Source organism: Mustela erminea, chromosome 21 (assembly GCF_009829155.1).
Source record: "Mustela erminea isolate mMusErm1 chromosome 21, mMusErm1.Pri, whole genome shotgun sequence".
NCBI classification, from domain to species: Eukaryota; Metazoa; Chordata; class Mammalia; order Carnivora; family Mustelidae; genus Mustela; species Mustela erminea.
The window spans coordinates 10,763,973-10,836,061 of NC_045634.1; the positions used below are offsets into that span (position 1 = coordinate 10,763,973).

Consider the following 72,089-nt stretch of genomic DNA (forward strand, 5'->3'; position numbering starts at 1 on the left):
CTCAAATCTTTTAGCATTTCCTATCTAACACATCCATATCTGTATAAATAAACATCTAGAAAAATATAGGTTAGATGCACATAAATACATAAATTTGGCTTTGCAAAGCATTACGTGTTCTTTAAAAAGTTCTTTCCAGCTATATGTAGAAGAATGAAACTCGACCATTCTCTTACACCATACACAAAGATAAACTTGAAATGGATAAAAGACCTCAATGTGAGACAGGAATCCATCAGAATCCTAGAGGAGAACATAGGCAGTAACCTCTTCGATATCAGCCAAGGCAACTTCTTTCAAGATATGTCTCCAAAGGCAAAGGAAACAAAAGCGAAAATGAACTTTTGGGACTTCATCAAGATCGAAAGCTTCTGCTCAGCAAAGGAAACAGTCAACAAAACAAAGAAGCAACCCACGGAATGGGAGAAGATATTTGCAAATGACACTATAGACAAAAGATTGATATCGAGGATCTATAATGAACTCCTCAAACTCAACACACACAAAACAAGCATATCAAAAAAATGGGCAGAAGATATGAACAGACACTTCTCTAATGAAGACATACAAATGGCTATCAGACACATGAAAAAATGTTCATCATCACTAGCCATCAGGGAGATTCAAATGAAAACCACATTGAGATACGACCTTACACCAGTTGGAATGGCCAAGATTAGCAAGACAGGAAACAACGTGTGTTGGAGAGGATGTGGAGCAAGGGGAACCCTCTTACACTGTTGTGTGGGAATGCAAGTTGGTGCAGCCACTTTGGAGAACAGTGTGGAGATTCCTCAAGAAATTAAAAATAGAGCTTCCCTATGACCCTGCAATTGCACTACTGGGTATTTACCCCAAAGATACAGATGTAGTGAAAAGAAGGGCCATCTGGACCCCAATGTTTATAGCAGCAATGGCCACGGTCGCCAAACTGTGGAAAGAACCAAGATGCCCTTCAACGGACAAATGGATAAGGAAGATGTGGTCCATATACACTGTGGAGTATTATGCCTCCATCAGAAAGGAGGAATACACAACTTTTGTATCAACATGGATGGGACTGGAAGAGATTATGCTGAGTGAAATAAGTCAAGCAGAGAGAGTCAATTATCAGATGGTTTCACTTATTTGCAGAGCATAACAAACAACACGGAGGACATGCAGAGATGGAGTGGAGAAGGGAGTTGAGGGAAATTGGAGGGGATGATGAACCATGAGAGACTATGGACTCTGAAAAACAACCTGAGGATTTTGAAGGGGCGGCGGGTGGGAGGTTGGGGGAGCCAGGTGGTGGGTATTATGGAGGGCACGTATTGCATGGAGCACTGGGCATGGTGCAAAAAACAATGAATTCTGTTACGCTGAAAAGAAATTAAAAAAAAAAAGTTCTGTCCATTGTTTTCAATCAAAAGAAAAGTAAATGCATATTAGACACACGCATAAAGGCATAAGTAATAATTACTTAATTATAATTAAGAGCAAAACTTTTGCACAAAGAAGTACATTTCTACCTGGCTGAATCAAAGAGTAAAAGAAAAAAAAATGTGGGTGATGGGGTGGAAGTGTGCTGAGAGGACTCCTACAGGTCTTTGAGATTGAGTCATGCACAAACCTTCACAGATTTCTTCCAAACTGTTCAGTGACATCATATTGGTAGTTTTAATCAGTGTAGGTGGGAGTAGTGATAATTACTACAGTGGGAATCAGCAAACATAATCAGTTTTTGTTTCCCCAAGCTTGGATCAGTAAATATGAATCCACACATCACTATTTAAGATCCTAAAGAACCCAAGGAGGACTTTTTCAAAACTTGATCAGTTGTCAAGACTCCTTAATTTATATTTCGTACAGGTAGACTTACTTTAGTACTTTTCTTGCCTTCCAGTTCCCTGGGTTGATACTTTGAGATGTATTTGCAGTTAAAATGCTGCCTAAAAACAAATCCTGTTGTGCTATATTAAGTATCAGAATGCTTCAAGAAAGCAATAGTGACATCACACGGGGTTAAGAGAAAATAAGTGATAAATATTTGAAGAAAGGTGGGAACTGGTTTGAAGTAACATCAGCAAGATGGCTAAGTAGGAAGCCCTGGACCCTTGTTCCTCCCACAAACACAATAATTCAGCAGCAACTCATGATAGTTCCCTTAATAAGAAATCAGAAAATGTAAATTGTGGCAATGACACTAAAGTGTGGGGGGGGGGGGTAGGGGGAATGATAAAGTGTAGAATTTTTTTATGTGACTGAACTGAAGCTGTCACTATCTTAACATAAACCCTAGTGTAAACACACACACACACACACACACACACACACACACACACCCTCTATAGAAGCTACACAAAAGAAAAGAGAAGAAAATCTAAGCATATCAATTCAAAAAATTGACAAAGCACAGAAGGTACCAAGAGAAGGAGAGGCAGAAAAAAGAGCAAGACTAACAGAAAACAATAAACAAAATGGCAATTGTATATCCTTCCCTATTGGTAATTACTTTAAATATAAATGGATTAAAAGCCCCATCAAAAGATAAAGAATGGCTGAATGGATGGAAAACAAACAAACAAAAAAAAAAAACAAAAAACAAGACCCAGTGGATTGAAACAAAGTAGAAGTTTGTTTCACTCTCTCATAAAAGAAGTTGGAATGTAGGCAGTCCAAGACTTCCATGGCTGCTCAATTATCATCAAGGGCCAAATTATTTTTATTTTTTGTTTTACAGCATTTTTATGTGCCTTAGGGTCTGACGTGGTGCTTGAGCCTCAGTCATTATTTTAGCATTCCAGCAAGCAGAAAAAAATATACTGAGGAAGCAGTGAAGAGAAAAGAACGTACCCCTCCCTTTAAAGACACTTAAGAAACTCCTTTAGAAGTCCCACATGATAAGTCTGCTTATGTTTCTTGTCTAGAACTTAGTCACATTGTCATACTGGACACAAGGAAAACTGGAACATGTATGTACTCTTTATTCTGGATAGCCATATAACCAACTACAAATCAGGGGGTCTATAACTAAGAGAAGAATTAGGACTACATATTAAGGTAGGAGAGTAGTAATCTTTTCCATAGCTATGCATGCAAGTCCAATCTATAGCCTTTTAAAACTACAGGTAAATGGTGTTTCAATTACCTGTTGCTGTGTAACCCCCCCCCAAAAAAAACTTAGTGGTTTTTAAATAACAAGATTTTCTCATTTCTTACAATTCCATGTTTACAATTGGTTTTGCTCAGTTAGTTGATTTTTCTGACCTACATGTTATCTGCTGAGAGCACCCATGAGGCTAATTTCAGATGAGAGCTTGACTGGCACTGGAATGTCCAAGACAGCTTTCCCTTTGGAGGGAACATGGAGATGTCTAGAAGGCTGCAATCTCACCCTTTGCTCCATCAGGATGGCCAGGTCTCTCTATATGGTGACTCCCGACTTTATGAGGGCAGGTTTAAGCCACCAGGCCTCCAAAACCTGAGGACTAGAACTCTCACAATGGTACTTCTACTGCATTCTACTGGTCAAAGCAAGCCACAAAGTTATCCCAGATACAATAGCAGGAGTTGAACAGACTCTACCTTCGAATGGTAGGTGTGGCACATGCACAGAGTGAGAGGAAGAATTGCTGGCGCCCATCTTTGGAAGCGACATTCCACAACAGGAGGCTAGGGGTTGGCTGAAGTTATCTGTATTTCAGACAGAAGGGAGAGGGGAGGAAATTCATAGGTGATTGTGTTTCATATACAAGAGTAAAAATGACTAGCTTACACTGAAATTTCAGAGTCCACGTTGACCAGATGTTGTGAAGGCAGCATGTAGAGATTTCCATAATTTCTGCAAGTGGCCCTGAAAACAGCAGAATTACTATCACATAGAATTGTTGGCAGTGTAAGTTAGTATACACTTTCTAGGTTTAAGCCTTAAAAATATGTGTCTTATTGATTCAGTAATTCTGATTTTTTAAAAAGATTTTATTTATTTGACAGACAGAGATCACAAATAGGCAGAGAGGCAGGCAGAGAGAGAGGGGGAAGCAGGCTTCCTGCTGAGCAGAGAGCCCGATGTGGGGTTCGATCCCAGGACCCTGAGATCATGACCTGAGCTGAAGGCAGAGCCTTAACCCACTGAGCCACCCAGGCGCCCCAGTAATTCTGATTTTGAAGTATCTATCTTAAGTGCATATTTTAACAAGCGTGAACACATTCACATGCAAAAATGTTCAATGCAGTATTTTTGTATACTAATGAAAAAGTGGGAATAATTGAAAATTTATCAGAAAGATTTATTTAGAAGGATAATAGAATATACTGCAGCTTTAAAAAAGTAATAATGTTTGAAAGGTCTTCACCTATTTGAAGTGGCAAAAGTAGTCCAAAGAGGAGAATATAAATTATTTATTGTACAAATTGCGTATGATTTCCTTTTTGTAAAATATACATAAAAACGTCGGAAAAGACATATAACAATATGTTAATAATGCTCATATTATGGTTACTAATATTATGGTCTCTTTTTCTCAGTTGTAGTCTCTAAACTTTTTAATAAACGAGCATTATTAATGTACTAAAATCATATTAAATGCAGTATTAAATATCGAAGCAATTGCATACTACCCACTTGGCTTGGCTTATGTTTTCCAAACATAACTATGTGAGTGAGTTTATATGAGTCCTCACTGTTCTTCCCAAGGAGCAGAAAATTATATTCAAACATTCCCTTTCTGGATACAGTTTTAATTTGTGAGCCCAACCATCCATGTGGACTGTTGCCTCCCTTATTAGTGTGGGCTATTGTTCAGCTTTTCAGCTATACTTTGGATAATTACAGCAGAGCTAGCATTGAGTTTATCACCTCTGATAGCAAATGAAAACAAAGTCTTGGGAACCTGGATATTTTCTAAACCTGCATAGAAAGCCAGAGAATCAAAAGGCATGAGACCCAGAGTAAAAGATTTACTAAGATAAAACTACATTTCAAAAGGCCAAAACCTCATATTATTTTACTGGATTTTAACTAACTCACTAAGTCAGTAGGGCCTTGAGAATGATCATGTACTCAGTTTGGGCAGGACACTGAATGAAATGGTGACCCCAGTCAGTAGTAGACATGGTCCCGGTCTTGAACGAGAGAGAGAACACACACCCTGATGAAAGCCATCAGCAGCCCTTACAGAGCAGTCAACCCACAAAGAGACTAGCACAGAGGTCCTAGGCATGCAGAGTCTGCAGAGACCCAAATTTTTTTCCTAAAAAATTGGACCTCTGCCTTCGTTTTTATTCTTACATTAATAGAAAACCATATGATACTGAAAGCCTGGATGAAATTTTTGCAAACATAAGTCTGCTTACCTCTGATCCATTTCTGCTCCACTGACAACCATTCTCGATAAATCCTGCTCAAAGACCATCAGTGCTCAAGCATCACCTCCAGAATATGTATGTAGATATGTATGTATGTATGTATCTATCTATCATCTATCTATTTTCTGGATATATAAATCTTTCAGTGAGTGATCTAGCCAGATCTACTCAAGCTAGTACTTAAAACTGTTCAGGACAACCAATTGACATCCATCTCTCAAACACAACCTGGACATTTGGACCTTTGTGCCTTTCTTCAACAGCCACATTCATTTAACAGTAGAACATGTTTCCCCCAAATCCGAATGCTTCCTAATCTTCAAGACTCAATCCAAATTCTCTATCCTTCTGAAATTCTTTCTAACTTCAGCAGATATAACTATCATCATTGTCACCCTTTTGTCCTCTTAATGTCAGGGCTAGCTATATAGTTGATGCCATTTATGTATTATTTTGGATCGATACCTTCAATATTCTATGCTGGGTTGTTAATTTTTTTTTTCAGCTTTTATTGTAAACATTTTATATGAAAATTTATATAGGTAACTTACAAATATAATTTCATCAAGATGCAAAATAATAAAACCTAGCATTGTTGAGTACTCATTATATGTCAGTATTTAACAGTGAGCTTGGGGCGCCTGGATGACTCAGTCGGTTAGGTGCCTGGGTCTTGGTTTTGGCTTTGGTGGTGATTTCAGGTTGTGGAATCAGCTCCATGTGGGGCTTTGCTTTCAGCAGAGTCTGCTTGAGACTCTCTCTCCACTGCCCCTACCCCTCATGCTCACATGTGCCTGTGCACTTTCTTTCTCTAAAATACATGGATGGATCTTTAAAAAAATAAAAATAAAAAATAAGAATAAAAAATAAAAAAAGAGTGGTGCCTGCGTGGCTCAGTTGGTTGAGCGTCTGCCTTCGGCTCAGCTGGTGATCCTGGAGTCCCGGGATACAGCCCCTCCTTGGTCTCCGTGCTCAGTGGGGAATCTGCTTCTCCTTCTGCCCCTTTCCCTTTCTCTCTCTCTCAAATACATAACTAAAATCTCAAAAAAAAAAATAATAAAAAGGAGTTTTACATGTACTTATTTAATTCTCTTAACAATTCTATGAGGTAGCTAATACTATTATTTGCATTTTGCTTAAGGAAACCAGGGTACAGAGAGGTTAAGGAACTTGCTCAAACAGTCTCTAGAGCTGGAACTCTTAACCTCTATATCATATTATTTCCCATTAGCATAGAATAATATAAAATAAAAATTGACAGTCTATGCAAATGGTACAGTTATATGATACACCCCTGCCTCCATTAGCCTTGGTTCGGTTATCTTTCCAGAACTTTATCTACTCATTTGCATGTTCATTCACATGCATAAGTACCAGGTATGAGTCTCATTCCATGGAGTATACACAATTATTTTTCTATAACTGAATTTAATTGGTCTTAATTTTTATGATGGCAGAAGCATTCTTTTCTAATTCCATGTCTCCTTGACATCATTTCTTGGGTTATATCTGTGTTCCACGGAGGATCCCAGGTACTATATCATGGGGATCCATAAGGACCTCCATCCTAAGATATCCATGATCCTTATTTATAAAGATTACCGTTACTGACTGGTAGCCTCCTCCACATCTAGGTCTCTCTTAGCTACTCCTGTGTCCCTCAAAAGCAGATTTAAAGTCGTTTCTCTGTTCCTGAACATCCCTTGGGCTGAAGTAGGAACCTCGGTGGGTCTACTTAAAACCCTTCACCACCCAAACACCTTCTTGAAGCAGGGGGAGCTCAGTGGCCTTGCCTCAGGAACTACTTGGGAAAGTCTGTAGAGGAACAGACCAAGGCCCATCTGCCCTTGGATTCCTCAATGGTTCTGTCTCAATGGAAACATAACCTGTTTACCTCCTTTGTTTGATACTTTGATTCTCCTATTTCAGGGGAAGAATTGCTCTAATTGTGTTCTCCTAAATCTTCTAAACTCGAAAGCCAAGACTTCACTCTTTTAGCTTGTTCCCTATCACAGCATTCCTCCCTTGTGGCAGGAAAGATGAGATACCCTGACAGCCTACACAAGGAGAAGGTTCACGGGGTACAGAAACAATGGTGAAAATGCTTCACTATCTCAAAATAGCATCCCACTGTTCAGATGTAGGCAAATATTCAAATATACATTCTATAGCTGCCATGTATTATTGGTGGAGTTGACTCTACAGAAAACCCTTAGAGTGAGTTTTAATTTGGCTTAGCCTATCAGGATCCTCCCTTTTGTATGCTGAGTGATTGCCAATGATAGGCCTAGATAGCCTAAGGTGGTCCAAGTACAGGAAGATCAAGAATTGTATTGCATGTTGAATGGAGAAACAATTTCTCTCTCTTCCAGGTATAAATGAAGAAGCTGGTTATCTCAGTTTCTGCTTGCAGCCATTTTGTGAACAGTAGGGACGCTAGCCCAAACAGAAAGCTGATGCTTGGAGGTGGGTAAAACCCAGAGTACTGAGGGAGGCAGTATTAGTCTTGACTGAAACTGCCTGAAGTCTGAACTAGCTGTGGACTTTTCCTTGATTATGCCAATAAGTTATTTTTATTATCTAATTCAATTTAAGTAGGTTTTCTAGTAATTGAATTTGAAAATATCTTAATAGACACAGATGTCTACAAATGGAATTGCTGGGTATGGGGCATGTTATTAAAATTTTGGAAGATGGTGTCAAACTACCCTCAGAAACACTTTGCCAATGTACATTACTTCCAACTGAGTATTTTAGATTACCTGTTTCTTTGCACATTTGCCAACAATAAAATGGCATCAATTTGTTGATCTTTGCCAGTCTGCTGGGTAAAATATAATAATGCAATTTCTCTTTATACTCCTTTATTTTCTATAACATATTTTATGTTCCTTAGGAGAAACCTAACTTAAACTTGCAAATTAATATTATAGCAATATCTTTTGGTTTAAGACAATCTATTTCAGGTACGAGATATCTGGGAAATTCAAATTTTAACTCTTTGTCAGGGTTATTTTTCCTTTTTCCCCCTTCTCTGACACAAGATAGTGTCTGATAAATAAAAGCTACAGAGACAGGATTACCTGACCTCACAGGAGTGGAGAGAAAGATCTTTGAACACTTGCATTATCTTCTAAATTCCAATTGGTCTCTGCTTAGGACTGAACGTTCTGACTAGGACTGAGGATGAAATTGGCAATCCATGAAGGCATAGAATCTGTTTTCTTGATTTTTGTCATGGCTTGTATTTCTGCCCAGATGATTCAGCTCCCCCTCACCTCTATCTGGAACTTGTCCATATTCCCAAGGTCTTCTGACATCCCCAAGAGATCCTTACTCTGGGTTGTTGCCCTGCAACCCAGAACTGTGGTGATACTCCCTTCTGGCCACAGTTCCAAGCCATACCATCAAGACCCCCAACCTCAGGGGCACATGGGTGGCTCAGTCAGTTAAGCATCTACCTTGGGCTCAGGTCATGATCCCAGAGTCCCGGAATGGAGCCCTGCATCAGGATCCCTGCTTAGCAGGGAGTCACCTTCTCCCTCTGCCCTTCACCCAGTTTATGCTTGCTCTCTCTTTTACTCTCTCTCTCTCAAATAAATAAATAAATAGATAGACAAAGCTTTTTCAAAAATAAAAGACCCCCATGCTGCCTCATCAACAACCTTTCACAACTATGCCAGCAAATCCGTAAGGCTTCCTTATCTCATGGGATCGGAGGGTAACTCAGGGTTATAACTCTGGTGCTCTCTCTCTGTCTCTCTCTCTTTCTGTAACTATTTGAACTCTGATGTAACCAAGCAATATTGCCATGGCATTACCTTGTAAGAAAATATTCTCATTACACTTGACCCACCCTTATCACCACCATACATAGACTGGAAAATTAAGCATGGAGCACCAAAGCTCTTCTGCTTTTGTTTTACTTTTCAGCTAAACTAACATGATAACTTCTGGAATTTGAGTAGGTTAAGGAGACCATAACATACTTCTCTGGGATGCCTCCTCCTCTCTGATCTACTCCTTCCTTACCACATGGGAATGGCAAAAATGGGCATTCCACTCCATTTCTCTTCTAATCTATTTTCTTTACATGGTAATTCATGTCCCTTTTACATTGACATTTGCCTTACCACTTCTTTTCCAGGGATCATGAGGAGCCAGGAGAGAAATCAAGAGATCTAAAAACGTTATTTCTCTTATAGTGCGACAAAAATTTTGCATGGGTTTATTGTTGACATCCTTCTGGGAATTATCTGTTCACAGTTCTTTCCTATGCTTGTGGGGTTATTTTTTCTTCTTAATTGTAATTGTTTTACATAGGTTTATTCTCACTTTACAAACACTTATTGGGCCCATTATTTCACAAATATGTGCTTGGTTAGAAAAACAGTTCATGTTCTCATGGAACTTATATTCTCCTAGGGGAAGAGAAATTAACTGAAAAATCAATGGACTAATCATACTAATTAATGTATTATTCCAAAATAAGTTACATGTTCTGAATAATGAGAATAATAATTAAGAAGGAGTAATGAAGAAATGTAATTAAGACAGAGATATAAAGGGTGCTTCTTGGAAGAAATTGTATTTCAACTAAATTGTTGCAAATACTTTTCTCAGTCTCTTTCTTGTCAAATTTGTAAGGTATTCCATCTCAAAATTATATATAGTCAGATAACCTCCCTATATTCACACTAGCAAATCCAAAAATATATATATAGTCATGTCAATAGACACTAAAATAGCATTTGATAAAATCAACTCCTATTCATGTAAGACTTGCACATTTCTCATTTGGTTTATTTTAAGTATTTTCAGCTCTCTTTTTTTTTTTCTTTTTGTGTATTTTTAGTGTTTTTATTTTCCTGTACCTAGGGGATCTTTTTTTCCTATTGCCTTTTCTAATTGTATAAGAAGGTTATTGCTTTACATTTATCTTATATCTACCACTGCTTCATAACTATTTTATATAGTCTGATTTTTTTTTTTTTGGTTAATTCTTTTGGATTTTTTTGGCAAATAACCAATCTGTTATATCTTTATCTTGTCTTATTGCATTGCCTCAGGCTTCGAATACATTGTTGAATTAATAGTGATAGTGGTAGAAATACTAGCCTTATCACTGCATGTAATTGGGAAGAATTATAATGTTTCACCATTATATATGACAATTGTGGTAGAATTCTTATATATAATCTTTATCAAGCTGTGGAAGAATTCTCTTTATACCTATTAAGACTTCTATTATTATTGAGAATGGGAGTTGAATTTGATCAAGTGCTTTTTAAGCAGCTGTTGAGAAAACCATTTATTTTTCCTTTTGTATCTGCTAAAGTAGTGAATCACATTATTAAATAAGTGTGTGTTTAAATTGCATTTCTGAGAAAAGTTCTCCTTTGTCATAAAATGTGATTCCTTTGATATACTGCCAGCTTATTGAAAGTCATTGAGAAACCTATGATTGAGTTTGAGCTTTTTATAGGTATCTGACTCTGATCAAGTCACTTATTTTTCATTAACTTTAATTCCCTCAAGTGTAATATGAGTACATTCCACTGTATTCACAAAGTAGTTATAAGGATTAGATGAAATTATAAAATCTTTATATAAAAATATATAAAATATATTTAATTTTAATTAAACTAATTTATATAAATAGTTATATAAAATTAAATAAATATATATACATATATATGTATAATTTATTACTCATGGTATTCAAGAATACTGAGAGATCATTCTCATATCTTCCAGATGGAAAGCATGAGCTACCTAGGATACCATTACTGAGGATGAACTAAGTGCGTTGAATTACCAGTCTGGCTCCTCTCCTTTTTCCCGGTGGAATTGGCTCCAGCCATTGAACAGGTAAGAAGCCTGAGGCACACAAAGTGGTAAGTTAATTTTCCCCAAGACTTCTCCAGTGTTGGAAATGTTATCATGGCTCTCTCTGAGGATTCAGTGATACTAACTGATACTTCTTAGCTAGTAGCTGGGACCACTTCTTTAAGAATCAAGATTGTATTTTGAAGGATAGAAAGAAAATGGCCCATGGGACGATATTTTGAAGACTGTCCACTAGATGGCATTATGAGCCTATCATAATTGTTTTAACTGGTCATTTATTCACCAGTTAAATACTAATTAGTTAAAGATAATTAGAAAATGGAAGTCAGTGATAGCAGCCCTATCTTTGAGAAAGCTATTTGTTCCTTTTGTTTGGATATAAATTAAAGGTAGGAGCCACATAAAGCTGTCTAGGGACAATGTTTAGCTCTCACTTGAAAGCCATCATCTGTGCAAGGAAAATAACTAAGCTATAGCAAATGGACAGTATATACTATCAGAACAATAAAAAAATCAGTGATAAATTTTATCCAAAACAACAACAACAACTAAACCTTTTTGTTCTCAATTGAATTGGCTGAACTCTTAGTGAGATAAGTGGATTCCAAAAGAGCTTAGATAAGTATATCAATGACAGGATTAAACACGGCTTTGAAAGGAGGCTGGGTAGTTTGGCTATGTCCAAATAATTTCAGGTTTAACTTCGAGAAGGATACTTACTCTGTCATTCATTTGGGCTTGCTTTTGGCAACAGAACACTTAGATGGATAGAATTTAGAGAGCAATAATAACAAATATTATGATTTTTAATTCTTATGTTCATTCTTACTAATTCTTGTGACAGAAAATAACTGAACATGAAGCTAGCACTTTCAGCCTGGACCTCTGAGAGCAGCATTTACCTCGTCGAAACCAAGGCTGGCTGTTTTGTTTTATTCTCCTGTTTTCTCTATACTTTCATTTATCATCTCCACCTCCCCCAGGATAACTTTATTCACTCTTTAGTGTATTAAAGGACAAAACAGGTTTATCTCTCTATGCTCTTGAGAAAGGAAGAACATTCCCAAGTTGACGGCTCCCACTGTTCAGAGCAGAAGAGAGTGGTATATGGGAGCCATTTGGAATCGTGGGTGGGGATACTGTCTCCAGTAGACACACCTGTACCACCTGCTGTAAGCACAGCTGTGAATCTTGTCTCCAGTCATACTTTAACTCTTCCTCTTATCACATGCTTGAGACCATTGCCGAATAAGTATGAAAAGGATTGCCTTACAACTATGAAACAGCAGCCCTTTCATCAGCAGTTATGTAATGAGTTTTATGTAGGGACATGCCTGATAAGGAAGGAGCCAGTTTCCAATGGCCAAGGAATTGGCCTCCTTCCTCCCAAGGAGTCTTGGGAAAGAAGAAATTCCTCAAAGACATATTGTATAGTAATCCCATTGTCTAGAGACAAGATCCAATGGAACAGTTCATCAATGTCAGGGATCCTATGAGAATACAGTTCCTTATTCAGTTTTCCTGTTTTAAGATTTTAGCTTCAAACTTTATCTCACAGTTTGGGGGAATTCTGTCTTCTCAGTTAATCAGTAAGTGGTCAACATTTTAACACATGCCATCCTTCTGAAATCAAAGTTCAAGTAGAACATTCTCAGTCAGGTTGCCCAGTTTTCAAGTGCTGAATCACGCTAACTAAGGGGCTGGGTGCAGGGACATAGAAGAGAAGGAGTCAGCCCTCACACAAGCCCTGTGGGTAACAGTAGCTCCATTTTAGGACGGTGGAGCTCTCTAGGTCCCTGTGTCAGAATTCTTAGCCAATGAGAGAGAGAGAAATGTGAGCTGCCCCTTTTAATTTAGTGGGAGAAAAATGTTTGGAATGTCATTTGCGTAAGTGTGACCTCAGCTTAGTACAACATGCCCAGGCAGGTGAGACAGGATCCACCATGGTGTGTGTAGAAGAATCAAGGGCGTATTTTGCCCATTTCAGTTACAGAAATTCTTATCATGGGATAATAGTCTCATCTACACAAGGGGAGACTCTTAAGGTAATGAGATTCATAAAGAAATAAACATGACAGAATATGTGCAATTACATGCATGTTGAGTCTTCTCAGAAGTGACAAATCTTGTCTTTTGAGAATAGATTTGAATTTTGGAAATAGCCAAAATGTAGGTAGCTTGGAGGTGGTGCAGAGGAGAATCGCTTAAAAAAGCTGAATTAGGGGCACCTGGGTGGCTCAGTGGGTTAAAGCCTCTGCCTTCAGCTCAGGTTGTGATCCCAGGTTCCTGGGATCGAAGCCCCACATTGGGCTCTCTGCTCAGCGGGGAGCCTGCTTCCCTTCCTCTCTCTCTCTGCCTGCCTCTCTGCCTACTTGTGATCTGTCAAATAAATAAATAAATAAATATTTAAAAAAAAAAAAAAGGCTGAATTATGGGCGCCTGGGTGGCTTGGTGGGTTAAAGCCTCTGTCTTTGGCTCAGGTCATGATCTCAGGTCCTGGGATCGAGCCCCACATCGGGCTCTCTGCTTAGCGGCGAGCCTGCTTCCCTTCCTCTCTTCTCTGCCTACTTATGATCTCTGTCTGTCAAAAAAAAAAAAAAAAAAAAGAAAGAAAGAAAAAAGAAAGGTTGAAGTAGCAGTGCTCAATTTTTAAAAATATTTATTTATTTCAAATAGGAGCTTTCATTTTTCACAGACTCTCTGACTATGGTAAGGGTAGCCTGAAATTGAAAGTTGGTATTTGTAATAATGTGTGCTTCTCTCCTATTTGGACATTCCATGAAAACAAATGCAGCCACTTGGATAGTTAACTTGATAGATTTTGAAGACTCAGTATCTCCTAAGTGAAGGTAGTGATTGAGGATGCCTTGACCTAAAGAACTGAGCTCTTGAGTTGGCATTCCTTTATCAGGAATTCCAAAGATCATCTGAACTTATCCTAATTATTCTGAAATTTCATACTTTTTTTTTTTTTAAATAAAGTCTAACACTATAGGAATGTGTTTGGGGATTATTTTTTATTAAAGTGAATTTTGCCTTGTTATTTGCATTTAGGATAATTGAATTTGACTTATAGGAAACATGAGAAAAGAAGATTGTCAAGCAATGTATGCTAGATTAAGATCTTCTAGAGAGAATTGACTTAATCCGGTCTCTGTCTTCTCTAAGGATGAAATCACATGATTTGGACTAAAAGTGAAAAATGAATGAATTGGATTAGCTAAAAAGGAAAAACGTTTCTAGACAAAACCTTGAGCCTTCTGTTCTGATGATCTAGGAATTGGAAATGTGATAAATAGCAGTTTATCCAAAGAGCTCTAAATTCTGTGCCGCCCGTTTTCAGGAGGAGTGATGACTTTTCCACTGGCAAGTCACCATAATCATCTTTAAATAAATTTCAAGCAAAGCTCATTGTTTACAGGTGCTGGGGACGTAGCAGTGTTGATAGAATATTAGCAAAGGATATTGACAGAAAAATAAAGGGAAGACGTCCTCACCACAAAATACAGCAAGTCATGGTGTAGCTTTGAGCTCTATACCACCTATTTGAGCCTCTATGCAATATGCTGTATATATATTTCTGACCTATATGTGTGACATGCGTGTGTACATATGCACACATGTATATCACACATGTGCATATATGCACACACATATATATATCACCTATATGAAAGAATATCTAGAAAATTTCCTTTTTAAGAAAGTGTTTCTATGGATTTGAACAAGATTTGCTTTCTCCACAATTCTGTCTTTTTTTTTTTTTTTTTTTAAAGATTTTATTTATTTATTTAACAGAGAGAGCAAGAGAGCACAAGCAGAGGGAGCAGTAGAGGCAGAGGAGAAGTAGTCTCCCCATGTGGAGCTTGATCCCAGGACCCTGAGATCATGATCTGAGCTGAAGGCAGAAGCTTACCTAGTTGAGCCACCCAGGTGCCCCAATTCTTTGTTGTCTTATTCAAAATACACTTCTGTGTAAGAAAGTGACTAAAATGTGATTGTCTTCCTCATCAAAGAAAACTATTAGACCTTTTATATTAAGAGCTTCCCTCCCTCTACCAAGTCAAACAGTGTTATTTTCCCATTTCATCCTAAAACAGAGACTTCAGGAGAAGGAGTGAAAGGGCAACTGGAAAAGGTATACTAGAAAAAAGTCCTGAAATATGGGTTCTAGATCTGCTTTTGACTGTGGGCAGCTTTGTGTTTTTAGGAAAATCCCAAGACCTCTGCAGGCTTTGGTTTCTTGGTGTGTAGAATGTGGAACTGAACCACAGAGTTTCTAAGGCATTAGGTTTCTACCCAGACGACACACATTAGAATCACCTAAAGACCCTGAAGGAGATGAGTTTTATCCCCAGATTCTGCCACAGGACATAGTACATGTTGCCAGATTCAGCAAATGAAATCACAGGACATTCAATTAAAATTGGATACCAGATAAATGGTGAATAAATTTTTAGTATTTCTATTTATATATCAACCCTACACATAAGAGAAAGTTAAAGGTTTTTTTTTTTGTTTTTTTTGTTTTTTTTTTGTGGAATGAATGTACACCATCAAGGCTTTATTACTGGGAATAAAGAATGTAAAATTACTGGAATAAAGAATGTAAGATGGTAGGGTTATGTGCTTCAATAGTTTTTCAGTCATACCACATACAGAATCGCTACTTTTTTTTTATTTTTATTTTTTTTAATTTTTAAACACTTTATTTCTTTTTTAAAGTTTTATTAACCTTGATTGGAATACCTTTTCATCCTCTGGAAAAAACCATTATATCAATTAAAATAGTACAAATGATAAAGAAATTTATGGACTTACTTAACAAGAGATCCACAACTAAAATGAAGTCATCAAGGACCCCGTGTTCTCATCACCTTTCTGCTGGGACATCAGCCTGGGTGTGTTGGCCTTCCCTTTCAGGTTTGTTTCTGTGATTATAAAATGGCTGGTGCATCTCCATTTATCATGTCTTCACACAATTACCTTCAGAGGAAAAAAGAAAAAGTAGTTTTGTTTTGTTCATGTCATTTTAACTGGAGGAAAAATCTTTCGTAGGGATTTCTACCCCCAGAACACTTCTTCAAAATCACCGGCTGGAATTAGGTCACGTGCCAGTGCACTAGCCCAAAGGGAGGATGGAAGGGAAATTTCAGGTCTTTTCCCTCTTCCTGTTGGGAGGCAGTTCCTACAAGGAATGAAGGAAGTGGTTAGAAATAAGTGTTGAGGCAACCAAGTGTCATCCCTAGTGTCATCACATCTAGTCTGTTCTTTTCCCTTGAATGTCCTCAGCATATGGTTGGATTCTGGGATGGTGGGCTAATGTGGAAGAATGGAGAATACTTCACAATATTGGGAACCAGAGTTTTTAAATGCCCTTATACATTCAGGCCTGACCCAAAACAGAGACATCCACATTGGTCCCAACATAACCCTTTAAACATGTTATCATTTAGCCAGAATGATTAGAACTTTAAAAATACAATTACATCCCTTTCTGCCTAGAAAGAAAGAAAGAGCAAAAGAGTCTGAAGAATCCCTTTTCCTTGTTTCATTATACACCTCAGTTTTTCATGTTGAGTACATGGCATAAAATTCTAATGAGTATATACACAAAAATCTTAGAAGAACTGGCAGAATCCTAATTTCGTAGGGTTTTCCCTCTATGTTGGAATTCATCCAAATGTACTTTCATTTTTAAGTACACTATTAGAAGGAGGGTAATACAGATAATAATTTTGTTTTGATGCCCATGACTGCTCAAGATCCTTAAAGTGCTCTCTGCACTGGTTTTGACCCCCGATCGCTGATCACTTGGAGGAGAGCAGTGTATTTCAGTGCAGAGAACTTAACTAGCCCCAAGACCTACAAAAGAGCATTGGCCCTGATTTTCACACAATGTGATATGCTTTTGTTCACCCTGTAAATGGGGTGTGTAACTGGGATAAATTCTTTCCAAGTGCTCCTAAAGCACACATATTAAAGTATATTTTCTTCCCAAAGCTTATATAGAATTCCAAGTGGCATACAAAATATGTTTAAAATGCTGCATATGGTGGGTGGCTCAGTGGGTTAAGGCCTCTGCCTTTGGCTCAGGTCATGATCTTAGGCTCCTGGGATCGAGCCCCGCATCAGGCTCTCTGCTCAACGGGGAGCCTGCTTCCTCCTCTCTGCCTGCCTCTCTGCCTACTTGTGATCTCTGTCTGTCAAATAAATAAAAAAAGAAAAAAAAAGTTTATATAAAAAAATGCTGCATATGGGTAGAGAGAGTAGAAAGAAAATTATCAATTAAGGAATAGCTTTTCTATTCCAGACAGAATGCTAAATGTCTGATATCTTTGAATTGATTTAACCCTGAAAACAACTTTTTGAGATATCTTACAGGCTATTGATTCATCCAAGGTCATATAATCTAATGAACATCAGAGACAGAATGAGAATTATTGCCAAAGACGACTCCTGCAAAGGAAGATACGTGAGTTTTGATGAACACATACTTGGTAAGATAGTATTTTCTTAGTCTGTATCTTTGTCCATTAAAATAGAATTCCTACTTAGGGTTGGATTTCAGAGCAGTCTTTAAACCCAAAAGAGCCCATGTGATCATTAGCAGGATATCCAATCAGACATATTTTCTTGAGAAAGATCTGCACATTTTCTCCTGCCCACTACCAAGGATAGGCACATTCTCTGGAATTCACACCATTACACATTCCAAACATAGCAAATAAATTATTAATTATTCACAGGAAGAATAGTTCCAAGTTCTCTTCCTTCTTTGGGTGATATGACAGAACAGTGAAAAACAAAAAAATCCTGGGTACTTAGTAGTTGAGCAGTACCTGATCTGATAGCCGATATCGCCCTCGTCACGGGCGATCTAACCATATTGTTTTATCATTTCCTGAGAGAAAAGATGGGGGGAGGGACTATGGAGTTTTTTTGTTTGTTTGTTTGTTTGTTTGTTTTTCTTTAACTGAGGGAACAAGTAAGTAGCTCTTAAACTTTCCTGAACCAACCAAATAAATTTGAATTGTAATTAAGAAAAATTGAATAGCAACTCTAAGTAAAAGTGAGTGAGCAAAACTGAACAGTCTTCCAATCTTGAAGTGTGTGCTCATTCCTTAAAAAGGTTCTGATGTATGTATAGGAGATTGTAGTGACAATTTGAAAAAAGGGTTGGACTTTGGAGGAATGCTGCTTGAGAATATTCGAATGAAAAGTAAGCAATCAAGTCTAGTTATTGCTGGAAAAAAGAAGAAAGAAAGAATTTAAAGGTGAAAAATTGGTCCAGTGGAAAAAAACACCACACAACGATTCTCCTACTAGGTGTGGGCTTTCATCTTTCTATTTTGCAGTAACTTGGACATACAAAGTATTTAATTTGTTTTATGGCAGAAAATTCATTTATTCAACGACCATTTGTTCAATGATTTACTCAATAGTCCTTTCCTGAGTATCATTTTTGTGTTAGACAGGGACATAGGGACAGAAATGGAGCTATAGGGGCGCCTGGGTGGCTCAGTGGGGTAAAGCCTCTGCCTTTGGCTCAGGTCATGATCCCAGTGTTCTGGGGTCTGCTCAGCAGAGAGCCTGCTTCTCCCTCTCTCTCTGCCTGCCTCTCTGCCTGCTTGTGATCTCTATCAAATAAATAAATAAAATCTTTAAAAAGAAAAAAAAAGAAATGGAGCTATAAATTGGGATGTAAGATTGAAAGTGTCACTGCAAAAAAGAGCCAGATACCAAAATTCTAGAAAAAAAGGTGGGAACAAACTCAAAGACATTTTCTTTAGAGTGGCTCGTGAATACCCAGCCATCCTAATACTGTCCCACCCACTTATTATATAAACTGAAGTGAGGCCCAAGACCCTTGAAAATCTGCTCACTTATGAAAAATGTGTCTACATTTTTTGCATTTTTAACAGTGTGCCAAGAACCTGTAAGAAATGTGTTTTTGAGTGGAACTAATGATAACAGGGAGTATTAAAAAGTGTGATGTTGGTCCTTTAAAATGGTTTAAGTCAAAGATCTTAGGCTAGGGTATGGATTTCAGCTTTGCTTCTCTAGAGAGATGGCTTCGGATTACAGTGTTTAAAAGTTTTAGTTCACTCTCAGAACTCTAATTTAATGTTAACTTTCGCTTAGAGAAATGTCTTTTGGAATCAAACCTGAACCATAAGAAAACTTCCACTGACAATTCCCTAGCTAGGGAAACCATTCCTTGCCACTCCCAGTGTTCCTGTCTTGACCCATCTCATGTCTCTTGCTGAATTGTTTCTGAAGTTGGGGGAGGTCAGAGCATGACCAATTAGTACTCTGAAACCCTAGCATCACCTAGGATGCCAAGGGTTGACCTCGCTATACTTGATGTCAGTGTTAGGCTATCTTGAACATGAGAAATCCTCCTCTGATCCTAGGGCAGAGACCATTGAAATTGTGCAAAAACCGGGCTCGTACAAACCCTGGCCCATTAATGGGTTACACTGGCTTATGCAACTAAAAGGAGAGGTCCCCTAATGGCTCGTGAAACCAGGAAGAAGGCTGACTCTAAAAAATACTAACCATGTGCATTCAAACTGAATACTACATTGCTCCAGTATTCAGAAAACTGTTGAGAAGATCTTCAGTTTTAATCTCTGTGCTGCTAAAGACACACAGAATCTTAAATTGTACCAGACATATCTCTGAATTTTTTATAAATGAATTTTAGCCAAACAGCTGGTAAACAGGTTTCCTTGACATCCTTTACAGAATCCCTGAAGTCTGTTCAACAAAAACATACTTAGGGACCTTTTGTGAAGGGAGGTTAAAGGTAACTTACCCCAATGCATGTCAACTCTTAAGTCACAGCCCATGAATATATTCAAATATTTCACTGTCTTTCCAAAGATTCCCTTTGATCCTTCATTTCTACTCTGGTCCAACCTCTTATCGCTAATTTCTTCAGTGGGTCTACGGATCATTTGAAAACAATAATGCTAGACTTGCCATTATAATAAAGGCTTTTGAACATCATAAAGAGACTAATTTGATCTCTATCTAATTTAAAAGAAGACACCTCATATGTTTTAGGGATTCTAGAAAAGAGGCATCATTACCATTTTCACTCATTCTCCCTGAACGGTCCTCTTTGAGTTTTAAGTCTTGCAACTGTTTTTTGTTTTGTTTTGTTTTGTTTTGTTTTCATCCAAGGTATATCCTATTTACTAACTATCCTTAGATTAAGATTTTGATTTGTGTTTCTACCTTTTCCCTTCTAATGTATTTCCTTAATTGTCCCTTATTCATTTCCCAGAGCATCTAATACCCATACACACAGAGAGCTCACCATGTTCCCTAAGAGATTCATATGTGTGCATATGGTACATACCTTGAAAACAGTTTTTAGTTTCATATAGCTGTGTAGTCAGCGGCTGGTTTCTACTGCTTCTGGAAGCCTTGCCAGACCATCTGCAGTCCCTTTAATTATATTTTCTGACCAGAGGGCAACTGGTAGGAATTACATATGTTATGATCGTATTCAACAAAGTTTCAGGATTCCACTGCCCTAGCTCAGAAGCAATACCGGCTGGTTGGTCTTCAGTGGGAGACAGGAGTTAACAAGGCCCCCACTTCAACTGCAGTGATGCTTCTCTGAGTCAGTAAATACTGTTGACATTAAGAGTAGCATAACTCAGAGCCCATGTAAATATCAATCATGAGCTGGTCAGTATAATAGGACTGACTATGTGAACAATAGCAGAAAGCTTTTCTAGATGCTAGACATACCTTCTTGGGATCAGGAGGAATTATCGGGACTGACTTTGGCATCACAACAAACTATAGGATCAGGCTAACTAATTTCAATTTTGAGGATTCCCCACCAGAAGAAAATACTCACTAGACTGAGGGAAACAACCCAATTTAGCTGACTCTAGCAGGTGATCTGGATGTGAGGGTGTGCAGGACACCCGAAAAGCTATGTAGACCAGTGTTGATTCAGCTGATCTGAAAATGGTCATCTCCTTCCTCCTCAGTTGTCCACCCCAAAGTGACATGAGTTACATACGACCACAGATTAACAGTTACGCTCTTATAAGTCTTTATTCCTGCCTTTCCAACCATTAGTTATCACCTATAACAACATCACTCTCCTCCCTATGTAGCCCCCCATATAAAGGGCTGTTTGGGGAAAAGGTTGCACATACCCTACACACATGTTATCACTGTTTTTGTTCTTGCAGAAGAGCCCAAAGATTTTGCATTTGTTGAAAGAAACTTCATGCCTTTATACTGTGAGTAGAGCAGCAGGTGGAGTGGAATGTGGGCTTGTGCATTAGAGGAAGGAAAGGGAAATTGACATGGAATGGGTCCCTCATTATATGAGACTGGTGAGGGAAATGATGTTATTTTGACAATTTGAGTTCAAATTCCACAGATCAGTGGTTGCATGAGGAGTTGTATTTATATGAGGACACACAGTATTGGGCCAGCCTTCCTTTGTTTGTTTTAAACTCAACTTTACCGAGACATCATTTAGTACAATATTGTATTCATTTAAAATCCACAACCCAGTGTGTACACCTGTGAAACCACTGCCCAGGCAAGATAGAGGATATTGCTATCACCTTCCAAAATTCCTTCTTCTCCCTATTCTGCCCATCCTTCTCTCTCCGCACTTGGACCCATTCAACACTGAGCTGTCTTTTTGTCACAGGTTTTTTGTTTTGTTTTGTTTCGCATTTTTTAGACTTTTATATAAATAGAACTCTTGTCTGGTGTCTTACACTCAACATAATGATTTTGACATTCATTCATTTTGCTATGCATGTTCGTAGTTTGTTTCCTTTTACTTTTGACTAATATCCCATCGTATAAATGCATTACTTTTTGTTTATCAATCACCTATTGGTGAACATCTGGGTTATTTCAGTTTTTGGTTATTGTGCATAAAACTGCTATAAATATTTGCATACAAGTCTTTGTGTGGACATATGTTTTCACTTCTTTTGTGTAAATACTTGGGAGTGGAATGTCTGGGTCATATATTTAACTTTTTAAGAAATTGCCAAACAGTTTTTTCAAAGTTATTGAATCATATTACATTCCCGCCAGGGATGTATGAGAGTTCTAGTTGCTCAACATCCTCACCAACATTTGGTATTGTCAATCTTTTTAACGGTAGTCGTTCTAATGGATGTATGGTAGCATCTCATGTTAGTTTTAATTTCCGCTTCACTGATGACCAGTGTGGTTTAAATCTTTTTGTGCCATTTGTATACTGTCATTAGTGAAGTGTCTACTTAAATCTTTTGCCCATTTTTCATTGGGTTGTTTTTCTTCTAATTATGGAGTTGTAAGGGTTCTTTACATAGTCTGAATACAGGTTCTTCATTGAACATATGCCTTGTGAACATTTTCCCCATTCTTTTGGTTGCTTTTTTCATTTTCCTAACAATCTCTTTCAGAGAGCAAAAATTTTCATTTCAATCTATCAAGTTCCATCTTCTTCTTCAAAATTGTTTTGTGTATTCTAGAGACATCAAATTTCCAAATAAAATTGGAACCAGCTTGTCATTTTCAATGAAAATACCTGATGGAATTTAGACTGAGATTGTTTTGAATCTATAAATCAATTTGAGTAGAATTGATATTTTAATAATGGAATCTCAAAATAAACCTATGAATTCCAATGAACTATGAATTGGAATCTTCCAATTCATATTCAACTTATGAACATGGTTTATTTCTCCACTTATGTTTTTCTTCCTTAATTTCTTCCAGTAATGTTTAGGAAACTTTATCTCTTTTGTTAAGTATATTCTTAAGTATTTTTGTTGATGTTGTTGTTTTTAGATACTCTTACAAGTAGAGGGTTTTGCTTTTTTTTAAGATTTTATTTATTTATTTATTTGACAGAGAGAGAGAGAGACCACAAATAGGCAGAGAGGCAGGCAGAGAGGGGAGGGAAGCAGACCCCCCACTGAGCAGAGAGCCCAATGCGGGGGTTTGATCCCAGGACCCTCAGATCACAACCTGAACTGAAGGCAGAGGCTCAACCCACTGAGCCACCCAGGCACCCCCCAAGTAGTGTTTTTAAAATTTAATTTCCCAATTATTTGCTGCTAGCATATAAAATCCAATTAAGTTTTAGGTATTAATTTTGTCTACTTCAACCTTGCTAAATGTACATATTAACTCTAATTGTTGTATAGATTCTTTGGGATTTTCATGCCATCTGCAAATGGAATCCAGTGTTCTTCCTTTCTGCCTTCATTTGTGTTTGCTCTAATCTTGGTTTCATCTGTTTTTTCCTCCTTATTATCATTTTATTATTTTGTAGTCAAATTTGCTAGTGCTGCTTGTAGGATACAATCCAACAGTACATTAAAAACCTGCCCTTGTGCAATTTAGCAGAGATCTCAAATTGCTGATGGTTGAAGGGAAGGAAAATAGCTGATGGAATAGAAAAAAAGAAACAAAAAGATACAGTGCATGCATACAGTTGGCTAGAGGCAAGGCTGCAATTTTAGCCCTTGTTCTGCTGTTGCTGTGACTGATGGAGTCAGTCACACTGGGGTCCTTTTGAGCTGGTTGGAAGGAGGGGGAAAATGTGTTAGAGCTGTGAATGGAACAGTATTAGCTGGAAAACACTGTCAACTTTTGAACACTGGTGAGTTTCAAGTGAGTAGGCCAATGTCAGCCACAGGCAAACATGCCAGTCAAATCCCAGTTCTCCTTCCTCTGCATGTCCACTGCAAACTGGAGAAACTGTCTCCGTATCCACGTCTCCATTTCTGGACTCTTCTTTTTTCTCTAATGGTGTTACCCTCCCTTTCCAGAGACCCTTTCCTACTTTCCCTAACAAAAGCTTTCCAGAAAAATCTGAACCCCTTTCAGGGATTAAATTCTGCCCTATCCCCACACCTTGCTCGCTATTATATTTTAACAACATATGTCTGAAGATGCCTTAAGTTCTAAATAAATCATAGTACAAGTACAATAGCAATACATAGAAATGGCAGGAGACAGCATTTATTGAACATCTACTGTACGATGCTCAGGAGTTGTTGTTTAATTATAATAAGATCTAAAACAGGATACATAGCCTCCTTTTAGATAAAAGGACTGGAATTTAAAAGGTTAAACATTTTGTTCAGGGCCATATAAAAATTGGAGAACAAATGTGAACTTTGGTCTGAGTTTAAAGTATGGGCTTTATCCACTGCAGATTTTGACTTCAATATTACTAAACACTTTCACTGTGTAATATATTTGCTAATTTATCAATGGCTCTAAAAATAGTAGATTGTGTGTTTCTTTTTTTTTTAATTTTTTATTTTTTATAAGCATGTATTTTTATCCCCAGGGGTACAGGCCTGTGAATCACCAGGTTTACACACTTCACAGCACTCACCAAAGCACATACCCTCCCCAATGTCCATAACCCCACCCCTTTCTCTCAACCCCCCCTCCGCCCAGCCACCCTCAGTTTGTTTTGTGAGATTAAGAATCACTTATGGTTTGTCTCCCTCCCAATCCCATCTTGTTTCATTTATTCTTCTCCTACCCACTTAAGTTCCCATGTTGCATCACCACTTCCTCATATAGATTGTGTGTTTCTTATTGCAGAAGTACATTGTCCATTATATTCCCAGCCTCCAGGATAGCACATGGCAAATAATACGTAGTCCATGCCAGCTTATTGAATTGATTCGAAGACCAATAAAGCCATGTTTCTAGTTTCCGTCTTTATTCATTCATTAAACAAGTACTTTTTTGTACTTAGGCACACAGATCTACAGTAGGAGTCAGATGAATAAATAAATAAACAAGTAATCCTACACAGGAATAATAAGCAATGATGGATGGGTGAATAAATTATTGAGAGAAAAAAAGGCTACCTAGATTGGCCTTAGGATGTCAGCAAAGGCTACCTGAAGCAGGGATATTTTGACCTGTAATGTCAAGAATGATGCACTGTGAAAGAAGGAAGATATTCTAAACAGAGGGAGCAGTCGTGTGCAAGCTTGGAAGTGAGAGAGAGCATGACACATTCAAGAAAATATAAGTAGCTCAGTATGTTGGGACATAGAACGTGAGACATGGGATGATGAGAGATGAGGACAGGAAATGAAGTAGGTGCCAAATACAAGATTATTGTATTTTGAAGGCTCTATCATGAGGGAGCCACCAGAGGTATGTCATCAGGAGGCAGCAGAATCAGATTTTTTACTTAGAAAGAACATCCTGGTTTCCATGGAAAGCGATTGAAGGGGGGCAGGGTACAGTGTGGGAAACAATTGTCAAATTCTAGGTAGAAGAGTATGGATTGAGGAAAGTGGGCAGGTTTGAGAGATAATAAAAGTAAAATTAAAAGAATTTGGAACCTGATTAATTTGGGGAGTAATGGAGAAAGAATGGATGAAGATGATTCTTGGGTTTGGGACTTGGGAAAATGCTGGGCAGTAGTGTCATTTAATAAGCTTTTGAGCCTAGGTGAAGAGTTCTCTGCAGAGGAATATCTCCAATGACTATCATCCCGAACAATGTACTAAAATCTTAAATTCATCATGGTTATTGAATTATTAGCGCCTACACCTCCCTGGCTAATTTGCCGTATCTCTTTATAACACCATCCCCGTCTGAGTCACTACGGCTGCAAACCTCATGTTCATGGTTGGTTCCTCCTCTCTTCAGCCCTCCCTCCTCTTCCAGTTAGTCACTAAGGCCTGTTAATCATCCCTGACTAAGGCCTCTTGAGTCTGCACTGTCCTGCCATTCCCACTGTCATAACTCTAGCCTGAGCCCCTATCACTTCGTGCCTGAACTATTTCCTAACTAGAATCGTTTCCTAACTCATCTCCATCCCTGCAGTTGCTCCCCAGTGCAGTCCATCTGGCACCCCACAGCCAGAATGATTTTCTTTAAATACTGCTTTCATCACCTCTCCCAGTTCAAGCATGCTCAGCGCACTCTTCTCCAGACAGATGAGTTACTCACCATCTTCCCAGCATGTCTTATGCATTCCCACCTAGGGAACCTCTGCTTGGAATGTGACTTTCTCCTCTATTTTCCTCTGCCTCCCTAAATAGTCTTCATCCTGTTGGGCTCAGTTCCAGTCCCAGCCTCCAGGAGTTTTCCTGTCCATCCTCAGCACCATCACACCCTCAAATCCTCTGGCACCCAATATCCATTTTGCTGACTTTCTTGCGTTCTTCTCTGTGTAAGTCTTGTAGGCTTCTGAGAGCCTAGATGATGGGCCTCTTGTGCAGCCTCGGGTGCACATGCAATGGAGAGAGAACCAGATTCTGGTCAGCTCACAGTTGCTGTTATTTCTTGCTGCCACATGGGCTTGCAGCTGGAGACAGGTTATGCCGGTTTGGTGAGTATTTGTCCACTGTCTCTGGGATAGCCTTGTTGGTCCAGGTCCCAGGAGGGACTTGTGTTAGGTGCCAAGAGCACAACTCTTTCTGTTTCGCCTTCTCACGCCCCGCCATCATTCCTCAAGTATGGCTCTGATCAGCTGGATCTGGAAAGTCTGTATTAGCTACTCATGGTACAGATAGCTCTCCTAGAAGAAGCTCCAGGAAGCCCTGTTTTCAGCCTTTGTTACCAGCCCAGTTACCTCCTGTCTTCTTGGTGAGCCCCCGTTTGGGAGGCAACCAGTCCTTTTGTAAATTAGGCCATGTCCTCTCCAGAAACCAATGTTCTCATACCAAGTTTACTTTATATCCAAGATATTTCTGGCAACAGTAAGTTTCCTTATTATTCTCCCCTCTCCCCAGCAAGGAATTCCTATTTACCCTACAGTAATGCAGCTATTAGAGTGAGCCTGTGTGATGGAGGAGGGGGGAGTGAGGGGGGGAATCACATAATTGACCCTATACAGAAAAAAAGTGATTCACCCCAACATAAGCTTTGGTTCCAATCTTATACAAAAGAGAGGCCTACTTCATTTTTAGGTGCCTGTGCCCCAAATTAGTTTTTGTTTGCCTTGTCCTCATGCCCAGATCTATTCCTACTCCTCTGTGTCCTGCTCTGTGCCTCAGGAGCCTGTATGCTATAGATGGCATCTCCAGGGTACCCTGATCCAGTGCACGGCTGAGTTTGGGCAAACACATAACACCTGCAGAAGACTTCCTCCCAGTCTGCAGCAATCTGACAGTGGCTCCACTGTCTCTGGCAAAGGGACTCGTGCCCTCTCCCATTGCTTTAACTGTCCGGGCTCCAGCAATGGCACTGCTCCCCTGTGGGGACAGGTTGGTATTGTTGCTCTTCCTTAGCACTTAAACATCCCTTGATGGCTCCCTTAGCCCTGTTTCTTCATTAAACCCTCTTTGCTCCAACTCTTTTCAGTCTGTCATCTGTCTGCTTCACGGACCCTAATTGACACAGTGCCCTCTCGAAGAATACCCAAATTAATCTTTGCCTTTATTAGGGTAAATCTGGGTACAATTTGTCTCTCCCATGGCACTGAGCATGGTGATTGACAACTACAAAATCATTTGTAAACCCTAATTAAGATAGATATTAATGAGCCAGACTCATTCTTCTGTGTGAATCCAGACTTCCTGTTAACAAACCAGACTGCTGAATGTGTAAGCATCAGTCTTCTGATTATCACACAGTGGGCTTGCCCCTTCACCCTGCCTCGTTCCCAACTTACAGCGAAAGATTGAGACTACAGTATCTTATTCATTGATAGGGGCAGTACACTGACTAGATGCAATAGCCTGTTTAAAATCCAGCAAATTATCTCCACCATCTTGCCGAATCAGTTCTAGGACACGTGACTGATGCTGCTCTTTAGGAATCTAGCTAGTTTGCCACTCTCCCAGAGGATGGCCTGACAAGAGTTACTTCAAGAGGGCTGAGGCTTCAACACAGCTACCTTCAGGGTAATTGAGATGACTTGTTTGCCATACCTGTTCTGTTTAATGAGGGCGATGCTCATTCCCACAAGTGGAAGGGCCACTGGTGAGCTACCATCATCGAAGAGAAACTCTAACCAGATGCCTTCACAGAGCTTGCTGCTTGGCGGCTTTCTGCCTCAGAGACTCTTGTTTTAATTATCGTTCCTCTATACATCATGTTCCTGAAAGAAATTCCAACATGTTTCCAAGTTATTTTAGCTGGGTATTTTCCCTGCCAATCTTAAAATCAGCGTTTCTACTCTTTGCTTCCTAATGATTCTTCCCAATGAGAAGAGGAGAGAAAAGATCTCAGGATATTTTCCCTAAGGATGCAGTGTAAGTGTCACCTGGGGAAGTATTTCTTCCTTCACATGTAAAGCTGCAGGGCCCAGAAGGGCTGCCACATGCAAATTTGAAACAAGCATTTCCAAAGCAGAAGTCCAGCACCAGCCCTGTCACACATGCGTAAAACAAATTGTCCAATGGGAGCATTGCATAAATCACTCAAGAGAGAGTGCCAAAAATTCCACAGCACTCCTTCCAGAATCTAAAACCCAAACACGTTAGAGCTCCAAGCTCTTACCAAAAAATCCTGAAGGGAAAATGAACTGTGAATAGCTATGAAGAAAGTGTAAGTAATTCATCCACCTGATGGGACCACCTGCTAATCAACATTCACACAGTATTTTGTATCCAGCTATGAATCAAAATTCTTGAGCTAAGTTTATAGCTTAAAAAGCCAAAAAGTCCTGTCATCATCAGCGCTGCTATTTACCAGCGACTGAGACAGAACCTGCATGAACGGCTATGCTTCGTGAAGGATGTTGATCTTCGTGGGTTGTGTCTGATTCAGGGGAGGAGCACTTGGGCTGGTTTCAGACACTAAGATTAATGGGTAGTGCAGTAAATCACAGTCACAGAAAAGAAGAACCTTGGTGGGGAGGCCGAGTGTTTTAGTTTCTCAACCCACTGCACGCCCATGGAAGAGAGAACCCTGTTAGAGTTAGAAGTGTTGGAGAAAAGGTACTTCCACTCATCTTTTTAGTAAACGTGCTCTTGTAAAAGGCACAGCATTTGTGCAAATTTTTCTAAAAAGTATTTATTGAAGTAGATAGGAAAAAATGATTCTTAATTAGCAATAATCGTGCCTCAGATAAACCTCATTGGCTACGATACTGCCGCTGTGCAAAGCTTGAAAAAGCGATTCTCATAGCAAAATATATGCCCTCCCATGTGTAGAGAGTAAGTGGGGCCAAGCCCAAAGAGCTCTACACAACCAGAAAAAGAGAAGTGGGTTCAGCTATAAAGCCAATTTATTAGAGGTGCACAAACTCTTGTACTGAACTACGAGACTTGATTCAATATATCTATGTATTAGTTTGCCAGGACTGCTGTAACAAAATACCACAAACCAAATGGTTGCAAAAAAGGGGAATGTGTTCTCTCAGTCTTGGAAGTCAGAAGTATGAAGTCAAGATTTCAGTAGAGCCACGTTGGCTCTGAAACCTGTAGGGCAGTCCTTCCTCAGCTCTCCCGAGCTTCTCGTATTTGCCAGCAAACTTTGGCATTGGTTGGGTTGCGGCTGTAGCCGCCCAGTCTCGGCCTGTGTTGCCACATGACACTCGGTCTGTGTGTGTGTGTCTCATCTCTTAAGGACATGGGTCACATTGGATTGGGGCCCACCCAATTCCAGCATGACCACATCTTAACTAATTATGTCAGTGTCTTAACTAATTATGTCAACTCTGTTTTGAAATAAGGTAACATTCTTAAGTACGATTATATTGGTTGTATCGACAAAAATATTTGCATCCAGGGTTTGGTAAACTTTTTGTATAAAGGGCAAGATTTCAGATATTTGGGGCTTTGTAGGCCATAGCGTCTCTGTCGTGACACCCCAGCTCTGCTGTTGCGGCGCACAAACAGCCCTAGACAGCATGAAAGTCAGTGGCCATGGCTGCTCCAAAACCACTTCATTTCCGGAACCAGGTGTCATCTAGCCCAAAAGCCAGCGAGACTGAGGGTCAGATCTTGTGGCACGGCCCAGCGTGAGCTTGTTGTTACCTCCTAAAGCATCGTGGCAACAACATGCTGGTTTCCCCCCAGAGAAGGATAGGCTCTCATGACAGAGTCTCACATTGGGATTTTTTTTTTAACGTTTGTTTTTCCTACACTGGGTAGGGCTTCAAAGTTCATTGAGACCAAACAGTTTTGCAAAGGAGCCCGTGAGCCTTAGAAACATGAACTGACTTGTTCACACTGGAAGCTAGGATGAGCATCCAGGTCTTCTGGCCCCAGGCTCCTGGCTGGTCTGCGGCTTCCTAGTTTACGCTCTACATCTGTGGTCTGCTGATTTGGACTTCGCTGCTAAAAGTTTCGTAAAAGCTTGAAGCCTGGGACTTAAGGCACAAGGCAGCGGTAACCTAGTGTCGGTGACGACAATGAGTTAGCACATGGCTCAGTACAGAGGAGCCCAGATCACCCACAGGCTCTTAGGATTCTTTGGTTCAATATCCCTTAGAAAACGCTGAATGCCATTGAGCATTTATTGTCTAGGTATTTATTTAAACCTATCTTGAACCTGTCTATGTTTTGGCTTTACAACTAGTTCAGATAACAAATTCCGTGTGTTTACTTCTCTTCTAGACAAGAAGACCTTCCTATTACTTTAGAGCCTGTTTTTATCAAAACTGATGGTGATGTAACTGAGAGATTCCCCAGGTTGATTATCCCAGAAAGCTCTTAGGGGAGAGCTATGCCTTACATAGCACATGACTTCTAAGTAACACCACTGCACAGAGATTTTCCAGCATTTTAAGCCAACAAACCTTGCTAAGAAAACTTGCATGGGATCTTAGATAATGTTGGTAATGGATGCACTGGCCTACTAGTAGACTATTTTGTTTTTTCCCCACTGAATTTAATGTCATATCGCACACTATTTTTTTTTTTTTTTAAATTTGGCTCCCCCACAACTGGAACACAAACTCCATGAGGGCAAAGACTTGGTCAATTTATCGCCAGACACTAAAATAGTTCCCGATGCAAAATAGTGCATAGCAGGCATCCGATAAATACTATGGAACAAAGGAAGCAATGAGTGAGGCGCTGAGCCAAGCCCAAGCCCCAGGCTCCCATCCAGGACCAAACCTGAGGATCCTTCGCGGAGCCCCCTCTAGTCTGTGGGCGCGCGGTGACTGGCACAGAGCTTTGGTATAAAGCTGACGTGCATTTTATTGGATGAAGGTCTCTCAACCACCCTGGGAGGTCAGTAGGGCGCATATCTATTTCCAATTTGAAGATGAGGACAGAGACTCAGAGAAGATAATGGGTGCCTCACGGTCACTTTGGCGGAAAATGGTAATGCTCGTGAGCTATGACAGCTCCAAACACACCACACCAGCATTTCAGACTGTTTTGACTACAAATGACAGGAAGGAGAGAATTTTAAATTATGACCCAGAAGGGGCACCTGGGTGGCTCAGTCAGTTAAGCGTCCGACTCCTGATTTTGGCTCAGGTCATGATCTCAGTGTCCTGGGATAGAGCCCCACATTGGGCTCCACGCTGGGCATGGAGTCTGCTTGAGATTTTCTCTTTACCCCTTCCGCTGCTGCCCTCCGCCTCCGGTCCCCACCCCATGCATGCACTGGCTCTCTCTCTCTCTCTCTCAAAAATAAATAAAACTTAAAATAAAAATGATGACCCAGAAAACGCACACACACACAACTAAAGCAAATTTTTTTTTTTACAAAAGAATTCCCTAATGTAATAATATACTCTGATATTCTAATTCTAATTAATTTTAAAACATTAAAAAAAATTCTAATTGCAACCACAGACTAAAAAGCCGTCCTGTCTCCCATCCACATTTTCTTGCATAATTTCCCCTCTCATGTCATCTTTTCTCTCCATTTTGAAAATGAAATAATTGCCTTCTTCTCCTTCGGGGCTTCCCAGGCGGTACGTGAAGTCAGACAGTCTGGGGAGCAGGATGCTTCCTCCGAGCCAGAGTCAGAGAACATGAAGCAGTCAGGACACGTCTGAGAGGAAACTGAAAGCTTTTATGGGGGCAAAGGGGGAGAGAAAATCAAATCGGAACGCCTGTCCATTTTGGGCAGGAAACGGTTAAGAGACCACTCGATGCACTGAGCTGCCAAGACCACCGCAATCTTCGTACAGAGATTAGACAGAGAACAGATGTGAAGTAACTAGAGTCCTTCAGAGTAAGATAGCGACGACATAAATTAACCTTGTCTAGGGCCTGACAAAGGGACCACGCACTTTTTGAAGTCTTAAGAGTGAAGCCCTTTTTTATGGACTCTCCAAGGTTATATACCTTCATCCAACAGAACGAGTTTAATTACAGCCAGTTGTTTACAGGCAAGGGAAGTGAGCCCAGTGGGGGCTATCAGGGTGACTGCATAGAAAATAAACGAACGAGCCTGCAAACAGCTGAGGTTTCCTTGAGTTCTCTTCAGCTGATAAGATTCCCTTCACCCCTCGAGATTAGTTTTGTCTATTTTCCTGAAACCGGAGAAACAAAGAGGTGAAAACATTCCAGACTTCTGATCCCCCAGTTTGGCAGGGTTTGGTTCGAAGCTGCCTCTCCTGGTGGGGAGGTGGGGGGTTACCCCACACCCAGCTCTTGGAGGCCGGCCGGGGCAGGGCGGTGCCCCTGGAACGGCCAGCTGGGCGGCGGGCCAGCCTCGGCAGTGGACATTGAACCTGAGCTTCTGAGGAAGACCTGGCATCGCCGTTGCCAAAAGGAAAAATCTCTGCTCAGGGGAGGCCCAGCTGGGGTGGGCCTGGAGCCAGAAACAGGGTTGTTAGGGCTGCATCCCAGAAGAAGATAGAAGATTCGGTGCGGCACTGACAGGGGCCTGTGGATCCAAGGCGTGCTAGGAGTTTGCTGGGGCAAACGTCTCTAAGAATTGCAGGGAGGGCAGGAGCTGTGCCCGGTGGGCAGCGGAGGGCATGCTGGAGTCTGGAGCGGGTTCCCTCCGGTATCTTTGGGGTGTCTGCTCATCTGTGGGAAGGAGCTGGGAGATGAAGCAAGGTTTGGGAGCAGGGAATAGAGGGGGTAGGAAGCCACTCAGATGGTAGGCGCTGGGCTCACATGGTCTTTAGCCGAATGTGCTGGGTGGCAGGGGCTGGAAATGAGTCTAGGCAGCCTGGGGTCCCGGAACCGCCTTCCCCTTGCTTTGGGCAGCTCTCTCCCACAGGCTCTTAGCCTTCCTGGAGAGACACCAGTCAGCCTAGGGCTCCCCATAAACCAGTGGACTAGATCCAAGACAGAGAGCGGAGGGACTCACTCCTCTCTCAGGTGGGAGAGCTGTTTCCTCTTTTTTTGTTCCCCCAGGGCCAAGTTTATATGTGGGCGGTGGAGCCTGTGTTCTGGTCGGAGCCTCCGAGGACCACTGAAACGAATCTCCACCCTAAAACATCCCTCCCAAGCTGCCCGAAATACCATGTATAATTTGAGTTAAACAGTGCTATTGGGGAAAAAAAAAAAAATTAGTCCCCAGAGACGTTTGAGAGAAATTTAATCGTTCAACTCTTACTACGCACTTCACTCATGTTCCTCTAAAGTCAGATGGAGGTCCCTGGAAGTTGGAGTGATGCAACCCTTTTGGGGGAAGAAACTCAGTTTTGGAGTAAGAGCCATTTCTGGGAAAGGCGATCTAGGGTTAAAGCTGCCTGTGAGGTCTCTGGTGAGTGCGTGTGGGGTGGGGCACAGGGTGGTCAAGAAGTAGATTTGAGGAAAAGAAGGGATCTGGGAGGATCCAATGAAATGGGCAAGGAAGGGCCGACAGAGCTCTCCTTTGCTGACAGTGTTGCTAAGGCTCACCTCGCTTTTACCTGTTCCTTCTGCTCCTAAATCCTCATCTTGTGGAGCTTAAGTTTCCCTCGGTGTGAGATGCTCTTGCCCAGGGCTGGAGAAGAGCCCTTTCTGTCTCCTGACCCTCAGCCTGAGTCCAGGCGAGACCCTCCCTAGCAGTCCTGAGTAGGCATTACAGGGAGTCCCTCCACGCGCCCTGGATTTCTGTTTGCATCAGGCCCCTCACCTCTGGCTTAGGAACGTAGAAGGCACAGAGAAATGTGTGTCCACACTGCTCCCCCCAGTGGGTGGTGTGTGCACGTTGCACACTGCCTCACTGCCTGCGGTCTGAGGACTTGGTACATTCTGTTCCTTCTCCCGGCGGTGCCATCCCTTTCCACACCGTCAGCAGGTGTCATCCTCAAGTCTAGTCAACCCTTAAGACTCAACTCATCCCTCAAGACTAGTCATCCCTCAATACTCAACTCATAATGCCATGTCCTGTTCTTAGCCTTTTCTGTCTCGTGTGATTTCTCTGTGTAAACACCTAGAAATGTGCCGTAGTGTCATTGGTGATTTCTTACTTAACCTTACCACTTGACTTTGACCTTCTTGGCATCATTTGTATCTTATTTCCAGCACACAGCACAGTATGTGACACCTAGAGGCTTCTTAGGAACCTCTCGGTGAATTGATTGGACCTTACATAAAATTATTTCTGAGGGCCGTCGCTGACATTTCCAGTGGTTTTTCAGCCGCCCTGTGGCCAGAGAAGTGCTTAGCCAATCGGAGAAAAACAGCACCGGTTTGCCACGAAGAGCTAACTCGCCCTGCTTATCAAGTCGCACTCCCTTAATTTTCCTTCTAAACACGTTCTGAACTTGACATCTGAAGAGCTGACATGCCTTGCTGGGCCTGCTGATTAGTGAAGAATTTTCAAGAAACAAAAGACTTTATACAATGATTGCAAGTAGAATCCATAAAATGCGACTCCATCCACTTGTCCAGCATGAAGCTGTGTGGCCGGGAGGCAGGTGCGCTGGTTTGCCTTTCTGGTGGCACGGGGGACCGAGGCACGGGGCGTTTTGACTTCACATCTGATTGTCTGCCTTTGGATAGATCCAGACCTCGCTGCTCAACCTGCCCGAAGGGGCAACTTGTTCCTAAGAGCTGAGGCCATGGGTGAGACAATTTCTGCGAAAGAGAAAGCCCAGGTTAAAGGTAGGGTCAGAACTCGTGGGTCCTGGATTACTTTGCAATATGAGTGCAGAGTGTGGAGCCCGAAGTCCTTTGCTGTGGCCATTCTCTGGCCTTCGCTTAGGGTGAGACGTCCAGGGTTTCTCTTCTGCAGGGCTTGAGGCTTCCCTTCCTCCCCCGGTCACATTTTCCACCCCCCCCCCATTCACTTTTCATTATGAACGTTTTCAAATATACATAAATTAGTGAGAGCGCTATCATCAAACCTGCATGCGCCTATCACCAGATCCAATAATGATCAACATTTTGTTCAGCTCCTTGTGTGACCTTCTCATCACAGACTTGATTTCTCAAATCCTTTCCAGTTTCTTCATCTCACTGGCTCCTGCGCTAGTTGTCATCTCTCTGTTATAAAAAGCGTGGAAGGGGTTCCATGTATATTCAAACCGCAGCGGCAGATCTAAAGGGTGAGGTGCGCGGGTGACAGGTGCTTTCATCCGCCTGTTTTTTATTGATGTCCCAGGGCCATGCAAGCGATGGTGCGATCGGAGGTAAGAGTACTGAGCTTGCTCTGCAAATGCAGCTGCAGGACCGGCTCCTAACTGCTGTTTTCCAGCAGGACAGGTGCTCCGTACGAAAATTCTGGTGCCTCCCACAGCGGCAGTCTTACCATCCAGCTTCTGGAGGCCAGATAGTGCGGTCATCTCAGCTTCGAGACTGGTGTCTCATTTTTCATTCTCTGAAGATGTCTCTTTCATTGCTTTGTTGCACAAAGAAGGGTAGCTAATTTTTTTTTTAACTTTTTCCTTTTGTTCTACCTTCTTTTCCTTCCTCTCCCTTTCCTTCTCTTTTCTCACAGGCCAAGGAAACTACTTCTAAACATTTACAACTTCAAAAATTAGACGAAGCAATTAAAGTTCTTTAATGTATGGGGAGTATTTAAAAATTCTCTTTGTGTTTGGCCTTTGATCTCTCCAGCCATCCACATAGTTGAAACACTTCTGCCTAAAGCAACTTGGCATTTTTTATATCATTGTGATAGCTCATAGTTTTTGTATATAATGTCAGTGCTCCTTAGAGAACTGGGCTACAAAGAAAAATGGGTGGAAGTTATGTAAGCCATTTAAATAGTTTACCATTTGTAACTTTTGACCAGTCCCTGGAAAAGCTTTACATTAAAATATCACTGCGTGTGAGTCTTATGTCTGTTAAATGTTTTACAGTCACTTATTGGCTCTTTCTCAGGTTGAAAACTAAGTCATAGAAGAAAAATACAGCTTGGCTAGCATTGCAATGTAGTAACTATTAAATTTAAAATCAAGGTCAGAGGGAAGAAAAGGCAGGATACAATATATGTGAGATACGTGTAGACACGAATATATGTTAAAATTCTATGTCACAGACGGAATTGATATATGAGGTAGGGAAAGACCCTCTGTTAATTGAACTGAATGTTTCTCATTTCAGAATTACTGGCTTGAGCTTAGAGCTTCACTTTTAATATGTTAATGAGGAAGTTAAAGTGTGTTTACATTTCTATAACATGTGTTCCTCTTCGTCTCAGCTGCGGACATAACAGAACTTTGGAGAAGTGATGTCAGCTCTCTGGAACCTCGTTCTCATGCGTTAAAAAAAAAACAACAAAAAAAACCCAAAACACCAGACTGAAATATTTGAATTGTTCTTTTTGCTTGACATGCTGTACTTTAAAAGCAGGACATGAGACCGAGTCAATGTTGTCAGGTGCTGAGAGCTCCTAACAAGGACATATGCATTAAAATCACATAATTAAGTTGCCTGGAAGCTAAAAGTGTAAACATAACCATAAATACGAAACATGCTTGTTTATCTTTTCTGCTGTGGCTATTAGCTTAACCTCCAGGGATTAGCGTGTATGCATCACACATATGGATTCTGGGAGGTACACTTAGTGGGAACTCGGCCTGAGTACATCATAAAGCAAACGTATCTAGTGTTCAGCTCTAAAAACAAAATGTTGGAAGACTTTTTTTTTCCCTTCTTTTCAAATTAGTGTTACTTGGGGGAGGTGTGTGATGTGGCAGTTAATATGTATGCTTTTTCAATGGTTCTGCCTTTTTTTCTCTTTGAGCTTTGAGGTAAAAGGTCAAGTCCTCTATAGCCAGTGACTTTTCATCATTTTCCTGTTCATTCCAGGGAGTGGTATAAACTCCGTTGTCCTGGCAGGTAGATTCCAGTGTACCATACAGGCAGCCCGCTAGGTCAGCCCTGCCACCAAGCCCTCCAGGAAATGAAGCACTGTATTTTCCTCAGGAAATAAACCCGCCTCAGATAGAAACATTTGCTCATTTCCAAACTGCTAACTGACAGCCATCGAAGAATTTCACCACAAAATTAATAGTGGGGAGAACTGGGGAATATTATTGAGCTTCATGTTAGGAATAGGCCATCATTCATTAATGTGTTTTATGAATATTAACTGAACTCTTACTTTGTGCCAGGAACTAACTGTTCTAGGTGAAGGGCATATACAAGTAAAAGAAGACAAAAACTACAAAAAATAAACAGGTAAAGAATCAATCAGGATTATTTATTTATTTATTTGACAGAGTTCACAAGTAGGCAGAGAGGCAGGCAGAGAGAGAGAGGAAGGGAAGCAGGCTCCCTGCTGAGCAGAGAGCCCGACGCGGGGCTCGATCCCAGGCCGGGATCATGACCTGAGCTGAGGGCAAAGGCTTTAACCCACTGAGCCACCCAGGCACCCCAATCAGGATTTTTGATGGAGCTATGCAAACAGCTGGGATTTGGTGACACGGTGAGAGGGTGGCTGGCCACTTTGGGGGGTTGGCTGGGAATGACTGAGCTGAGGAAGTCGTAGAAAAATCGAGGACTAAATGTCAAGAAGGAGAGCAACATGCAATGATCAGGAAGGAGAGAATTTGAGTGCAGGTCATAGCAAGTATGAAAATCCAAAGACAAGAAGGGGTCTGATGTGTCTGAGGAAGAGAAGGTTGTGTTTGGAAGGAGGGACTGTGTGGCTTCATATAGATTATAGATGGTCAGGGCTTCATAAAGCAGGGTGAAAGGTTTGCATTTTGTTCTCAGAGTAAGTGAAAAATAATCAGAAGATCTCACCTGAATCATTGTTTATGCTTATGGTTAGTTCTGTAGGAAATGGACCATTGAGAGGAAGAGAAGAAGCAGGCAAGGGGAGAGGAAAGGGCACATCTGGAAGGAAGTTCTGGTTGAGTGGCTGGTGAGTTAAATGTGGAAGTCATGAGGAGAGAATGAAGGAGAACTTCCAAATTTGGGGTTTGGGTAGTTGATGAAACAACCAATTTGTTGTGAGGTGGGAATTGTTGTGGGGTAAGTTTCTTTTTAGACAACCAAGACAAGATATGAAGGATATATCTGGAATCTAGAGGAGAGTCTAAAGACCTCTGTCTGCTGCCATAGTCATGTAGATTTATTTCAAGCCGTGGGTCAAGATGATGTCACCTAATGTGAATGCATAGAAAAAGAAGAAGGTCCAAGATGAAACGCAAGGCATTCCAAAATGTAAAAATCCATCGGTGGAGGAGGTGACAGTAAAGGTTCAGAAACTTAGGTAGGAGGAAAGCCAGGAGTCTGATTTCACCAAGATGAGAAGAAACAGGATCTTTTCAAGAAAGAGGAATTGGAGACTCAGGACATCTTGAGGCCACTGGACTTCTCACTACTCTTTGCCCATTAGCCAAATCATAAGCTGGTATTTCAAAGAGAGGGCAGGTTTCTATCCCTGTTCTGCATGTAGCCAGGCTCCTTTGACTAGTTTTCATTTCTCCATTCCAGAGCAGCAGTTCATTTTTTTAGGCTTCTTGTGTCTGGCCCCCAACCCAACCATCTCACAGGTGCACCTTCCCTGCAGCAAGCACTCCCATCCAGCTTGTCTTTGTCTCGTGGGGAGGACCTGACAGTTGAGAGGCATAGCTCAAAGGAAGGTCCCAAAGGAAGAGGAGACTGAGTGTAAACAAGGGTAGAACAGCGGGTGTGCTCAGGGATCACACTCTGCTCTGGGGCTGCACCTTTTCCCAGAGATGATTTGTGAAGGCTAGAACCCACATATACAATGCTCTTTTTGCTATTTTTTTTTTTTTTAGGGATAGACATTGAAATCACTCTAGGAAGAATAAAGGAAAACTCACCATTTCTTTGGGGAAAATTAAAGTGTTCAAAGTAAACTGATTCTGCAATTCATAAATAAGCAGAGAGGAATCAAAATAATGTCTGATAGCTAATGAACTCATAAAAGCCTCAGAAAAGCTATAGGAACACATCTTACAGTCTACCTCTATTAGTCACTGTTTGCTGCATAATATATTAGTCAAAAATTTCGTGGCGTAATAAGAGAGTATATTGGGACGCCTGGGTGGCGCAGTGCATTGGAGCCTCTGCCTTTGGCTTGGGTCATGATCTCGGGGTCCTGGGATCGAGCCCCACATCGGGCTCTCTGCTCAGCAGGGAGCCTTTTTCCCCCTCTCTCTGCCTGCCTCTCTGCCTACTTGTGAGCTCTTTCTGTCAAATAAATAAATAAAATCTTTAAAAAAAAATAAGGAGAGTATATTATCACACAGTTTCTGTGTATCCGAAATTCAGGAGCAGCTTAGCCAGGTAACTTTGGATCATGGTCTATCAGGAGGAGGCAGACACAGTGTCAGTCAGGACTAATGTCATGTGAAGGCTTGACTAGGGCTGGAGCAGCCACTTCCAAGATGGCTGCTCAAAGGCTCTAGGCCAGAGACCTACATTCCTTGCTGGGGGTGGGGATAGTCTCTCCATGAGTTACAACATGACACTGATTTTTCTCAAAAAATAGAAAGTGCGAGAAAGAGAGAGAAAGAAAAAAGAATTCACGATGCCTTTTATGGCCTAATCTTGGAAGTCTAACACTATCATTTTCATCACATTCTATTAATTGGAAAGCACTAAAGCCATCCCATACTCAAGGTGAGGGGAATTCGGCTCTACTTTTTGAAGGAAGGTATATCTAAGAATCTGGGAATACCTTTTAAACTATCGTATTAGCGGTCTTTAGAAACTGAAGGAATTGTGAGAGCTGTAGAATCAGTCAGATTAAAAAAGAATTGGTGAGAAAGGATAGTTGGTCCACATTAGTCTAGTTTGAAATGAGTGACTGAGTTTTGTTCTTAACTTCAAATTCCAGAAACTGGCTATCTCCATAACGTTTCAGTTTTAACTGAAAACATTGAAATCTCTGTGCATGCCTGATAGAAAATAGTCTCATGAAAAGAAATGTTTCCTCTGATAGAATCAGAATACCTATAATCAGCCACTTGGTTATAGAATATGTGGTGGTTGCCGTATTCGTCATTATCCCTCAGTAATGTTTAAAACATTACTTATGATTTTGGACTGTAGGTGCAGGGAGTTGATTTAATCACACTCATCAGCTCATTGCCCTTGGTCATCTCCAACCTACATAAAGAAATAACACATTTTCCCTCTTTCTATCTCCACTCACCTCTCTTGTTTCTGTGCTCTGTCCTAAGCACTCACTCCAGCTTGCTTCATATATCTTCTTTAAGATTACCAAACAATATGTGATGTTGTTTTTTGTATGTATTTAACACACATAAATAAAATTGTGGTACAAAAAGTAAAATAAAAATAAAAGAAAATTGGAATAGCTCTGGTGTTTAGAATGAAGTAATGGGATTAGAACTTCTATGTACCTTTAAGCAGATACCGAGAACAAGCGTTCATAACAGTTTCTGGAGAGAAATGAGACTGAAAATGGCTAATTTTATAGCCGACAAGACCAATCTCCCTCCTTTACTCTGGCAACAGAAAGAGAAGCAAACATGCAGAGGCCCACAGCTGACACGAGAAAGAACATTTTGCTTTCTGCCAGACACTGGCCTATAAGAAATGGGTCTCTGCCCTAGAGCACTTGCAGTGTCCAGCAATATGGGGAATTAGAGGCCTGACAAGGCTAAAATATGGTCAATGGTAATAAAAGTTAGCTAGAAGAAGCCCAGAATTTGAACTCTGTAGCAAATACTCAGTTCTAATCCTTCCCTTCCCCCTCTCTTTACGATTTAATACTTGGCAAGGGAAAGGTCACTTGACAATATTTATTAGCTCATTAACTGTAAGTGTCTTTGCTGCCATGGGAGATATTTTTTTATAACAATTCTATTCTGTTCTACAAGCTACACTGCAGGTGTCTCTCCATTGTGTAAATGAAATGGTGAGTGCTAGCTCTCTCTTGGTTTCCAAGATCCATAACTAAATATTATTATTTTTTTTCCCAGCTAGTGAAAGGGAACATGGTCAGACTGAGTCAGGCTTGGCTGACTTACATGAGACCAACTAGGCAAATATCAGTGTTGCCTGAACATGGGCAGTACTTTCAAAATGATGAATTATGCCTATCTTGTTTTCCCTGTTCAGAACCTCCATTCTTAAGGAAAGGGAAAGGAAACAGAATTAGCATGCATTAGTGCCAAATACTCTATCAGGACCTTTATAGACACTATTTAATTTAATTCTCCCAACAGCTGTATTAAATAGGGAAGAAATTAAATAGGAAAGAAATCTTTGCCACTAATAAACCAGATGAGGAAACTGAGTGTTAATTTGCTCAGTCACACAGCTGTTATGTGGGGAAGCTGGGATTCAAACCTAAGTTCATGCTTTTCAAACATGTAATATTCTATGTTTAAAAAGTAATACAGTATCCTCAAAAATTGTGCAACTTCTCATTTGCTTTCCAGAAAAGTCTGAGCTTGGTTGAAGATGATTCAGTTGCAGCAATAGATAAAATGTTACTGGATTTCTGATAAAAAAAAGATTTATCCTCTTGGAATGAGGAGCATTGATTTTTTAAGTAAATCAAAATGTGTTTTTTCTATTGGATTATTTTTAAATATAAAACTGATCACAGCTTAGCTCTTTTGGGGGAGATCTATCCCACCAGTTCTAGTTGGTGAGGGTATGATATCCATTGACCAAGAAGTACCAAAAATTCATTCATATATTCATTTCCTGCATTGACACAGGTTTTCCACTTGAGCACCTCCCCCACTCTTGGTTTGACTAACTCCTCATTATTCTTTAAAACTTATCTCATGTATCAACTTTTCTGAGAACATTATCTTCCCTCTCTTAGTACCTATACAATTTTCGTTGTTTTGTACGGATCACCCCACATTTTTTAATGGGTTCATTTGTCCCACTGCCTGAGTATTCCTTGAGAGCAGGGGTTTTGTCTCACTCACCTCTATGTTCCCAATATCTAATGGCTGCCATTTAGAGGGTTCTCTAGTCATCAAATGAATGAATGGATAAATGAATGAATGTTTAGTATGATTAGATGATTATTCATTTATCGCTATGCTCTGTAATATTTCATATGAAGTCTAATGTTGGGTGCCATGACTTCAGTGATATTTGAATCCAAAACCCATGGCACAGTGACAACACTAGAAACTCGGGGATGAATGTATCAAAGACCAAATCGATTTCGTTCTCTCGATCTCTTCGTGTCTCTCCTTCTTTCTTTCCCTCTATCACACACACATACACACTTTTTCTCAAATCAGGGGATCAGTAAGTCATCCCATTCTTTGCTATGAATTGAAGGACTTTTGAGGTTCGTTTATGTGGGTCTCATCTGGAGAGGACATTACTTCTACATGACATTTATCCATAACGAGGATCCTGATAAACTGTGAAAAAAAATGTTGTTTATTGGAAGAGAGATTTGCCAGAATTTGAGAACTGTCCCATAGTACCTGGAACTGAGAGCTTATATTCTTGTGAGTTGAGTAGAAAGTGTTTGGTAGGAGAGTATGATTAACCATGACAGGCCAGTTGGTTAAAAAACTTTTCATCATTTTGGGCTTCAAAGTTAATGCCTATTTAAAATGAATTCAGTCATTTCAGAAGGTGAGAATACAATATATTTAAATAAAATCATCACAGAATGTTTAAACAGAAAGTCTATCCAGGGTTTTGAAATAACTTAATTTTAAATAATAATTAATTGAATTCTTGACTTTTTCTATTCCTTTTGATTATAATGCTGTGGAATCACTTTTTTTTTTTTAAATGAAAGCATTAAAGATTGTTTATCTCACTTTTCTATGCTAATGGGGTCTCAGAAAAGGATGTTTCTGCTTTGCTTTGCCCTGTCTTCATGATCAAAGAGGGTCTTAGGAGCCCAGCTGAACAGAAAGGAAAATGGCTTATGACTCAGAATCAGGCCTGAGGTTGGTGGGGAGAGGAGACGGGGTGCTGATGATATCAGGAGAAAGCATTCATTTTGCAGGTTTCAGGAGCATATCGGCAGTTGTGCACATTTTGTGCAGGTTGTCCTTCAGACAGCAACTGAATAGATGCCAACAGATGTGGAAGTAATAGTCCTTCGGATTTAAAACGCTGTCTACATCTACACGAGGGAGAATCAAAAGAGTTCTCCTTGTTCTGTGGATGTTCAGTATGAGCAAATGCAGTTTTATAAATTACCAGCCATTATTTTATCTTTTAGAGGGCTCCTTAGGTCGCCTTTTAGAATTTTTCTTCCTTTCTGGAGCAACGTGCCTGGTAGCCAGAATGACCACATGTCCAAAATTTTGAGAGCAGTTCTGATGTAAAATACTCTATCCTGCCGTACACCCCCCACGTGTTAGATCGTGCGACCAGTCTGGGGTTCAGAAGGCATGGTCACCATAGATTTAACCACTCCAGATGAACAGCTGCATTCCGGCAATCTCAGACGATTCGCTCATCCGTGCCTGCTGTAGCACCCCTCCGGCTCAGACCCCACGCAGTGCTGTTCCTGATCAGAAGACAGGAGGGGAAAAAGAAGGGCGCTTCTCTCTTACAATATTACAGGAATACTATTCCACACAATTTGTAAAGTGCAGACAAAGGTAGTTTTGTTGTTGTTGTTGTTAACTTACACAATGTGTACCGTAGAAAAGTCAAAAAAATATAACCAAGCTAAGCAAAGAAAAACATTCCAATCCTATCTGTTATCCTAGCCACAATTCCTTTTTAGTATTTTCCTGTGCATATATAAAAACAGATTTTTTAAGTATCTTTTTTTGCTTGACTGAAAATGTGGTGCCAATATCATTTACAGTTTTCTCACCATATTTCTCATTTAGCCGTATATCACAAACATCTTTCTGTATCATTAAATACATATTTTCATCATGATCCTTTTAATCACTGCCTGGAACTCTGTAAAAATATGCAGTACATTAATTGAGAGTCCTTTGGAGGTTGTTATTCTGCTGTTTTACTCTTACAGACAATACTGAGAAAAGACACGATTTTCTTCACATATAGTATTTGGGTGGTGATATTGGACTTTGTCCTGCAGCAGTCTGCAGGTCTTCCTGAAAGTTTCCAGGAATGATAGCTGGCTGTAACGTACAAAAGTCTGGTCCTTACAGGCCCAAACGCATCAATGACACACTAATGAATCCCATTTTTAATCTTTGCTATCATTTGCCATTGGCTTCTCTTGTGTTTCTCAAGGATTTTCTGGTGTCCAGACCAACTTTCCTGATCATCTCCTTGCCATTATTTTTTTGGCTGGATGTGGCAAGCATTGTTCTGAGGTCAGTCTATGGTTGAGTCCGTCTGGATCACATTTTCGGGTGGTGCATCACACACCATGTCTGCTCCCTGGCTCCAACCAACAAGACTTTAAAGAGATTTTTTAAAAGGCTCAGAAAGTTTCTTGGATATCAAACAGCTCTTATAAAAATAACATTTTTATGACTTAAAATGTAAATGAATCAGAAACATATGGATTAAATTTCCTTTGAAATACCCATGGGTTTAAAAACTGGAGGGAAGAGTGCTTGCAAAATGAGTTAAATTGAGTTTTGCCAAAAATAAAACACTTGAAAAATTGTGGGGGATGTTTCGCTGATCCCTAGGTGTTCATGGGTTCTCCATTCTCTATCTGAGAAGTACTTAGATCTTAAAAGTTGGGCCACTCAATAAAATGCACTTAAGACTAATTCAATGGACGTTTGGGTCTCTAGTTAAAGAAGTGATATCAGAAAGTCGATTTTAGATCAAATGTGCTTGAAAGATGCCATCCTTCTTCAGTATCTCCCAGTGGCCTCCACCAGCTGTGGGCGTGTGTGCGGGGTATCTCCTGTGTGATGCGTGCTCCGAGAGAGCTAAGGCTATGTCGGTTAAGGGTTGATAGCGTTTGTGAAACAAATCCAAATTAACACTCCTTTCTTAAGTTCCCTTTCTGCCAGTTACTCCAGTATTTCCGTACTCTTCTATCTTGGGTCAGGATCCATGGAAGCAGAGCTTCAGACAGAGATTCTTGTGTAAGTGATTTATTGAGGAAGTGCTCCCAGGAGAAATCTGTCAGGAAGTGAGGGAAACAGATAAGGCAGGGGCAGAAGCTCAGCAAAGATGTGGTTTCAGCTGAAAACTAGCCTCAGCCTGATCTTACAGGGCAGCACCTATAGCTTCTCACGCTGTTTCTCTCCTTGAGAGCATATCCCACCTCAGCTGGGCATTAGCTGTTTCCTGCCCTTGGAGGGGGCAACCCCACCCCTGGCTGCTGGGGGAGGGGCAGCTCCAGTCTCTACTGAGGACAGTCCTTGGGGGCATATTTCCAGGCAGAGCATAAAGAGTCTTAACAGAAAGTATCCTCAGCGATGGGGGATAGAAGCAACAGGCACAAAAAGGGGATTTGGCCAGGCATCAACGGTGTCTACTACATATATCCCTCTTTCTCAAAACCTTGAAAACATTTTTAATTTTTCTCTCTCATGCTTTCCCCCGCTTCAATCAAATTCTTTCCGTTTTATTTTTTGTGTGTGTGTGTGGTTTTTCTTGTATTTATCTTCTTTGGCTATTTCCCACAGCAGTCCTATTAGTCTAGGCTTCGTCATCTAATATCTGGATTACCCTACCCATTTCCCAGCTAAATTCCCACTTTAGGATTCCCCCTAACCCAGATTATCCGACACATTGCTGGATTAATATTCTCCAAATGCCACTATCAAATGCTTTGGAATCAGTAGTAATTCTTAAATATTTATGGGAACGATTTTAAAGATGAAGAATACATTAAAATTGTGGTGCTTTCTTTAGAGTGCCATTAAATGCTAACATAGTAATTTTAAAGTAATGACTTTTTTTTCTTATATCTGATTTTACACTAAAGTAGATTATAATGTGGAAAAGTAAAGCTTAAGAAAAATCATTTGAAAAATATTGAAAAAATCTATCAATTAATTAAGCTAAAATCTTACTTATATAAAATGGTACATAAAGCGCTTAGGCCAGTGCCTAATAAAAGCGCACAGTGGATACTGTCTAATATTCTTATTTATTTATTTGACAGAGAGGGAGAGATCACAAGTAGACAGAGAAGCAGGCAGAGAGAGAGCAGGAAGCAGACTTCCTACTGGGCAGAGAGCCTGATCATGACCTCAGCCTAAGGCAGAGGCTTAACCCACTGAGCCACCCAGGTGCCCCTAATATTCTTAATCTTGACACAAGTCTCATAACTGATCTCTCTGGTTACACTGTTGTCATCCTCCATTAGATGCTTTACACAGAAGCAAGAGTGATTATGTTTAAACCCAAATCATATGATTATATTTCTGCCTTGCTTATATCTCTTCCACAGGTATTTACAGTGAAACCCAATGTTTAGCTTGGCCTGTAACACAACTCAACCGTTCTCTGCCCAAGTCTCTAATCTTAACTCCAGCCACTGCCTGGCACAGGCTTCTAGCAATGGGCCTTCCTTCAGTTCCTTAAATGGCAGCCTCTTTCCTGCCTCAGTGTCTTTGCACCTGCTGTTGCCACCACCTGGAAAGGTCTCCTCCCACCTTACCTACCCTTTGCATGACTGATCACTGTTACATCTCAGCTTAAATGTTTCCTTCTCAGAAAATCTTTTCCTTACTTATTCATTCATTCATTCATTCATTCATTCAATAAGTACTAATTGAGCATCTGCTCTGTACCAGGCACTATTCTAGTCCTAGAAAAGGAAGGAAAACAACTGTCACAGTAAAAAGGTAAACAGTTCTTGTCCTCATAGAACTTACATATGAGAAAAGAGAGAGAAAAACAAAATGAGTAAGCAAATATGTGTGTGTATGAGAAAGTACAGGTGAGAAGATGAGTGCTAGAGTAGGCTGATTGCTATTTTTAGTAGAAAGATCAAAAAAGTCCTCTTTATTTTTTTTTAATTTTTATTTTTAAAGATTGTATTAATTTGGCAGAAAGAGACAGAGAGTGAGAGGGAATATGAGCTGGGGGAGAGAGAGAGGGAGAAGCAGGCTTCCCACTGAGGGGGGAGCCTAAAGTGGCCTCGATCGCAGGACCCTGGGATCATCACCTAGCCGCAGGCAGACACTTAACAACTGAACCACCCAGGTACCCCAGAAAAGGCCTCTCTAAAAAGGGATCTTTATTTAAGCAAAGACCTGAAATAGCTCCACCCATGCCACTGTATATTCTGCATTTCTGTCTGTGTTTTATCCCCGTTAAAGCTACTTATTAAAATTGGTCATTATTTTTTCTACTTTTGCCTGTTTTTTTTTTCCCCACTAGATTGTAAATTTAATGAGGACACAATCATTTGTCTTATTCACTATTATATTTCCAACATGTTGCAAAGTACTCAATGCATAGAAAGTACTCAATATACATTCACCCAATGAATATGTGAAGGTGTTTATTATTACTGAACCAAAAATTAGAAACCGGAGTTATTCTCAAATGCAACCTATTGTATGGGAAAGAAATAAAATGCTATGTGTGAAAGCACATCATATGATGACAAAAGCTTAGAAGAACAAAGTGAGTTGTAATGAACAAAAATAATTCTCTCTCATACTTGTAGGATAGAGATGGGGCATAAATAAAAGAGAAATACCTTGGCTACCATCTTTGCTTTGCTGGGCATTCCATCATGTTGCAACAGAGAGCAAAAGTAGAGCCATAGTCCCCTCTGAACCTTTGATCTCTGTATTTCTCCCACACCCACCCTATCTAAATATAAAAGAAAGAAAAAGAGTACCCACCAAATCCTCCAGGTCTATCTTACTTTCACTAGAAGATGAAGATGAAGTACAGACAATGATTCATTAAGATCATTTTGGGTGGGTGGATGGGAATGAAACTAATCAAATCGCTTATTCATATCTGAATAGTCAACAGGCTGAATTATAAAATTTTCCACTTTTGTGGAAAATTACCCATAGATCTGGCAAGCAGCATCCTTTTCCTGGTCACTGTGCTTCTGAAAATTCCACTTTGCTCTCTAGCTGAGCTCTCCCTGATGGCCCTCCAGTCTTGGGGTCAAAAAGACTTGTTCAAACAAAGACCATACCATTCCCGTCTAGACCATGCTTTGGGGATCAGAACCTCAGAATTTTTTTGTCCAGGAACTTTCTGCAGGGTCTTTACTATGTCCTGCTTCCAAAGAGCAGTTTGCAAAGCTGATTTCCACACCCAAGGAATGATGACCAAAGACTGGCTCCTGGTGGGGTAAGTGCAGAACTTCACAGCTGGTGAGTCCACATGCATGTTCTTGAGGTCCCTTGCAACATAGGATGGAGCCCAGCATGGGAAGTGGAGGGAGAGATGCAGGGTGCAGAATAGGGTCTGGGTGGAAGGGACTGATTCTCTCAAAGCTGCCAATATTTGGCTTAGAACTCTAAGACACCTGGGAATTCTACATTTGAATTTAGCTTTTTCACTTCAAATGTGTGATATTGGCAGAGGTGGGAGATCAGTCACCCCTAGCAGGCCAGGATCACTCAGCTTGGATTGAGTGCCCTGAAGCTCATGGTGTATAAATATCTCCATCTGTATTCTTGCCCTGGGTCTTGGAAATGTTAGGGTCAGCCTGTTCACTTCCCAACCTTGGACCCAAAGTCTAATTCTCTTCTTTTTTCAAATTCATCATAGACTAAAAGGAGAAACTTTGCGTAGTCTGGTATGAACTCGATCTGATGGTGCTATGTAGAGAATATTTGTGTCCCCCTCAGATTCACACATTGAATTCCTATTTCCCAATGTGATGGTATTAGAAGGTGGGACCTTTGGGAAGTAATTAGGTGATGAGGGTGGAGCTCTCATGAGTAAATTACTGTCCTTATAAGAAGAGACAGAAGAGAAATGATTTCTCTCTCCTCCAGGTAAGGATACAGCAGGAAGGTGACCATCTGAAGAACAGGAAGAAGGCTCTCACCCTAGACACCAAGGCTAGCCCCTTGATTTTGTACTTTTCAGTCTCCTGAACTGTGAGAAATAAGTGTTTGTTCTAAAGTCATCCAGTCTATAGTGTTGTAGCAGCCTAAACTAAGACAAATAGAGAGATATATCTTAGGAGAGAGAAAAAAAAAAAAAACCATAAAGCCCATTCAAAATTTGGAAACCTAAAAGGTAGCCATATCTTTGTACACACTGACCTCCAGCTAAAAAGTACCAACTATAACAAGGCTCCCAAGAGTGTCACACCACTGCTGGGAGAGACATGTGGGCTGTGCCTAATGGAGGCATCATTTCTTATAAACACCTGCATCCCTCTGAGATCTGTATTACAGGCCCTCTTCCTAGACTCCATCATTCTTCCCTGGGGGAGAGACTTGGGAATTAGAAAATATCCAGCTAACATCCTAGTGTTATTCTAAGGAAGGCCAAGAAGACAAATTAGGATGGTCTAGGCCAAGAAGTCAAGGGAAGTACAGTATCCTGTAAATTATTCTAATGGATGTATTTAAAGAGAATAGTTATGAATTCATTTAGATTACTGAGGAAAAATGATCCAGCAAATTGAATTCCAGGTGGGGCGGGAAGGTTCAGAGTTTGGTCAACACTCTGATAGACACTTGAGACATGTTTAATATTGTTTTATTTCATGTTTCTTTGATAACTAAGGATATTGAACATTGCATAATGTGATTTACTGACCATGCATATTTCCCCTTTTGTAAACTGTCCCAATTTTTTGCCTATTGTTATTGCTGGTTTGGGGTATTTATTTAAATAAGACTTTTGTAATTTTTATCTTTTACCTTTTTTTTTCCTTCAGTAAGCTCTACACCCAGTGTAGGCCTTGAACTCACAACCCCCAGATCAAGAGTCCCATGCAGTACTGACTGAGCCAGCCAGGTGTCCCTGTCTATCTTTTAATTTTCTATATTTTTTCTTTTTTTCTTTTTTTTTTTTTTAAAGATTTTTTATTTATTTATTTGACAGAGAGAAATCACAAGTGGGCAGAGAGGCTGGCAGAGAGAGAGAGAGGAGGAAGCAGGCTCCCTGCCGAGCAGAGAGCCCGATGCGGGACTCGATCCCAGGACCCTGAGATCACGTCCTGAGCCGAAGGCAGCGGCCCAACCACTGAGCCACCCAGGCACCCTCTATATTTTTTCATAGAAGAGGTTTTACATTTTGTCATTTTATAATATAAATTTTGGGGGATTGTGATTTATCTTGTACAAAGTCTGCTCATTAATTGGGACAAAAATAATCCTTAATATTTGGTCTTTTAGACAGGAGTGTGCTATGTAGCTATATTTCTTTCTTTTCTTAATTTTGAGGTAATTATAGATACACTTTCAGTGAGTAAGAAATAATAGAGATCATGTGCACTATCTCCCCAGTTTTTGCCAATGGTAACCTCTTGCAAGGCTGCAGTAAGATAAGACAAACAGACGAATGGATAAGGAAGATGTGGTCCATATACACTATGAAGTATTATGCCTCCATCAGAAAGGATGAATACCCAACTTTTGTAGCAACATGGACGGGAATGGAAGAGATTATGCTGAGTGAAATAAGTCAAGCAGAGAGAGTCAATGATCATATGGTTTCACTTATTTGTGGAGCATAACAAATAGCATGGAGGACAATGGGAGATGGAGAGGAGAAGGGAGTTGAGGGAAATTGGAAGGGGAGCTGAACCATGAGAGACTATGGACTCTGAAAAATAATCTGAGGGTTTTGAAGGGGCAGGGGGTGGGAGGTTGGGGGAACCAGGAGGTGGGTATTAGAGAGGGCACGGATTGCATGGAGCACTGGGTGTGGTGCATAAACAATGAATACTGTTACACTGAAAAGAAATTAAAAAAAAAAAAAGATAAGAGAAACAGGATATTGACATTGACACAGTAAAAATGCAGGACATTTCCATCACCAGAGACCTCCCACAGGCTGCCCCTTTTTATCCACAGTTCCTCTTTACCACTCACACCCTTCCCACCTCTGACAACCACTAATCTTTTGTTCATTTCTACAATTTTGTCATTTCAAGAGTGTTATACTAATGGAATTATATAGTATGGAAACTTTTGAGACTGGCTTTTTCCATGCAGCATACATTTTGAAAATTTATTCATGTTGTTCTGTGTACTGTTCTTTAAAAACAACAACAACAAAAGCTTTTCTAGGTATGCAATCATGCATTTTACTTCTCTGCTTGTATGTCTTTTAGTTTCCTTTCTTGCCTTGTTGCAGTGGGTGGACCCTCCAGCACTAGGTTCAACAAGAGTGGTGAGAGCTGTCATCTTTGTCTTTTTCCCAAGCTCAGGAGGGCTTCCCTAGTAAAGATAAGGTTAACTTAAGGTTTTTGTAGGTGCTTTTGGTCAACTTGAGGAAGTTTACCTTTATTCTTATTTTTCTGAGAGGTTTTTTTTTTTTTTTATCATGAATGAGTATTGAATTTTGTCAAATGCTCCTGCATTAAGGTGATTATGTGCTATTTCTTCTTTAGCTATTAATATTGTAGATTACCGTGATTCATTTTTTTTAATATACCAAATCAGTCTTATGTCCCTGGAATGAGTCTCACTGGGACATGAATTATAATTCTTATTTATTGCTGAATTTGATATGCTAATATTTTATTAAATTTTTTTTGATATTCATAAGAGATACTGGTGTGTAGTTTTCTCTTTTTCTATACTGTTATTTGTCTCAAGTATTTTTGTAATTTTTATTTATCTTTTAATTTTATTTTCTAATATATAGAGGTTACATCTTACTAATTTTTAATATAAATTAAATATAAATTGGGCTATACCAGTTTTGTAAAATGAACTGGAAAGTGTTCTTTTCCATTTCTTCAGAGTTTGTATAAAATTGCTCTTAAACCTTTTGTAAAATTCTCAAAGAAACCATTTGATCTTGGAGATTTCATTTCTAGGAATTTTTAAATGGTTTAAATTTCATTTTTAAATGGTGAATTCAATTTTTTTAAATACTTAATATATCAAATGATATATTTCAGATCAGGTGAGTTGTAATAATTTGTGTTTTGTTTTTTGTCTAAGTTGGCAAATTCATGTGTGTAGAGTTATTCATAGCATTCCCTTATGATCTTTTTGGTGTCTGCAGTTATTAGTAGTGATAACCCCTATTTCATTTTTGGTATTGCTAAGTCTTTCATTTTTCTTTGACAGCCTTGTCAATTTATTGATCTTTTCAAAGAACCATCTCTTTGTTTCATTAGGTGTTGTTTTTCTGGTTTCAGTTTCATTGACATCTGTTTTATCTTTACTTATCTTCTTTCTTTGGTTTTAATTTCCCTTCTTTTTGGTTCTTGAGGTAGGAGTTGAGATTACTGATATGAGACTTTTCCTCTTTTCTAGTGTATCTTTTTGGGCTATAAATTTCCCTGCTGGTTCTGCTTTAGTTGTGTCTTGCAAGTTTTGATATGTTGAGTTTTCATTTTCATTCGGTTCAATGTATTTTTTATATTTCTTTTGAGATTTCCTCTTTGGCCGATGGGTACTATAAACACCTGTTGTTCAGTTTTCAAGTGTTTGGAGAATGTTCCCATTATTCTGTGACTGATTTCTGTTTTGGTTCTATGGTGGTTAGAGAATACATTGGTAGCATTTCAATTCTTCCAAGTTCATCAAGGTTTGTTTTACGGCCCAGGGTCTATTTTGCTATATTTCTATGAGGACTTGAAAAGGACATGCATTCTGCTGTTGTTGGGTGCGATGTTCTCTAAATATCAATTAGATCTTATTGTCTCATGTTGTTGTTGAGTCCTTCCATACTCTTACCAGTTTTTCTGTCCTCTCTCATTTGTTGAGTGATGATGTTGAATTCCCCAACTATATGAGTGGATTTGTCTATTTCTCCTTTCAGATCTATCAGCTTTGCTTCATGTATGTTCTAACTCTGTTGTTTGCTGTACACTCACTTATGACTGCTATGTATTCTGGGCGGATTGACAATATTATCACTAAATGATGTTTAACTCTGTCTCTGGTAATTGTCCTTGTTCTGAAGTTTACTTGAATATTAACATAGTTGAGGGGCACCTGCGTGGCTCAGCGGGTTAAAGCCTCTGCCTTCAGCTCAGGTCATGATCCCAGGGTCTGGGGATCGAGCCCACATTGGGTTCTCTGCTCAGCAGGGAGCCTGCTTCCCCCCGCCCCCCTCTTTGCCTGCCTCTCTGCCTACTTGTGATCTCTGTCAAATAAATAAATAAAATTTTTTAAAAATATTAACATAGTTGATTCTGCTTTTTTTTTTAAATTGTTTTTGTAATACCTTTTCCCTTCTTTACTTTGAACATGACTATATTGTTATCTTTTTTTTTTCTTAAAGATTTTATTTATTTATTTGACAGAGAGAGAGATCACAAGTAGGCAGAGAGGCAGGCAGAGAGAGAGAGGAGGAAGCAGGCTCCCTGCTGAGCAGAGAGCCCGATGCGGGACTCAATCCCAGGACCACGAGATCATGACCTGAGCTGAAGGCAGCGGCTTAACCCACTGAGCCACCCAGGCGCCCCTATATTGTTATCTTTGAAATGAGCTTCTTGTAAATAACATATAAGGTGTCATGTTTTAACGACTGAGCCACCCATGTGCCCCTATAGGCTGTCATGTTTTTAAATTTACTGTGCCAATCTTTGTCTTTCAGTGGTTGCTTTGGTTATTATATTACGTGTGTGTAAATAGTCCTAGTCTATTCATGTGTCATTTTGTCTCATTTTCTTTTTTAAGATTTTATCCATTTACTTGAGAGAGAGCAAGTGAGAGAGAGTAAGATGGGGGTGCAGAGGGAAAGGGAGAGGCAGACTCCCTGCTGAGCAGGAAGCTCAGTCAGGGGCTGGATCCCAGAATCCTGGATTTATAACCTGAGCCTAAGCAGATGCTTATTCAACCGAGTCACCCAGGCACTCGTACCCTATCTCATTTTTAATATAATTGTCTTAAATCTTCTCGCTAGATACACTTAGAACCAAACTAATGTTAACATTTTTGCTTTAAACATCAGTTATAAAAACTAAACTTAATGTATTTTTCTAACCATGTTTTTTTTCCTAACAATGATTTTTTCTAACCATGTTCTTTCTTCTTTATGGAAATTCCAAGATCCCCTCTATTGTCATTCCTTCTTGTTCAGAGAATCTCATGCGGCCATTCTTTAAGCACAGGTACACTGGTGGTAAATTTTTAATTTTATTTCATCCTTGAATGTCTTGATATTTCCTTTATTTCTGAAGGACAGTTTCCCTGGATGTAGGATTCTGTATTGACATTTGATTTCTTTCAGCACTTAAAACATATCTTGCTGCTTCCCTGTAGTCCCAATGGTTTCTGATGAGAAATCTGCTATCATTCAAATTGGTTTCTCCCTAAAGATAGTGTGTATTTTTCTCTGGCTGCTTCCCACATTCTTTTTCTTTAGTGTTCAGAAGTTTAATTATATTGTATCTTGATGACACTTTCCTTGGTTTATCCTACCTGGCATTCATCAAGCTTCTTGAATCTACGGGTTTAGGTCCCTTGCAACATGTGAGGAGTTTCAGCTGTTATTTCTTTAAATACTTTCCCAGCTGCCCCTGACACATACAACTTTCTCTCCTCTTTCTAGCAATCTAATGGCACAAATGTTAGATCTTTTATCGTTCCGCAAATATGAGGCTCTGCTCAGTTTTTCCAATCTATTTTCGCTGTTGTTCAGATGGGCAATTTTTTAATTGTTCTATCTTCCTATCTTCTCATTTTTTTCCTCTGTGTCTTCTGTTCTGCTGGTGAACCCGTCACTGAACTTTGCATTTCAGTTATTGTAGTTTCCAGTTCTAAATTTTCTATTTGGTTCTTCTTTATAACATCGGTTTCTTTTCCAAGACTTTGTATTTTTTTTTTTTTTCAATTTTCTTAAGCATCATAATAATTGCCATTGTAGCATTTTAAATCATGGCTCCTTTAAAATCTTTGTCAGATCATTCTAACATGTTTGCCATCTCGATGTTGGTGTCTAATGATTGTCTTTTTTCATTTGAGATGTTTCTCATTCATAGTATGACTATTTTATATTTAAGTCAGGACATTGTGTATCATGAGATTGGTTTTATTTAAGCCTCTATTTTAGCTGGCTTTGTGTACTGTCTCTGGCCGTGGAAAGTAAGACACCACCTTCTTATTCTCAGGTGAAAATATAAGCGCACGTTCCTTACTCAGCCTTGTTTGCATGGAAGGTAGGGGGAGCCTTGTTATTGCTGGGCAGGCTTCAAGTCCAGTTCTTCCCCTTGTCCTACTGGCAGTAGGGTAGACATGGCCTTATTGCTAAAGGGCGACAGTAAATGTCTTGACTCTTCACTAAGCTTCTTCTAACACCATCATCAGGAGGGGAAGGAATGCTTCATTAATTCTGGGGAGGTGTCCCAGACTTTCCAGGTGATGTCCCCTAACACTGAAGACTTCTTTACTTCTCTGTGGGAATCAAAGCAACTTCCTTCTTTGACACTACTTCTATAGGGGCGTTGGCGTACCTCCTTACAACCTCTTGGAGTGGAAGACTGGACTTTGTACTTACTCTTTACTGACATGGATGGGGCCCATGCTTTTGTGTGTTTTGCTGGAATAAAATATCTAAAAGTATTCTCTTTCTAGGCTGCCCCTATCCTGTTTCTTTGGCTACAGATTGCAGGGTTGTTGTGGATGGATTTTTTTTTTGGGGGGGGGGGGGTCTGTGCTGTTTGCATTCACAGGTTGCCAGTTTCTTTAGCTCTAAAAAGTGAGATATGATAACAAACAAAAACCACCAACAAAATACTCCCACTAATACAACTCATCTTATTCCTCAGATCTTGCTATTCCTTAGCCAATCTGCCTTCTTTCTATTTTTCAGAGTTTTCCGATGTTTCTTTTGCAAATAGTGTCCAGAATTTTTAGTTGTAATTAGAGGGAAGAACAGCAAAAAGTACATCTACTTCATATTCCCTAAAGTGGAAGTCTTTAAGTCTTCTTTTATTTCTTTTAGCTGTAGGTATTTTTTTTTCATTTTATAGGTGCCACATGATTCTTGTTACATTCATTCTTAAGTTCATAAATAGTTATGTATATAGTTACTATTTCTAAGTTGAGTCTCTGTAGGTTCTAGGACACTTGAATCCTCTACTAGTTCTCAGTTTCTCTGAAACTTCAGGGTGAGTCCCAAGAAGCACATTTATGAATGAAAAACATGCAGATAGAATCACATGTTATTACTAAATGGGGTGTTGATTCTACAGCCTTATACAACTTGGTGTTCTAGTGAACTAGAAAGTAGATGATGGTAAAGTAGTGGTTGCCTAATCATGACTTCATTAAGCATGAGGTAAGAGCACAGACCCTGGAATCAAACAACCCAGCTTCTCCATTATTTTCTAGGTGACCATGAGAAAGTTACGGAATGTTTCAGTGCCTCAGTTTATTCACCTGTGAAATGGAGATAAATGAATACTACTTGAAGTGAAATCTGCTGCCATTCAAATTGTTTTTCCCAATAGGTAAGATGTCAGTTTTCTCTGGTTGCTTTTCAGATAATTTTCTATGCCTTTAGTTTTCAGTTTAGTTATGAAATGTCCTTGTATGGATTTTTTTGGTTTCTCCCATTCAGAGTTTTTCTAGCTTCTTGACGCCATAGCTTTAAGTCTACAGTAAGATTAAGTACAGTAAGATTATATATATATATATATAAAATATATATAAAACATTGGTAAGAGTATCTACCTCATAAGAGCCATGTAAATGTTAGCCACTTGTATTAGTAGTGTCTCTTTTCCTCAGGGTTAAAACTAAGAAAATGTAAATGAATTATAGACTTTAGCTAATAATAATGTATCAGTATTATGTATTCATTAAGTGTAACTAATATATCATACAAAAATAAAATGTCAGTAATAGAGAAAACTGACTGTGGTATATATGGGAACTCTGTTATCTTTGCATTTTTTTCTGTAAACATAAATTTGTTCTAAAACAATGTTTACTTTAGAAAATGCCTGTGGGAAATGCATGAATGGAAGGAACAATAAAGAACAATAATCAAGGAGTAAGAGTTAAAAAAATTGTTTAACAAAGGAGCTTTATGGAAAATAATATATTTGGGAAGTCTTAATACATAGTCTATAATAATTTATTCTTTTCTCTTGAAAAAATAAATGCAAACAGAGGGCAAAAACTTTAGGCACTCTGTAACTAAGCTAGCATGTGGCCAATAGCATTGATTTCAGTTAATAGTTTATAATCACAATAATCAAGCCAGGGCCAATTATCCAAGTTATTGGAACCATTTTTCTAATAGAATAGTTGCCTTGATTCAGACCAGGGAAGTATTTGTAGGGAGGTATGCGGTTAGAGTAGCAGATAGACCCACTGAAATTACTAATTATTTTATACAGTTATGGCCAGAAAAGCACACAAATAACTGGCTCATATGAGAGAAATAAACCAACAAAAAAGGATTTGAACAATTTTTCACAACTGTGTTGATATGATTACTGAAAGGTGTATTTAAAACTCATTTTGCTGTAGAATCACTAAAAAGCAGTGCATTTGTCATCTAGTTGTTAATTGCTTTTCATAATGCAGTTAAATGATAATCAACCTTTTACATTTGCTCAGTAATCTGATGATGATACGCTATTTGACATTCTTTTTTCATTTTTCAAGGCATTTTTACATGTTTAATAGTTTATTTTTTGCCCGTTGAAATAAAAGTTTGTTTTTCCACCCTTATAATCATATATATTTGTTATCAAAATTACAAAACATAAAGAAAAAGAAAATAGCTACCCATAATCTTATCATGTTAACTTTTGAAATGTATTTGCTATTGAGCTTACTTTTTATTTTTGAACTGTAATTGTGACTGTATGTGTATTTAATTTGTGTTCGACTTGATAGTTTACTAGAAGCCCTTTTTCATGCCATTTAAAATTTTTAATAATTCCTTTTTTGAGCATTGTGAAATATCAAACAGTTGTTGTATTATGATTTACTAACCTATTAATGTATTGGATATTTAGGGTTTCTCTCAGTGATATTCTATTCACCCATATTTGTTCCAGTTCCAGAAGAGAAGTCCTCCTAACTTATTGATACTTTGTGTCTCTTTATGTGATGTGACAGTAGCAGTCTCATATGTGAAACTCAGGGAAGAAACAACTGGGGTCCAAACAGTCAAATATGTCGGTCTGAAATATGGAAGTACTTTAAAAAATTTACTTTTGAGTATAGTTGACACACATTGTTACATTGGTTTCAAGTGTATGTCATAGTGATTCAAGTTCTTATATGTTACCCTGTGCTCACCACATTGGCTACCATCGGTCACCATACAGCTCTGTTACAATATCATTGACTGTATATCATTGATTATATTCTCTGTGCTGTACCTTTTATTCCCGAAATTTATTCATTCTGCGGCTGGAAGCCTGTATCTACCACTCTGCCTCACCCATTTTGCCCATCCTCCCACTCCCTCCCCTCTGGCAACCACCAGTTTTTTCTCTGTATTTATAGGTCTAATTCTGTAAAGGTACTTTTTTTTTTTTTTTTAACTGCTACAGTCATTCTGAATCTCATTCATGTCTCTTAACATCCCAAAGATGAAGCACATGTCTGGTTTCCTATATAACAAAGTAGCAAACACACTGTATCCTGTTGTCCAGGACCATTGCTTATAAAACTAGACTTCCAAGTTTAGCTTTATTCTCTCACAGCGTATCATTCCATTGGGAGAAGAGTTATCTGAACAACCTCTAAGCCCTGGTGGCATTGGACTTCTGAAACCAAGTCCATGACAATGTCTGGTGGGGCAAGGGCAGGCATGGGAAGAAATCCGAAGTCAGGAGCCAGTTAGTTTCCTAGCAGGCTGGAACACAACAGATTTTCCTCATTTTTTCTGCCTTAATATCCACTATGTTGCTCTGCACTATGATGGGGAACTTTTCACAAAGCCCTAAAGATCCCTATGCCACTTAGGTGAACACTTGTAACTCCTGATGTTACATTAAATATTATAATGACATGCTGGGTTGGATACAAGGGCCATTTCTCAGGCCACCAAGTGTATGTCCAATGCATTGAATTTAAAAAGTCTCCTGCTGGGGCTCCTGGCTGACTCAGCTGGTAGAACATGCAACTCTTCATTTTGGGGTTGTGAGTTCAAGCCCCATATCAGACATAGAGCTTACCTAAAAAGATAAATTTAAAAAATCTATTGTTGGTACAGAACACAGGGTGATGGACCTCAACAACTAAAGCAATTATTACATATTTCTCAAATTCACCAGTCAAATGACATTGAAAATATAATTTAACCAGTACTGCCATCATAAACCAACACTTGTTTAAAAAGAACTTGGGGTCTCCTAGGGCAGCCATCATGATGGATCTTCCAGAAGTGTTCGTGTTCCTCATCTGGCCAAGCCAAATCCATTGTTTGTTTGTTTGTTTGTTTTTCTGTAATCTCAGTTAGGGATGAAAATGAGAATACTTAAAATGTGTAGTATGTCAAATACTGCAACATGAAAATGCCTTTTGACTTAATAATGACAGACTTTTTTAACTAAAAAAAAAAAAAATACAGCTCATAAAGGGATACCTAAGGATTATAACCATTCATTTACAGAATATTGATTGAGAACCTACTGTGTGTCAGCTGGTATTCGAAGTCCTATAAACAAGGCAAAGAAAAATCACTGCAATCATGAAGTGTACCTTTTTCAGAGTCCAGAATTGATGAACAACTCCCTTCTGAGATAAAGTTGAAAAAGCCAAGGAGAAAACTATTGTTGGAGAAGGAACCTGACCCTGGAAACTCTTTACATTTTTCTTCTGGGTTCATCTCTACTTGCTTAGACTGAACAGATACCGAGATACCACAGGAGAGCATCAAAATCTTCTAAAATGAGAGAGGAATCTAGGGGACAGAGTCCACTGAGGCAGGGACCGGTGAGCAAGCTTCAAATTTTGTGTATGTTGGGAGCTGAGGAGGTTATAGATCACAGAGAGAAAGGAAGTTGTTGGAAAAATAAAAATGTCAAGACTGGGTTGCTTATACTCTACAAAAAACACTACCATATATGAAAGAGAAAACCAAAGTCTCAATCTTCACTAAAATCGGGATATAAACTAGAGTTTTAAAGCAGAACAAGAACCAAGTAATGACAGAGTAGAAGCAGAAGTCAAAATGCTGGGTTTTCTGGCTGTTTTGGAGCTATGAAGTTTCTCAGACTTTTTGAATTTTGTTTTTATTTTTATTTCTTTTGGAGGGGATACTAGTAACCACCACTTCAGAAACTACAATGGGCTACTGCGATGGAGGAAGATTTGTGGAAAATGAAGGCTCCAATAATGTCCAATTAGATTTTTTAATCCAATGAGAACTGTCACTTATGTAAAGGGTCTGCCCTGTGCTTCCGATTGCACTTCAAGGATTAGAAAAAGACTGTGGAGCCACAGCTTTGGAATTATTCTGTATCTTGTCTGTATAGGAATAGGAAAGCCATTGGGAGCTGGCCAAACACTGTATGGGAATTCAGAAGAGAACTTCAAAGAAAAGAAAATAGATTAATTTTGTCCAAGGAAGACAGGCAAATAAGAGGAGGGGGAAGAAAAGAGAACTAGAGCATAGGACAGAGATAGAACATATTAATTTGCACTGTTTGAAAAGTGAGTCTCTCATCACATCCTTGAAGATAGTACTTGGACAATTTACCATCTTTGTGTTGAAAGAAGACAAGGAAAAGGACAGGTTGTAAAAAGATTTAGGAAAAGTTGGGAAAACGTGGAGCTTCATAAACGCTCATGTCATTAAATACTACAGTTTGGTTGTAATAAAGAAAATGTATTGTGAGCCTGGTTATCTGAAAGGAAATGAAATAAAGGATGGCTCACTCTTTCATTGCAAAGTGGCCTATGGATATTTGCCAAACTACATACATACATTACCAAAAGATGCCCTTCTGCCAGTCTACTCAAAGCACCTTTGTCCAATTGGGCTCTTCACATGATTTGGGTTTTTCCTCCTATTCCTTCTATTTTAACACATCAAGAGCTATTTATCTTATATGCCAAAGGTTATTTTTCCCTTTTATAGATAAGGGCAATACTGTCCAATTTCCCTTAAAATTTGAAATGAAAAATTAGAAGTCATGAATAGATAATTTCTCTGAGTTATATCCATTGCCAGTCACGATGATCTAAATATTCATCCTGAAAGTGTGATGGAGTACTTTGGAAAAGTCTAAGCCTGCAAAACATTGAGTTGAACAAAAATCTCTCTGATTTCTTCCATAAGGAGGCAGCTTTTCAGTGGTGATCTCAAACTGAGAAAGAGACGAATGGTTTCCTGGCTCATCAGCATCACAAATATTAGCTGGGCATGAAGAGTGATGCAGTCAGTAGATATAATCTGACACAAGAGTTTTATCCTGGAAGCTTACAGCCTCGCTGTGACCTAAATTACACACACATGTACACATACAATTTCCAATGACATCAGTCAAAACTTCCTGTGAGCAACTGGGAAAGAGACTTGGCCTAGAATCCCAAGAAACCCAACCTGAGGTTTTAAACTATACTCGTTCCCAGTGCTTTGCAACTGATTCAGTTTCCAACAAAATTATCACTGTCCCTGGTTCCAATAGCAAACAGAAGGGAGAACTGAATTAGGAAGGAGAAACATTTTGTTGAAAACAATGGCATGACTCTGTGAGAACATTTCAGAGGGGCCCCAAAAGATGGAATCCAAAGGTGCTATTTTCAAGATCTGTCAGGTTACCTGGACACAGATGTTCCATGCAGCTACGTTAGGAGGTGAAAAGTGAGCAGGGGTGGGGGATGGGCATGAAGACACACTAATGCCTCCACTTCGCTTCAGTCTCATTTTCTTTCCTGAAACCAAAGCTTGATTTGCTATTTGGCTCAAGGAGCAGAAGAGGACCGAGGAAGTCACAGTGCATTTCCATTTCTTGTCCAGTTTCCAGTCCCTTGTCAGTAGAGTTGAACCTTGGATGGCCTAGCAACATCCCCATGGAGGTCTGCTTGGCAAAGAGAGGGAAGGCGCTTGTGTTGGAGGACAGCCTTCTGTAGATTTCAGCCCACAAACTGTCCATCCCCTCTGACCCCTGTCAGTACTACAATGGGAAGAACAAGATAAAGAAAACTCCCCTTCTCATCAAAAAGACAAGAATTTTACATATAACAGTCACTAGACAGTGCCTCCTTGGCCAATGTCCAGGCTGGCTACAGAAATTTGTCTGCAACAAAACAAATAAAGGCAGCCCTGTGATTCGAGCAGTGGGTGGTCTAAGTCCACATACACAGCAGCTTCTCCATGACTGACAAATGTCACAATTAGTGGATTACTGGGTCAACCATATGAAAATATCCTTTAAAGAAAACATAGTTTAAAGTCACCATTACTGACACACCAGAATGTTTATCTCTACCAGAGGTTAGACTGCATTATAATGTGAAATTATTTAATTGCCAAAATTTATCTACTTTTTCAAAATAAGGTTCTGGATCAAGGGTGCTGAAGAGAATTGCCTGTAATACAGTGAGTTATTTTTAAGAGTAGCCAAGAAAAGAATTCAGATCTTCTGCTGGCTATTCCTGGTTTAATGATTCACCTTTGGTAGACACACTGCTTGTGCTGGATTACACACAAGTTGGCATGACATCTAGAAAGTTTTGAAGAGATTGTCCCCAGGCCATGCATATCTTTAAGTAAGAATCAACTAGTTGTCTTTTGCTAACAAGTACGAGATAAATGGGAGAGGAATTAAGCTCCCTAAGATTCTAGAGAAATCTATGGATATACCCACGCCTGCCACCACATTCCAAACAGCCTCGTCTGAAGGCTCTGTTTCTTACTGAGTTAGCCTGGAAGTCTTATCTGGAATAAAATCTAAGAAAATCCAACATTCTGGAGAACTCTGGGGCTTGCAAAGAATATCCACAGTGGTGTGGAAACTCCACTTTCCAACTGAACCTCCTGGAGTTCTGAGACTTATTTAAATTAGAGCAGGGCAAAAGTGTAGAAAAGTGTAGACACAGTGTCTCTCTCTGTTTTAGAGATTTTCATTTATTTGAGAGAGAGAGAGAGCACAAGGGGAGAGTGAGAGGGAGAAGCCAGACTTCCCTCTGAGCAGAGAGCCTGGTGTGGGACTCGATCCCAGGACCCAAGCTGAAGGCAGATCCTTGACCGACTGAGCCACCCAGGTTTCCCTATCCCCTGTCCTGGCTTCTTCTTCTTCTTCTTCTTTTTTTTTTTTTTTTAAATAAAGGGCTAAGCAATATAGACATAAAACGAGGGAGGAGAAACTACAACAAACCTTGAAAATGAAAAATCTTAATGCAATGGAAATATTTAGAATAAAAGACACATATGATGTAGTTCAAATGGGACCTGGAGTAGGGAATGCATAAGGCTGCATACATACATACATACATACATACATACATACATACATACGAGACAGCACCACTTAGTGGTTACAACTTCAGATTCTGAATTCACACAGATCTGACTTTGAATTCCAGTTCTTCATTCATCGGATGTGTAGCCTTAGGAACAGTACTTAAAACTCACCCAAGTTTTTTTTTTTTTTTTAATTTATTAAAAAGAATAACCAACCAATCTCATAGATTCCCATGAAGGTTTTCAGTGGAATGATGCATGTACACAGCTAGGTTTGAAGCCTGGCACAGATTAAGTGCTCCATAAATTTGGGTTAAAGTTTTCTTGAAATGATGTAGTCAGAGTCTAAAAGAAAGTGAAAAGGAGGGACAATTTATTTGGTGGACAGTAGCAGGAAGCAATTTAGATATAAGAAATAGTATGAAAAAAATGCCAAGAGGTATGGTGGCCACGTTACTTGAAAAAACAAATTAGTACACATGACTTGAGAGTAGGAGTGAGGACTGCTATTGGGGTCACCACAGGAAATCTGGGAAAGATCATCATTGTAGGGAAGTACAAATTATATTCACAAAGGAGAAAATTCTTTCACTGAATGCTAGGAGAAATTACTGTCTTTTCTCAGGTTCTGTTTTTGGGTTACTACCAATTCTAAGTTACTTAAACCTTCATATATTCATTTGGCTCTTTTTTTTTTTCTATTTGTATTTCTTTATGCACAGATTTTGATCATTTGGCTAACTGCTAACATTCCATCAAAAGAATGGAGAAGAGATTAAAAACCAACAAATCTTGACTTCCTACGTGGGTATAATGGCTACCAGGACACAGGATAAAGAATCACAGCAACTTCTCTATCAGAAAATACACTCTGACAGCAGAAAAGTTTGATTTTAGATGCTAGTGACGTCTTTAGACACTATGCCTGCAATTTAGTTCTGCCTCTAGTGTATATGCCTAATTTCTTGAAATGAAGACTTTCAGGAATTATAAAGTATAAGCATTGTGCTACGTAAGGGTTAGGGGTGCAAAGGGAAGTGAATACTAATGGGGAGGTAATAATCAAATATGGTGCAAAGGAGACAATAAGGTTTTAAAAAAAAATCTTAGATATAAAATAAACATTAACAGAGCTGTGGAGATTGAGTACAGGAAAAAGTCATCACTGAGAAGTGCTTATAGCTGAGACCTAACTGATGGGAAGAAGCTAGACCCTCCAAGATTGGAAGAAATGATGTTCTAGGCAGACAGTACTAAGGCCTGGGCAGCAACAAGCTTTCTGTGTTGGAAAGACAAAAAAAGAAGTATAAGGCATAAAGAAATGAATTGAAGAAAAAATTATTTACTAGTTAAGACTATGTATTAGTTAATATTAATTAAGCAGAATAAATTAGTGTATTAATTAATTGCAGTCTGCCATAAAGTGACGTTATCTAAATTGATATGGTATCAGCTCATATTATAATACGGGAGATTTGTAATAGTATTCTTCCTATTTCATCCCCCAATCCTTTGTGCTCTTGTTGTCATATCTTTCCTACCACATATTTATGCATATCATAATAATATTTTTTCTTTGAAAATCAATTGCTTCAAATCATTATGAGTTAAAAAAAAACAAAGAAAATGTCATATAGTTACTTGAATATTTACTAATTCCTGAGTCCTTTCTTCTTATGGATCCAAATTTCTAACTGATATAATTTTTCATAAGCCTAAAGAACTTCACTTAGCACCTATTGTAGATAAGAATTCTCACCAAAATGAAATCTTGCCATTTGCACTGAAATAAGTCAATCAGAGAAAGCCAATTATCATATGATCTCTCTGTTATGAAGAATTTGAGAAACAAGACAGAGGATCATAGGGGAAGGGAAGAGAATCTGCTCAGGAAACAAACTGAGAGTTGCTGGGAGGTGGGGGGGTGCAGAGGGGGAGGGATAGGGTGGTTGGGTTATGGACAGTGGGGGGGGGTATGTGCTATGGTGAGTGCTGTGAATTGTGTAAGACTGATGATTCACAGACCTGTACCCCTGAAACAAATAATACACTATATGTTAATTTTTTAAAAAAAGGAAAAAAATTCTCAGCAAGCTAGGAATAGAAAAGAATATACTCAAACAGATAAATACATCCAAAAATAGTGCTATGGGTAACATCACATCATAAATGATGGTGAAAAACCAATGCTTTATCTGAAAATTTGGATGCAAGGCATGGATGTGCACTCTTAACCTTTTCTGTTCAACACTGTACTGCAAGTTTTAACCAGTGCAATTAGGCAAGGAAAAAATAAAAATCCTGGCTGGAAAAGATAAAGTAAAATTCTCTTGATTCATAGACAACATGATCATCTATGTGGGAAGACTAAGGAATCTACATAAGAGATGTGAAAAGTAATAAATGAGTTTAGTAACTTGAAAAATACAGTGAACACCTATCAAATAAAAAAATGAAATTCAGAAAACTATTTACAAGAGCATTAAAACAAGGCATACTTAACCACAAATCTAGCAAAATATTGCAAGATTTGCTTGCTGAAATTTGCAAAACATGATGAGAAAAATAAATATCTTAAATGTATGGAGAGCTGTATTGGTGATCATAAATCATTGCAAACCTGTGCAGTTTAAAATCTGTACATAAGTTGCCTGGATAAAACTTTTTAAAGAATAAAAAGATGAAATAAAAATGTTTTTAGTCAAACAAAAATGAGGTAATTCATTACTAGCAGATGAACATGAATGGGAATATCCCAGTCATTTTTCAGGCAGAAATAAACAGGTGTTGATAAAGACGTGAGATCATAAGCTGCAGGTGGCAATGTACATTGATACAATCTTTAAAAACTGTTAGGGCTTATCTCTAAAACCAATGACCCAGCAATTCTACATCTCCCTTTACCTAGGACTATACATTTGTAGTGGATTTTACAATAGAGGATATTCCTTGTACATCTGCTGTTCCCAGAGAAGATGGGTGATTTTAGACCAAGGTCAGAATAGAAGAAGTAAAAGCTCCATTTATATGGTGTGACTGGTAGATGTTGTTCCATGATGGAACCTGGGCTTCTCAGCACAGCTGAGAATCAAGGAAGGTTACCAGGGAGGGGGTGATGTAAAGGGAGAGCTGAAGACCACCCCCCAGGACCATGTGACCTTGCTTGCTTGCTCTAACTACCCTTCCTAGCCTTCATAGAGTCACAGCTCCTGACTTGCCCAGTAACTTATTAACCCCTGCCAATCCAAGGCCATGGAAATAACTCCTGGCTGTCTCACTACTTGATTTTAATTAAAGCTAAATCTGTTCTCTGATAAACCAGAAATCCACCACACTTGTTATAAATGGCACCCTTCTACATTCATTTTTTTTTTTACTCAAATACTTGACTTTTCTTTCCAAAGCTTTTAATCAGCATTTACTATGTTCTTAACCCTTTCCTGGCACAGCATGCTGAGCACAAGGTTAGGAGAGCAGCAAAAGCAAAGGAGCTGAGATGAATGAGAAAACAATATGCTGCTTGGGAATTAAATGTAATCCAGTCTTACTGGATTTTAGTGGGAAAGGCACTGGGTGAGGGATGAAGCTAGAAAGGTAGGCCATCCCCGGATTGTGAAGGATTTCACACATAGGCTTGGATTTTCAACTTTTTTTTTAAAGCAATTATCACGGGTTTTTATCACTTCACTCATAGTTATAAAGATTGAAGACTCCAATCACCCTTTTTTCCTTTCTTTTTCTCTTCCTTCTTTTTTTCTTTCTTTCTTTCTTTCTTTCAGCTAAGATTTTTTGAAAGGAAAATGCTCTCCAGAAGTTCAGGATTTTCTCTCCATAAATATATTCACATGAGGAATATAAAACTATATTTTGGAAAACAATGTGGGATTTCTTCTATTTAATCTGTGCTTGACACAGAGTAGTAAGAAAGGATCCAGTTTCCTCTCATTGGTCTTGGTTTTCATACCATAAGCACTGATCCAGTTACTACCAAGACCATTCTCCACAGGCTTCATTATCTACTTCCTTTGCAGGTTTGTGTTGGAATGTTTTAAAAACTCTATCCAGGGATGATTTAATGAAAGGAATTAAGTCTATCTAAAAAGTGAAAAGAAAGCATTTCATTTAATTCCTGTTCTGACTGTGTCATTCACTCCTTCACTGGTTCTTTAAGATCTTCATTACACTGACCATTCCCTGTTCTCTCCATCTGTCTATGACCATTTGTTTCCATTTGTTTTGCAATCAAGGTAAGACCTTTGGATCATCACTTCAAACTTTCTGTGTATCCTTTAGTTTTTTTACAGCTTTGTATTTCTACCCAGTAAAACCCAAATGAGCATCTTTAAGTCCAGGGGTGAGAGAAAGGAAATGTGAAGTATGGAAACACAATTAGGTAGGGAGGGAACAGACTAGAAGTAACCTGTAATCTAGGCAAGAAATGAGAAGAGCCTGAACAATGAAAGTGGGACATAAAGCACCAGGATCTGATTCTAGGGACATCAACAAGGTACAATTAGAAGACTCTGTTTCTTGCTTTTTCAGCAGCATAATGGCAGGTACGGTCACTAAAATTGGTAACAGAGAAAGAGTAGACTTTGGTGACCAGGATAAAGTCCACTCTAGCTAAGAATTTGAAATCCTTGTGAAGCTTCCAAATAGAGCTTTTCAGGAGTTCAGGAGAGATGCTGTGGGTTGCATAAATGATGTATTGAGTCATTAGCATGGAAGTGGTAATTGGAGCCATGGGGTTTAATTAACCTATAAAAAGAAAATGGGTTGAGAAAGAATCGGAGGGACTCAAGGACCAGAACAGAAGAGTCCATTAAGGAAAGGTATCAAAAAGCCAAGGGAAAAGAGGGGATCGCAATGCTGAATAATGAGCAGAAACAAACACTACAGAGAGTTCAAGAAAGATGAGAACAGAACATATCTTTTGGATTTAGCAATAAAGAGCTCATTATTGACTCAGTCAAAATATGCGATCATATTTAAGGGTGGAAACCATGCCTGGAATAGTTTGAGAAGCATATGATGTGATAAAATAGAGATTGTTATCCAGTAACCTGGCTGTAAAGGCAAAGAGGAAAGAGGGGGACAGTGCATGGATGGAGCAGTCTTCTAAAGGCGGTAACAACCCGAGTGTGTGTGGGTGTCGATGGGAAACCAGTGGAAGATAAGGAGAGATGGACGATTTAGGAGAAGATGGGGAAACCGATGGAGCGAGATCTGTGGACCATGGGTGGGGATGGGAGCCAGGACATGGGCAGGAAGGTTCATTTAAGATTGAACAAGATTTCCCTGTTGCTTTAATTTAAAAGGTAAGGATTAAGGGTGAAAACAGGGTCTGGATTGGGAGCAGGAAATAGTTGGAATTTCTTCCCAGTGGCACCTCTTCCTTCCTTTTTTGATTTAATTAACATATAATGTATTATTAGTTTCAGAGGTAGAGTTCAGTGATTTATCAGTTGCATATAAGACCCAGCGCTCATTACATCAAGTGCCCTCCTCAATGTCCATCACCCAGCCACCCCACCCCCCTCCACCTTCCCTCCAGCAATCCTCGGTTTGTTTTCTAGAGTTAAGAGTCTTTTATGGTTTGTCTCCCTCTCTGATTTTGTCTGATTTTATTCTTCCCTCCCTTCCCTATGATCCTCTGTCTTGTTTCTTAACTTCCACATATGAACGATATCATGCCATAATTGCCTTTCTCTGACTGACTTATTTTGCTTAGTGTAATACTTTCTAGTTCCATCCACATCATTGCAAACGGTAAGATTTCTTTTTTTTTGTGGCTGAGTAATATTCCATTGTATGTATGTACCACATCTTCTTTATCCATTTGGTCCCTGCCCACCAATATTTATAACAGCAATGTCCACAATAGCCAAAATATGGAAAGAGCCCATATGTCCTTCAACAGATGAATGGATAAAGAACATGTGGCACCTATTTCTAATATGAGTTATTTTAAGGAAGTGAAGGAGGAAGTTAATACCAAGAGCTGAAAGAGACTAGGGCAGAAGAGAAGGAAACTGAAGATGAGGACCCAGCCCAGACTGGTGACTGCAGATGTGTTATTTTAGATCGCTAACCCTGCCTTCCTAACAGAATCTCCTGGGGAAGTTTAAACAATACTTATTCCCAGTTTCTCACCCAAGAGATACTGATTGTTCTGGACAGAACCATTTTTGAAAGCTCCCTAGCTGATTCTAGTGACCAGCTGCAGTTCAGAAGGTACTGCCCTGGTCCCTTCGGTTCTGTGCATTAGCAACAGCAGGGTTCAGCAGTCCAGGTATGAAGCAGGGGGCAGGTGGTCGAATTGATCAGAGCTGCAGTTCTGCCGGGCAGATTCAGAGGAAGGACAAGGAAAGGATATTGAAAGGGTGTTCTAGAGTCTCGGCTGAGACAAGAAAATGGAGACATGAGGTAATAAAAAGATGATGAGAAAATAGGGTAGCTAAGGAGTGGTGAACACATATGGAAAAAGTAAGAGGGTGATTGACCTGGAGACAATGAAGAAAAGAACATCCTCTTTCAACTTTTGGATATCTAAAGTCACTCCTTGGGAACATGCCCTTGAAGATACTTTTTATTTATTTATTTATTTTTTGAGAAAGAATGAGAGAGAGGGGTGCGGGGATGGGCTGAGGGAGAGGGAGAGAGAGAATCTCAAGCAGGCTCCATGCCCAGCATGGAACCCAATGTGGGGCTTGATCTCACGATCCTGAGATCATGACCTGAGCTGAAACCAAGAGTTAGATGCTTAACCAACTGAGCTGCCCTGGTGCCCCCAGAATACTTTTTAAATGATTTCAGTGAAAAACTATAAAAAATAGAATTTATTTATTTAAGATTATTTATTCATTTATTTATTTGAGAGATAGTGAGCAAGAGAGAGAACACAAGCAGGGGGAGTGGCAGAGGCTGAGGGAGAAGCAGGCTCCCCATTAAGCAGGGAGCCCGACGCAGAGTTCCATCCCAGGATCCAGAGATTATGACCTGAGCAGGTGCTTGACTAACTAAGCCACCCAGGTGCCCCGAAAATAGAGTTTCTAGAGAAGCAGCAATGAGGTCAATGCTTCAACTCTAGAGGAGCAGAAAGTGTAGACAGTGGGGAAGAAGTCTGCTTAAAAGTATACCTGTATCTATTTATATAAAGTTGCTTATTCTTCATGTATCAGCCTCAGTTTATTAGTAACTAAGAATATTCAGCAACTAAGGAGGTGATGGAATCTTCAAGTTCAATGTGTATTAGGGAGTAGTATGATTTTGAGATAATCCCTCCTCTGGAAGGAGCGACATGAATAATGCTTTTCTCTAAAGAAGGGATGTGATTAGTAAAATTTAGAGACTCCAGGTATATTATTATTAAGTTAGTAGAATGACCTTAAGTAATCTGCATATAATGTGAGGTTTTAAACAATCGAGGCCCCAGAATGAGATGAATGATACACAAGGCACAAACAGACCTTGAAACAAAACCCGTTTATATTTCTGTAAGAGTCCAGGACAGAAATGTGAACTATTCTTTTTTTTTTTTTTAAGAAGGAATATTTATTACCAATGTGATAATACAAAGAATATGAGCATTGTTCCAAAAGAAATGTGAACTATTCTTAACAGGAGAAGTAACAGTAAGATGGGGAAGGCAGCAGAGGCCTTTAGATCCTGCAGCCACACAAATAACAAAGTTTTGATAACGGCCCGAGAGGAGAGAAAGAAAAACGAGTTCTAAGAATGCTCACGGCATTTCACAAGGAGTCCTAGGAAAAAGGCTGAGCGGTGTTCATTGGAATTTTCCCCATTGTTCTCTCTCATTAAAACTGGCCCTGTTTTGTCTCCCTCTGAGACTGTTTGAATTGTAGATTCTGATGTCCTTTGAACTTTGTTCTTTGATAAAAGTTGGGCAAAAAACACATGCCACACACAACTGTGGACCTGAGATGTGAGACTCGTGATAGTTCTGGAGAGAGTTTCCTGCCCTAATGCTGAAAAAGGAAGACAACTGTTCAAACTGACCAGGAGCAAAATATTTCCATGGTTAGTCATTAATATTTGCCAAGAGACATCAATGAACTGCTAGCTTCTTAGATTCAAGGAGTATTTCGAAAGATCCTGTTTCCCATTCCCATCAGGCTGACAGGGCCGAAGGACACAGAACCCAGGATTGGGCTCCATCAGGACACTTCACCAATATAGTTCCTGGGGAAAAAAAAAACAGTTTTTCTGTATGTTTGTTCTCAAATGATAGGACTTTTGAGTAAGCTA

The 72,089-nt window shown here is 39.5% G+C and overlaps 1 pseudogene; it reads right to left on the minus strand.

The window, feature by feature from the left end:
* Positions 1-29,166: 29,166 nt before the first annotated feature.
* On the minus strand, positions 29,167-29,287 carry LOC116582058 (annotated as a pseudogene).
* Between the last annotated feature and the right edge of the window lie 42,802 nt (positions 29,288-72,089).